General features: G+C 41.0%; 1 protein-coding gene across 3 annotated transcripts; it reads left to right on the plus strand.

Annotated features, from left to right (window-relative positions):
- The first annotated feature begins 15,305 nt into the window (after positions 1 to 15,305).
- Positions 15,306 to 51,132, plus strand: BEND4 (BEN domain containing 4). 3 transcript variants are annotated; one of them, XM_075066495.1, is made up of 6 exons: positions 15,306 to 15,814; positions 21,226 to 21,306; positions 23,512 to 24,075; positions 38,781 to 38,872; positions 43,035 to 43,204; positions 46,968 to 51,132. In XM_075066495.1, exons 1-6 carry the CDS (start codon positions 15,400 to 15,402, stop codon positions 46,975 to 46,977), a joined length of 1,332 nt encoding a protein of 443 aa, XP_074922596.1. In that variant the 5' UTR covers positions 15,306 to 15,399; the 3' UTR covers positions 46,978 to 51,132. The 3 variants fall into 3 exon arrangements, with proteins under 3 accessions (XP_074922596.1, XP_032620884.1, XP_032620885.1); XM_032764993.2 differs by lacking the exon at positions 21,226 to 21,306 and having other exon boundaries at positions 15,333 to 15,814; positions 43,035 to 43,275; XM_032764994.2 differs by lacking the exon at positions 21,226 to 21,306 and having other exon boundaries at positions 15,333 to 15,814.
- The last annotated feature ends 20,957 nt before the right edge of the window (positions 51,133 to 72,089 follow it).

Genomic DNA, 72,089 nt, shown 5'->3' on the forward strand with positions numbered 1-72,089 from the left:
TAAGCTGAAGAGATATTGGCTTTCTACAAGCTATCTAGTTCAGTAGAGAATTTTGGTTATTTATTTATTTACTTATGGATTGCAGTGAAAGGAGCTTTAGAAGAGTATTGAGTATAACTCATATTTTTTAGTGTTTGTGAGCAGGCCACGGAATCTGATTCAGAATTTCACTAATGAGTGCATTAGTGGATCACAGTTCAGAATCTTGGGGTAGCTGCTAGTTAGTATTAGATCTACTTCGTTTCACTAAAAGTCCAAACTGACTGACAGCATGTTTCAGACGTATCCAATTATATTTGTATCTCTGATACTAGTGAATACATTTCCTTGTGTCAGAAAAATACTAAACATAATAAATGCTTTAAGTAAAAAGTAGTAGAATTTATGTATAGATATTTTTTATAAATAATATTTGTGTGCATGAGTGAGAAGGAGAGAGAGAGCATGTACATTGTAGGGCCCAGCCTAAAGTCTGAAAATGCCTTTGTAAGCTAATCAAAAACAGATGATCTGCATAATTAACCTTAATTTATTAATAATTATATTACTACTAGTATCACAGTAGTATTGTTGTATTAATTTAGATGGAAAATGGGGGCCAAAAACTGTTAACATAACCCAGTCGCTGTCCAATATTAAACAGTGTTAAATAAGGTACAGAGAGTGGTGTACAGAGACCTCAGTCTGCTTAGCTCTATGGCAAACACACCATCAAAAATCCCTTTAACCTTTTTAAAGATAAAGAAAAGAAGGGAAAATGGTTAAAGATTTTGAAATGTAAAGTATTAAATACAGCTTTCATATTAAGAACATCCTCTGTTCTCTTTCCCTTTAGCTGGAGAGAGTTTTCAAAGGAAAACCCCCATATGTGACCATCTCTTACGTGGTATCAACGATGATAATAACTGTCTTTTGGGTAAAAGAGACATAAATCAAGATGGGCTGAAGGAATTGCTGCTGCTGTTGAAGTCGGCTGCTGTTTCATCTCAGGTGGTGTTTGGGATTCAGCTGGGACTGGTAAGGGTGACAATGTCATCTGGATCCCTCTCTCTTGCCCAGCCAAGATCAGGGTCTCCTTGTACTATGCAACATACAATCCCTGTCCAAAAGAGCTTACAATCTAAATAAACCAGACAGGCAGAGGGTGGGAGAAAGAAACTATTCGTCCCACTTTACCCATGGGGAACTGAGACACACTGAGCCTATTTTTCCAGTGCTGCACACGTGGTCTAGTTCTTTACACCAGTGCAAAGTGGGGGTCAAACACTGCAACATCAGAAAGCTAGTGTTTTACACTTTCCCATGTCACACAGGAAGTCTGTGTCAAGACTAAACCCTGGTCTCCTGACTCCCAGGCATGTCTCCTAATCACAAGATTGTCCCTCCTCTTTCATTTTCCCTTTTCTTCCTGTATTAAATGTCACTGGAAACCTCATATGGACAACTAAAACTTGGAGGTTGCAAACATCAGGTACTGGAAAGAGGTCTTCTTCCCAAATCTGAAAAAATAATGTGGCATTACTCTTTAGGTGATAAAAACAAATTTACTTCGATATGGTACCTTACCCAGTTGTGATCTTTAGATATTATAGACAGATAGAACAGATACAGACAGTGCAAAAATATAGAATAAATGCTGGTATAAAGATTTTAGGAGTTTGATTTGGCCACAGTTCTGACAGGTGGTGAAATCTCAAGAGAATTATGTAGGGCATCCCAAAGGAGCGCCAATCAAACATTTATACAACCACAACCCATCACATATTCTGCATGCACTACATATTTTACAGAAAATTGTTTCTAAAGTTATTTTAGACATTTATTTAATAAAAGATTGGTGCTATTTTTGTGTCCTGCTATCTATAAAGCCAAACACCATTACTACCAAGAGTCTAACTGTACAGCCTCAAAGTCATATAAAAATTATTAGTACTATATTTTATACAATTTACCTAAAGTACCTTTTTTTTGTACATAACATTTTAATTATAAGTGTCTGTTATCTAACTATCTGACAAGGCTTTCAACAAATCCTTATGCTATGGGAAAGAGATTTCTTGATGTCTAACAGTGTAAAACAGTGGTTTCTAGCCCTGATGAATAATGAAATATCAGACCTTAAAACTATCACTGGAACAGCACTAGACACTATCTGTCCTAGACTTCAGGCCACTGTAATTTGGAAGGCATATTCCAGATTTTGGCAAAAGAAACAACATTCCTCTAACAGTTTAGTTAGTTTTAGTGGCAATTCTTTGAAGTTCCTCATTAGTATGAGATAAAAGGTATCCCACCTAAAATGAATTAGCAGGCAGAGTGCAGATGAGGCAGTAAAAAAATATGTGCAAGGTAAATTAAATTTATTAGGATTGAAATTTATCACAAGGTTATCACCATCACATATTTTTTAGCCACTGTGAACAAACTATTATCTACATGAAAAATTCTGTACAAAAGCTATGCTAAGAAAATGTTCATTTTGTCCTCTGTACTCAAAAATCCAGAAACAATGACGTTAAGGTTGCATTTAGACCCTTACCTTTACCTCTTTGCCTGTATGTTGTATGATACAATCATTAACTACTTAATCACATGCTGTTTCCCAAATTATCTTCTCATTAAAGTTTGTCTATAAAACCTGCACTAGGGCTCTGCCTCGGCACAGACATCTCTATATGGAGCAATTTACAGGGGCTTTAGGGGGCAATCCTGCAAATTATTAAGAGCTCACTATCAGTGGGATTGCTTATGTGCGTAAAGATTACTCTTGTAAGTAAAGGTTTTCTGTATGAGATCTCAATTAGGTGGGTGCAAGCAGATTTCACATGATCACAAACACATTCTCTTTCTTTATGGCGAGATGGTGTATGGGGCAGTGGAAGGGTGAAGAATCCTGAAATGTTTTCTTGTTGTTTTAGCGTGGGGTCATTGTATGGAAAATATTGACTATTATTAATTTACAGGATTTTCTCCTACTGGGTATGCAAGACAGAGTTCATGAAAGTTGTTTGTACAAACAATGTGTATATATAATTATTAATCCTGCTAGGACCTGCCTAATTAATTGTACACCTTGCAGGATGAATCTTACCAAACTATATAAAAAACCTTATGTATTGTACTGTATAGTCTGAAAATTTATATTTGATAATGTAGTTATAGGCTTTATCATAAGGCATATGCAAGAGGGGGCAGAGTTAATGTTGCATGTACAGCCTTAATTTTGTTATTTCCTGACTGTTAAATGCTTAACTAGCTAATTTTAATGTTTTCTTAACATAATTTCTGTACAGAACATCATATAGTCTATTACATATGCATATAGGATAGATATGCAAGATATATATTTAAATAGGGAATCTATTACGCTGTAGTACAAAGGTTTCACTGTAGCATGAACTGGCTTACTATTGAATGGTGAAGGCACAAGTTAGTTACTCATGAGTTCCAGTGAAACCTTTATACAACATCACCCCATTGTATATTCTCTATATGCTATATATTTTACAGAGAAGGTATTTAAGAAATATTTGAAAGGGTTTTGGAAACCTTTATTGGTACTGATTTTTGCAACCCTCTGCTTATAAATCCAGGCAGCCTTGGTTACTGCAAATTCAACCTTTCAGGCCCAACAGCAGCGAAATTATTTCTAAAAATGACCTAAAATTACTTCCAAACATAAGCTTTCCAGCATGTAAATAAAGTACAACATGTTACATTTTCAAACAAGCATCTTTGTATTTTCTGCCATGCTGCTCCTCATGCTTGGAGATACTCCCCCAAAACATCCACAAAACTAATTTCTTATCCTCTTGCAAAACCCTTCTCAAAACTCTCCTTTGTCATGATCCTGACACAAACACTTAACAGTTAAGCTGCTGGTGTGCTGAAACTGCTGCCTGTTGTGCTGACCAATATTGTCTCACTGATTCCTTGTACACCAACCCTATCTGTTTGTGTGTATCCATCTGTCGTCTTTCTTTTATTGTTAAAGTGTAGGTTATTTAGGGTGGAGACTGTCTTTATTGTTCTGTATTAGTACAGTACCTAGTACAATGAGGTCCTGGCCAATGAGTAGGGCTCCTAGGCACTATGACAATATGACTAATAATAAGTGGAAAACAGGAGTCTCCGTTTTCCAGTAGTATATTTCTTGAATCCCTTTTCTGGCTGTGAGGAGCTATGAGAGAATTTACCTCAATGCTGGCTTGTGTAGAACTGAATATTGTCCACTCTGTGCCTCAGCCTAATGTAAAGTAGGGGTCATTTTGCAGCTGCTTAGAGCATTGAAGTGTTAGAAGTGCTCCTCGCAAAGACGGGTTAGGTGCAGGAGAGTCAGAGGTGCTAGAATGTGGTATAAGTGCTTCTCTTAATTAATCTAAACAAATCAATAAATAATAAGTAAATAGTGAATGCAATGTATTATGAGTATTGTTGTTAAGGTGTGACACAACAGAGTGCTGCTAAGAGACTGGTCTTTATTTCCTGGTCAAAGCCACCTGACATGAGTTAGGATTATAATATCCCTGATACATAACAGAAGTCAGTATTCACTAACTTCAGTGGCCACCATTACAGATATCATCTCTATCTGGTACACAATAGCTGATCAAATCCCCCCAAAATGTATTCTTCTAATAAATTAATTTGACAATAAAGTGGCAAAAAGTATCAAATAGTGTAGCTGGCTAATAGTAGCTAGAGATCTGACTGAATACTAGAAAAATTTGATCTGATGAATAAATTATTCAATGAAAAATGGAAAAATTAAGCAAATAAATTTGTGGAATAGTATTTGGACACTCTAATATATATAAACATATTCTAGCCACATATTCATAGATTCTAGGACTGGAAGGGACCTCAAGAGGTCATCGAGTCCAGTCCCCTGCCCTCATGGCAGGACCAAATACTCTCTAGACCATCCCTGATAGACATTTATCTAACCTACTCTTAAATATCTCCAGAGATGGAGATTCCACAACCTCCCTAGGCAATTTATTCCAGTGTCCAACCACCGACAGTTAGGAATTTTCTAATAGCCAACCTAAATCTCCCTTGCTTGCTAGTTTAAGCCCATAGCTTCTTGCTTCTATCATTGTAGAGGCTAAGGTGAACAGAGTTTTCTCCTCCTCCTTATGTACACCTTTTAGATACCTGACAAACTGCTATCATTGTCCACTCTCGGTCTTTCTCTTTCCAAACATAAACAAACTCAATTCTTCCAGCCGCCTCCTTCATAGTCATGTTCTCTAACCTGTTAATCATTCTCTGCTGCTTTCTGACCCTCTCCATTTCTCCACATTCTTTCTGAAATGCGGTGCCCAGAACTGGACTCAATGCTCCAGTTGAGGCCTAACCAGCGCAGAGTAGAGTGAAGAATGACTTCTCGGTGTCTTTTGCTCCACAACACACCTGTTAATGCATCCCGATCACGTTTGCTTATTTTTGCAACAGCATCACAGTGACTCATCATTTAGCAGTCAGGCTGTCCACTATAACGCCCTGAACCTTTCTTCCGTACTGCTTCCTAGACAATCTTTTCCCATTTTGTATGTGTGAAACTGACTTTTCCTTCCTAAGTGGAGCACTTTGCATTTGTCTTTGTTAAACTTCATCCTGTTTACCTCAGACCATTTCTCCAATTTGTCCAGATCATTTTGAATTATGACTCTGTCCTCTAAAGCACTTGCAATCCCTCCCAGTTTGGTATCATCTGCAAACTTAATAAGCATACTTTCTATGCCAATATCTAAGTTGATGAAAATATTGAACAGAGCCAGTCCCAAAACAGACCCCTGTGGAACCCCACTTGTTATATTCACTAACACTTCTTACCCATTTACTAACATTTACTATTTTTTCTAGGTTAAAGTTTCTCAAACTGAGAGAAGGGATTCAAATATTTGTCATGAAAATTCTCATCACAATTCGCCCATCATCTTAAAGATTTTAGAAAAAAAATCTGCTCTCTGTTAAATGGGTATAAATCAAGAATGATTCCACTGAAATCATTGTTAGTAGATCTGATCCCACAACAAAATAATGATAAATTATTTTTTGTCAGAATTTTGGAATTTTCTATCAAAAAATTCATCTTAAACAATTTTTTATGAAAATTAATTTTAGAGGAGGATTAAGTTAACTTGAAAAGACATTTGTTTCAAAAATGTTTTGATGGACCACCTTTAAATATTACTTCTGATTTACACCAATACAAGTGACCCAGATTCTGATACCTTTTGCTCTGAATAAGGGTTGCAGACACTGGACCAAGGATAGCAGATTTCCTCTGTCATTTTATAATGTATGATTTCCTTTTAAAATTAAAGCTTCTCTGTGGCAAAGAAATTGTCAGTTCCGCTGAGTTCAGTGAACAAGGACTTGTCCCTCCATTTTAAAGCTTAAACCAACTGCCATCTAGCAAAGAAACAGAAGATACTAGAAAAGTAATTAAGACGCTGATTAATTCCAGAGACATCGAGGCTTTAATGATAGTATAGTAACCACAAGAATGAAGCCTGAATGTTTATGATATTGTTAGAATCCTGAGACATCCAAAATATTACAGTTTTTCTGTCATGTTGTTTATATTTAATTAATGAGTAAAATTATAATAAAATGCATAGTATATAATAATTAATAGTATTGTTTCATTGTAATAGTTGTATTTCCCCTGGATTAAATTCACCCCTGTCGAGAGGGCTCAGATTCATTTGCGAGAAGACTATCTATGTGCTCACCAATGAACAAACAAGATTTTACAACTTTTTCTAATCTTGTGAAACTTGTGAAGGCCTCAGTTTGCAGGGTGTCAATATTTGCAGGGTGACGGCATTTGTTCCTCATTTGGACCTACAGTAGTCTTCTTGCCCTATTCCCATGTGGTTGCACATTTTCGTACTGTCAGTTTGTTTTTTTATTTTAGTGTTGTTCAGTTCTCTTGTGTGCTAGTGATTTTTAGCACCTCTCCTGACTGGGTCATTTTGTGCTGTACTTCTAAGTGTACAACTAAGGTCTTCAGAAAAGAAAAAGCAATAAACAGTTAAATCTCTGAAGTGAAGGCAATTATTATGCCCCTGAGGATAGTTTTAGGTTTCCTACAGGATTGCCTATGTTACTTCTATGGGGTTATGAATATACAGGAAGTCTTTTATTTCATCTCTGAAATGTACATCTAAGAATAAGCTGTTAAATTGTCATAATTTGGTATATGATTCAAGGATTGGTTGCAGTGACAGGAAAATGGAAGACTGATCTATGGGAAACAAAGGCAAGATATTACATTCTTGAATTTCTAGCTGGTCTCATTTAAGGCTGAGAAAGAGGTCTATTCCGCAGTAAAGTGCATCTAAAATAAAGAAGCAGGTATCATTCCTGTGCTTTTGGCATTGGTGTCACTCCAGGCATGTATACCTAGTTCTTTCATTACATTGTTAATTATCATTGACGTTTCATTTTCTGAATGCGGAGTGGATGATCATCTATCTACTGTAGAGTTTGAGGCACAATTCAAATTCCTCACCTAAATGAGTTTAGGGAAGCAATTTTTTTCTCTCCCTTCCTCCTGGGTCTTAACGGCAATTAGCTTACACAGTTTGCTTGATGAAATCTGACTATTTCTGCACATGTACTATTAGATATAGGATCTAAGTTTAATGTAACACTTCACTGCAAAATATCTATATATTTTTAAACTTTTGTTCTCTACTCTTTAGCAAGTTTTAATTCACCATGACCATTTTTCCTATTCCAGAACTGAACTCCTTTTATTCATCTCTGATAATGAAGGTAATAACTTTGGTTTTGATGACCAAACCTGTGGTCTAATCAACAGGCGAACCTAAGCTTCCACAGATAAAGCCAGAGTATTAACTCACAGAGCCACTTAAACTCTGATAGTGATACTTTTTAAATGCTCGTTGAAGATCTGAGTATATTATCCTACTTGTATCCCTGTTATTTTTCCATGATACAACCTATCAAAAATTCAAAGAGCTGAGCATGAGATACTATTTTCTCCTTTTTCAACCTGCTTTATGTTAGCTGTCTTTAATTAAAATGAACTTTTCCATGTGTTCACAATTTGATTCCTTAAAATATTAATATTTTCTGTACATCTGGTGTCAAAGCCATTACTTTTTCCTGTATCTCACTTGACTATTTTTAAATAATTCATTTATCCATTTTCCAGTCCTCAGGGAGCACTGTACTTTTCATTTTACACAATATGATCCTTTTTAATATATATATATGATACTTCCCCTCCATTATTCTTCCCTACATTTATTTACTCAACCCAAGTATTCAGTGAGTTACCGTTTTGTTAAGGCATACAGATAGCATGGAAATATTTATTTATTGATGCCTCCCATCACCTCAGCAATCTTATACTAATTAGAAACAAATAAAATATTTTGAAGCTAATCAGTCATTAAGAATTATTCCAATAGGTCTCTGTAATGCTGAGCCTACGAGGGTTAAGCAACTAGCAGGCTGAGTGACCTGGAAGCAACCCTTAAGGACATATTAGAAGAGTATTGAAATAGGCCATTCCTCATAGATCGTTATCAAAGTCATGTTAAGTAGACTAGAAATTTTACTATGTATGCCTGCATTGTTAGAGAATCAAAGGGTAGATACTAAATATATTTTGTCTGTTTACCTATGTCTTGTTAGAAGTTTAACAATGTGATCTGATTAGCTTGTAGATAAACTTCTGTTCCTGTCTCATAATGCTTCATTATTATTCTGTTGATTCAGAGATCAAAAGAGGATATTATCATTTAGATGGAACTTATGGTGTTATAATATTATTGTCCTCATTTCTCTTTGAACCTGGTAATTCTACATAGTGAACTGTTTTAGTAATTTGGATGGTTTGAATGTATTGTCCGAGAAAGGACTCATTGAATAGAGATCATACTGTCTGCTTGCTTTCATCAAAGCCCTCGTGGTAGAATTATCTGTCAGCACCCACCTTGCTTCAGCTGTAAAGGAAGCCCTGGACCTGATCCTGTTTTTATCTCAGATCTGCTTAAACTTTGACAGGGAAAGTCTAAGTCTCAAGACTGAGGCCTCCAAGTGTACTCTGGATCCATCCTGGAATTCTCATGGAAGAATCTGAACAAACTCTACACATGAACTGCCTATTGGACTATATGCTTTTAAATTGACTCTAGAAGGACTTTTTACAGATCAGCAACCTCACCGTCTCTGCTATGAAACTGATCTAAGAACTTTACTCATATCTGCATGTATATTGATCTTTTAACCATAGCAACTCCCTTCTTTCTTTTGATTAATAAATCTTCGATTTAGTTAATAAGGATTGGTTGTAATCATGTATTTGGGTGAGATCTGAAATATGCATTGATCTGGTGGGCAATGTATCCAGTCCCTTGGGATTGGTGGAACTTTATACATGGCGAATAAGGTTTTTAGTAATATCTCACTATATTCAGTTTGGCTGTCTGGACTGCTTAAAGGGGACTGAATTTTGACTTTTTGGTAACTAGTGTGGTATTACAGAAGCTGTTTGCTACGTGGTTTGGTGAATCTAATTATAGAATAAACCACCAGTTTGGGGGTTTGTCTGCCTTATTCCTTGCATTCTCAGTGGGGGCCCCCAAGGTACCACAGTCACAGTCTCAAAATAAAATATAACCAAGATAACATATTTCCATTACTTCCTAACATTTTCAGGTGGAACGCAGGAAAAGCAAACTGACAACACTTAGTTCTGCTGATGAGTCTTTGGCACAGGACGCAGATCAAGGTTTAACTGAGAACAGCCATTCATGTTCTCCCTCAAAAAGCTCCTGAGTCACCTGATCAGAGTGTAACCTTGACAAATATGCACAGTGTAGTCTCTCACAGTTTGAATCACCAAAGAAGCTAAAAACAGAACCATGCACTGCATAATCTCTAACCTCAGGGGACAACAAAAACAGAGAATTGCTGTGTCAATCTTATTTCCTTGTAAGGCTCATTTTCATAAACACAGGCCTTTGGTTTTGAATGCCCACACTTCAAATAGCATTTACCTATCAACAGCTGCTTAAATATTGAATCCCACAGTCATCGTTTCCTTTTGATCTTCACTATTTTGTTTCTTTATTCATAAACATGAGCAACTGATCTGAACTTAAATTAACAAATTTAACTAGCTGTGGTTAAATATGTAGTGAAGCAAATTGTGGCTACTCTGCTTGCAGAGTGGTTTAGATTACAAGAGAGAGTTGCCAATTTCTGCTCATCAAGGGCTCCAAACATGTGGAGTAGCATTGGCATTTGAGACTCAAATCTTGCTTAGCATTAGAATGGCTCCTGTGAATAGGAGGACAAAGATTTAGTCCTGGCTTCAGAAGATGGAGATGAATCACACTTGCTCTTTGAGTACTGTACTTTTAAACACTTTTTGAAGAGGGTGTAGTTGATTGATAGAAAAATAGCCCATGTCTAAAGTGGGTATCTATTGATAAATATGCTCCTCAAAGTATGTTGTTTTTTCGCGGAATCTTTCTTTCCATCTTTTCTCTTTTTGTTAATTAGAAGCTGTTGTAATGAGGGCCTCCGTACACCCACATTCAAAATACAAGTCCTGTTACCTATTCCAAATTGTCACAGTCAGTAAACAGTGGAAAGCATGCTTCAGTGATTTGGTAATGGAATACATAACCTTTCACTTCTGGGTCTGCTTCAAATGACAGTGACAAAAAGTCATTATTGTATGAAGGCTGCTTGAAGGCTTATGTGAAATTAGTTGGTTGTGTCCATTCTGTTTCTCCTAAAAAGCATTCATCATTTCTTGTGTTGTAAGAGCATCAGGGCAAGAACCATAGCTTCAAATGTATTCATACAGTGTCTTGGAAAATGGGGCTGTGATGCAGATATATAACATAAATATTAAATAATAATAATAATCTAAAGACTACATGATCTGCAACTGCTAGCAGCAAATATCTCCAATAGCCAGTGCTGGGACACTAGATGGGGAGAGCTCTGAGTTACTACAGAGAATTCTTTCCCAGGTCCTGGTGGGTCTTACCCACATGCTCAGAGTCTAACTGATCACCATATTTGGAGTTGGAAAGGAATTTTCCCCCAGGTCACACTGGCAGAGACCCTGCGGGGTTTCGCCTTCCTCTGCAGCATAGGGCATGGATCACTTGCACGTTGAAACTAGTGTAAATGGTAGATTCTCTGTAACCTAAAGTCTTTAAATCATGATTTGAAGACTTCAGTAACTCAACCAGAGGTTAAGGGTTTATTACAAGAGTGGGTGGGTGAGGTTCTATGGCCTCTGGTGTGCAGGTCAAACTAGATGATTTGATGGTCCTTTCTGACCTTAAAGTGTATGAGTCTATGATGCTATAGCATAAGACCACTCAAACTGAAGCTGATGGAGCAATGGTGAGGCTGCAGCATTAGCCTGCATAGAATGCAGCAACCCACATCCTTGATGGACTGGTACAAGCGCATCACCCTTGTACTCTGACCCCACCAGTGACTCCCAATCTGCTTCTGTTGTCAATTCAGCTCTTTGATCCTGAACTTCAAAGTCAGGTCAGTGCAGCTATATCAATGACCATATCTCCTATATGACCTACCAAGTTAACTGTGTTCCTCTGGATCCATGCAGTTCACAAAGCTCTGGGCAAAGACTGTGATAGCTAGAGGTCACTCCAGGGGCTTCAGCTGTGGAAGGAGCTTTGTAAGGTTAGATTAATCAAAGTAAACCACACTTACATCCTATATCCATCCTCCTCTTTGAGAAGCTTTTGCACCATAACCAGAGGGAAAGGGATAAAATAATGGCAACAAAACATACAGATGTATACCCCAAGAAGAATATCCTATATGAGAGAAGGGATAAAAAATAGAAGGGTCCGTGAAGACCATGAAGGGCTTCAGCATGCATTTCTGATGTACAGAGTAAGCACTTTGATCCTACCATGATGAGCACTATAGGAAACCCAAAGGTAGATAAATACAACACATAACGCTACTGTTCCATCATCTCTGTTGGCTGCCTGTATTTATTTGAACCTAGCTATTGAGTTCATATGATATTGTATATTTTAATTATTGTAATGGCCTTACAAGGGTGCAAATTAGTATTAATTTATAAAATGAGATAAATAGAATCACAACTGGCACTAATTGTCACCTCTCTTTATTATTAAATTTAACAGAAAAGCCGAGACTTAAATGGGCACTGAAGATGAATGAACACAGAAAATTCTTCCACCTAGAGGTGCTGTCTCCAGATTAGAGCTGAGGCATGTTCATGAACGTGGGGAAACTTGAACTGCAGTTACTAGTACTATACCTGTTCTGGGCTAAAGAGAGCAAGCACTTCATTCCCAAAGGTTCACAGTCCAGCACATTTCACCAACACTACATCAACTGGAAAAAAATCCAGTTGGTAAAGTTAAGGTCATAATAATTAATAATAATAAACACATGAACCAAACAAGCATATCTTGGGAAGAAAAGGAACTGTAAATTAAAAAGTTCACATGTGAGAGTTTGTTACCACTGTGTACCAGTAGGCAACACCAGACCACTTCAATGGCCCTGTAATTTCACACAGCAGTCTGTGCAAGAAAGACCATGAGGGGCGAAAGGGGTGCATGAAAATACCTGTTGGACACTGAAATACTCCTTAAATGTTAGAAGCTCCAGACATGGAAAGGGAGATGTGTAAAGAGAAGAGACAGTGGTTGGGCATCCAGTAAAATGGTGGTGACTCAGAAACCTTCCTGGTGATGGGGGAGGAGAGGTTGGCAGTATTCCTAGACTCCAAGGCCAGAAGGGACCATTGTGATCATCTAATCTGACCTACTGTATAACACAGGCATTAGAACTTCCCCCAAAAAATCCCTACAGCAGATCTTCTAGAAAAACATCCAATCTTGATTTTAAAATTGTCAGTGATAGAGAATCCACCATGACTGTTGGTAAATTATTCCAACGGTTAACTACCTTTGCTGTTAAAAAGTTACGGCTTGTTTCCAGACTGAATTTGTCTAGCTTCAACTTCCAGCCATTGGACTGTGTTATACCTTTTTCTGCTAGGTTGAAAAGCCCATTATCAAATATTTGTTCCCGATGTAGATATTTATAGACTAGAATCAAGTCACCCCTTCCATTTGTCTTTGTTAAACTAAACAGATTGAGCTCTTTGAGTCTCTCATTATAAGGTATGTTTTCTAACCTTTTAATCATTCTCATGGCTCTTCTCTGAACTGTCTCCAATGTATCAAAATCCTTCTTGAAGGTCTGTGGCTCAGCAGATCAAGGGCTGGAGCCATCTCCTATGAAAGTCAATAGACAGCCCAATTAACTTCAATTAGCGTTGGATCAGGGCCCAAATGCACTAGACCATCAGCTTTCAAGATTTGTGTTTAAATCATGGCTGCGTTTTAGGCCAGTCAGAAGGGACAAGGCAAAGGGAGGAGGGAGGCTGCTAACCACACAGATTATAGATTTTCTATCAAATGATCATGTTCATGCCCCTCCCTTAACATTGCTTCTGCACTGAAATGGTGCAGTTTGATATCAAAACATTTCATTTCCAAGTGGACGATCAGTATCCTTACAAAACTTTATTGCTGTTGTTTTGTTTCTATTATACTAAAATGAATTAAAAAATAGGAAAAAAATGTAAAAAACACTTGGCCAAAAAACAGTCTATCAGAAAACAACAAAATATGATTGACTTTGATGCACTAAAAAAGCAACAACTGTAACTGCGGCCTTATTTAGACATTTCTGGCTGCCCCAAAGAATGCTAGTCAAAAAACCCTATCATCTCTATAAAAAGTCCAGCTTTAAGAAGTTTACTCTACTTTTAGAGGTGAGATTGGCTGAAGATTTTAGGCTTTAATTACTTCAGTAAGGAGGATTACTTGTCATTTCACTGAGTACGATTTTAATAAATAAACAAGACTGAAATGGGTGAGCGATTACCACAATAAGCAGTAGCAAACGGCACGTGATGACAGGGAACGGATGCCTCCCTTAAATCTAAGTAAGGTGCTCTGTAATTTTACTCTAAAACACCAGAGGATTTTTTTGTAATCCTGTTAAATTGGAGCAGCAGAAGCAGGAGAGGAGTGGGGCAAAAGAAGGGACACGTTAATGCAAAAGATGAAAGTGCCTCGCGTGAAATGGGCGGTTTGTTATCGTTCATTTTCTCCAACATATCATTCAATTTCAGCTGCCTCTCCTCTCACCCAGATCCCCACCATTTCTCAGAAACGTCTATCTATGGCATCTCATTCTCTTCCTGTCTTCCACTAGTATATCATTCTTTCTTAACTGTCCCTCTAACGGTTTGGGGCTGAGAGGAGATGGTAGTGATCCACGTGTCCGGCTCCTTTGAGCAGTTTGCAAAAAACAGACAGAGAGATGTTGCAAATAATGTTAAATGTGATTAATCTCACGGATTCCTAGAAATCTGACATGCATGAGTTACAGTGAAACCGGTTTTATTTCGCCACGAAATGCTTTTGCATAATAAGAAAGAAAATATCCTCTGCGCCCTAATGAGCTCTGACAGTTCCTGAACTCCCAAATACTTTTATTTATGGCGTTATTTCATCTCTAATAAATGGGAACACGGGCTGCGATCGCAGCCTGCGCGAGGCAGGGAGCCACCCGGGGATGGGGGTTGAATGGCAATTAGACACTGAGCTAGCCTGCAAGGTGCCTGTGCGTGAAAACCTGAGCCACACGCCGCCAGGGGCACGAAGAGGAGCTCAGCCTGGGGAGAGGCAGCGGGAGCCGGGCAGCAGCCACAATCACAACCGCTGCCGAGCTTTGCCAAACTTGCGGGGCCCCTGCCCTTCGGATCCCCTCAAAGTTCCGTTTACACTGCAGGGGAGCCTGAGGCGGGGCGAGCGGCAGCATCCTCCCAGCGGCACAGCGGAATCGGTGACCCCAGCCCCCGGGGAGCTTCTTCTTCCTGCTCTGCGGCTCGCCTCGCCGCACAGCCAGAGGCGCTGCATCCCGCCCCGCGCAGGGCCGTGCCAGGGGCCGGGCTGGGAAGCGGCTGGTCCGGCGCGGCGGAGGTGCCTCCAGAGCTCAGCCCTTGACCACCTGCCTGGGCGCAGCCGGCCCCCCCGCTGGGCAGGGGCAGGGGGCGGCCGCCGGCTAAGCGGCCGGGCCAAGTCCCGCCCCCCCTACCCCATTATCACTAGCAGCGATTACCCTAAACACTTGCTCTTTGCCTCCTGTCTCCCTCCAGGCATTGGCGTGGCCGCCTGTCAATCACCCCGGCACCCCGGCGCACCGGGCTCCGCCGTGCCACAGAGACGGGCGGCGGCGGCAACTGCAGCAGACGCAGCCCCGGCGGGAAGCGGGCCGGGGAGCCGCCGCCGGAGCGGCGGGATGCTGATGATGATGGAGGAGGAGATGCAGGCGGCAGAGGAGGGGCCCAGTCTCCCCAGGCTCTACCGGCAGCGGAGCCCCTACAGCGTCCTCAAGACCTTCCCCAGCAAGAGACCAGCCCTGCCCAAGCGCTACGAGAGACCCACCATGGTGGAGCTCCCGCACCTCCGGCCGGCGGGGCAGCCCTTCCCGCCCGCCGCCTCCAGCAGCAGCGAGCCGCACCACTACCCGGCGGCGCCCGGCTCCTACCCCAGCGGGCCCGCCCGAGCCGCCTCGCAGGGCCACCCCAGGACTCCCGCCCCGCCGCTGGGGCCCCAGGCAGCCTCCTCCTCCTCGGCCCGTTACAGCCACAGCCAGCCGGGGGCCGCGGCCAGCGGCGAGGGCGGCATCAGCAGCAGCCTGGAGCTGAGCGCAGGTACCAACTCTTCTCCGCAACTTCGTGCGGCACTTTCCGAGGGGCGGGCGGGCTGCCGAGCGCCTGGGATGGGGGGTTCCCCGCCGGGGGGGAGGCGGCATTCACCCTGCAGCGTGGGGCTACACGGGGGCCGCCCCTTCCAGCTGGGGGGGCGCATCCAATAACCAGGGGGACACCTTGCAAAATGAGGCTTTACCCCCAACACTTGGGGCGGCTGCTCCCCTATGGAGAAAGGGGCTCAGCGCCTGTGCGCTTCCTCCTTTCTTTCCCAAGGCTGCTGCTCCCCAGCAAGCGGAGGGGACGTGCTACCAGCACTGGGAGGATGCGGTGCCAGGGGCTCTCTCCGCCCTCGGTGACTTGTACAGGCATAATTATCTCACGCATAATAACTAAAGTTCCTGCACACCCTTTGGTAAGTCAGTGGTGGTACCTAACACATATGAAACCTGCCCAGAAAGGACAGAGAGCCCTCGCTCTCTGCTAGGAAGCAGGGGCGGTTCCCTCTTTCCCCTTGTTGATTTCAGACTGCGAAGCAAACCTTTCACGCCTTGCCTGAACCTTTTGCCATCACAGATTCGTTTTCGGAAGGAAACCCACTCAGAAAAAGCTGCATCAAAGATTGCTGATGCCTTTTCTGTTAGGGCTCTCTTGAAAGCTAATCTTGCTGTCTCAGAAAAGTGCTCACCTCCGATTTCTACTTCTGCACATCATAATGTACGGAGACACGACAAGACAGAAATCTTCCGGGTGCCCAGGACATCAGTGACTTGATTCAATGAAATTTGCAAATCAGGGAAGGAGAATGGTCTTGGGCTTTTTATCATAGAAAGCAAATGATAATGGAGAGATTGTTTGAGAGGTTGTAATTAAGAAAAATGAATAGATTCCTTGCTTCTTTGCAGTATCTTCACACACTGTAGAGAGGAACAGGCGATCAAAATAATTTTTCTCTAAAGGTGTAACATACTAAGATGTTAAATGTATATCTTTCTTCTAGTGATGGTGTGGAGTTAAAACCCACATAGATCTTGATATGCAACCTAAATTTGGCATCAGGAAATGGGAAATTGCATCTTTAAGCAGAGTGCAATCAAAAATGAATTACAATAAATCCTATATAATTGCATAGGTCATTCTCTTTAATGAGATTTTATTAACCTGACTGTCAGGCTTCTGAGTCAGGCAGATATTTTATCTTCTTCAACTGATAAAAGTGTCAGCTATAAACCACCATATAAATATTCATAAATCTACACATCTGTGGCAGCCTATCAGCATCATTCTTTTGGACATTAAAAGCATTCTAATTACTTTCTGTCTAGCAGAGCTGAAATGCTGCCTGTTATAGTATGTGCTTGGCAGGCATGATTGCTTTTGTTTGGCATCACAAATAGCAGCATCCTGTTTTATATACTGATGGTCCAGAAAACATTCAGGGTTTGACTGAACAGGATGAATATTAGGAAGCACCATCTGGTTTTAATAACATCGGGTATAGTAACTCATCTGTTAATTTTTAACACATCATTGATTTATTTATTTAGAAAAATTGGATCCTGTTTTGGTATGTTGATGCTGCCTTTGTAAGAAATGTGATGACATTTCTTTACTAAACAGCATGATAGTCTAGATAATAGAATATATCGCTATGTTTTAATGCATATTTTCTCTCCAGTTTATCTAACACATTGCTACTTCCATAAAATCCCTAGAAATTTTAGTATATTACCAAACAAGTTTAATCCTCTATATAGTCTGAAAATTAACTACTTTGATGAACAAACTCCATAACCCATGCCAGTAAATCATACTTCTTCCTCTATAAAACTATTGAATTTAAATAATTTAACAGCATTATTTCACTGTTTTATGGTACACAGTCAAGCACCTACTGATAAAACATGATACCTGTGATTTCTTTACGAAAGTGGAATACTCTTTAGAAGATATGTATAACTGTCTGGTAAATAAATGTACAAGGCCTTATTTACAACAGAATGTTCTGTGCAGAAGTCCTGTCCTTTGAGAAGCAGGAGTTTGGACTTTCTGCTGTATTACTGAATCATACAAGTAGTTAGGGCCTGTTCCTAAATTTTGCCATAGATTTCAATTCCACACACCCCACCCCACCCGCACAATAAGAATATTGGTTGCCGAGTTCAGCACTATTGAGCTCTTGCCTCATTGCCTACTCATCCACGCTATACTTTCCATACAGCTAGCCACACAGGCATGCACAACACAGCCTCCATAGCTGTACACATTGTGAGTTAAGCAAGAAGAACCCAGTGCAAAGGGAGAGTGGGTCACAAGTGGGGCCAGATTAAGGCACATGCCTAGGACCACTCCTGGAGTGATATTAGAATTTCAACTTTCATTTTAAAAAAAAGTCTATAATTCTTATGGCTCTGAAGAAAATCTTGAAAATGTGAACAGAGTATAACCAATGCAGTGATGTCTGCCTGAGTTTGCAGACAGCCTGAAACAATAGCTCCAATGTAAGAAATGTAAGCTGGTCCACACATCTATGCAGTGTTAAGTCCAAGCTCTACTGCAGAGAGTGGGGACTGCCAACACCATCCTGGCAGACAACTCTGAGTAGCTATGGCTACACTAGAAAAAAAGGTGTGTGTTTACAAAGAGGTAGCTGATATGTAAATACACACTTTTTTCTTGGTAGACTTGACTTGTACATCAGGAGAAGAGTGCAGTGGGCTTGGTTTATACACACAAAGCAGATACACTCTGGATGCTGGATGAGTACCGGGGAGGCCCAGCTGCAGCTTCCAAGGGGAGAGGGTTCCACTCTCACCTCTACTGCCCTCAAGGGGAGGGAAAGCCCTGCTGCTGCTTCCAGGTTAAGAGAATGGCCCTTTGCTGCCATTCTTGTCTCTTTTGGGAAGTAGAGGATCCTTTCCACCCCCAGTCACACCAGACCACTGCATAGGGGTTGGGCCCTGTATTGGGGTATATCTAGAGCCTTGGATTGCCTTTATCCAGTCTTAGTCACAACTCTGTCACATTCAAGCCAAAAATGTGAATTAATAATTCCTGAGCACACTTACTCTACTAAGAATAACATCATAGCCACCCCACTTACTCAAGAAAGGCCTGAGTGAATAGATAGACCTGGCAATGTGCTCTGAATTTCAGTAAAAGGCTTTGCTGGACCAATAAATGAAGTGAATTGCAGAGTCAAGGGTTGTCACTGCGAATATTACACTGTCAGTAACCTAGTGTTCAAAATTTAGGATTATTACCTAGAACATCCCAGTTAGTCAAAAGCCAAGATGATGCAGCTGTAGAGAGGTTTGTAAAATGATCAGAAACCAAGCCATGTAGGGATATAGGGATTAAGGTCATCACTTTGAACTTCACCTAGAAACCAACTCAAATGTTCTATGCTCAATACATGGACTACTGTTATGCAAGCAGAATGCTACGCTCTTTACTAGCTGTGTTTTAATAGATGCTTTGTAGGTCATTTTGGACAAATCCAACTGGGAGGTAACAAAGGCCCTGGATCAATCAGACAGGCATAGATAACTGTGGCAAGGTCCCTATTTGAGAAGACAGTGAACTCCTGGCCAGATATGGGAGGGGGGAGGTCACATTGCTGCTACCTGAAAATCTAAGAATAGCTTAGTATTTATGAGAAACCCAATCTCCATTAGGTCCTTATTGTGCTAAACACTATACAAACACCTTGCAAGCAACCATCCCTGTCCCAGGGATCTTACACTCTAAGTACCCAACAAAGACAAAAATATTCATTATCTCTATTTTGTATATGGGAGAACCAAAGCACAGACACACTAAGTTTGGCAATTTCAAAATCACTGTGGGATTTGACCCCCAAAACCATTAGAAATTAATAGGAACCGAATGGGAATTGGGCATCCAAATCTCAAGTGGCTTTGAAAATCTTACTCTAAGCAACTTGGCCAAGGTCACGTAGGAAGTATGTCGGAGAGCTAGGAACTAAATCCAGATCTGTTTAGTCACAGTCCAATATTTTGATTATAAGACCATCCATCCTCTACACTGAAGAAAAAATCCAGAAGTTACCACTAGGGGTAAACATACCACAGTTTGGGATGTGATGACAGTGACATTCCATAAACTCACTTCACAAGAAATTTTAAGGTGGTATGTGAACTAATTAAGTTTGGGAACTTCTGGTATAGAGGAAGCAGATATTACACCCACTATCTCATCTAGATAGTTCCTCAGACACACAAGCATAACTACTGTCTGGTCTTGTTGAGTTTCAGAAACCTCATTCTTATTGAAACCCCTATATTGGTCAGGCACTGGGAAAGTTGAGAAACCACATAGTTTTGGTCCAGTGAAAACAAGATGTAGCGATGAGACACACACCTGGGAATTGTAGCAAACCTGACATGGTATTATTCACTATTAGCCTGCACTCATAAGTGAAATAGTTCATCTAGGAACTGTCATTCTTTTAATGGTCTGATCATGATCTATCAGTATTTTATGGGCCTGTTCTGGCAAATCTTCACCTGGGGAAAACTCCTGTTGAAGTCAAAGGGAGCTTTGCAAGAGTAAAGACTGGGAGAATCTGGTGTAATGGAATTACATGGTTAGTGAATCTTAAAGGGGAGCTAAAGTAATGCTAGAATAACACCTTTGTAAACTATCCAATTTTAATTTTATGCAATCATTTCAGCAGAACACTTCTTGGGAAATACATATATATTTCACATTAAATCAATTAAGAATCATGGATCAGTGTTATTCAATAGCATTCATTTAAAAACAAAACTTATCAATTTCTAAGTGACGATAAACTTTGCATAGTGCTTTCATTTCTAACTGCAGTCTGCAAAAGCTAAAATACTGATTGCTACAATATGTGCTAAATGGGCAGATCTGTTTGTTTTTAATCATAAATAATGAATTTTCATTCTAGTATTTTAAATCTCTTCTGTTAACTTTCATTTTTATAAGAAGAATGGATGAAAATTTTAAATATTTTTCCATATTTTCTGTTAGAGTTGTACTAGATCCAATATTAAACCAATACTCTTATTTCCTTTACACTTTGAATCATAGAATATCAGGGTTGGAAGGGACCTCAGGAGTTCATCTAGTCCAACCCCCTGCTCAAAGCAGGACCCAACCTCAGACAGATTTTAACCCCAGTTCCCTAAATGGGCCCCTCAAGGATTGAACTCACAACCCTAGGTTTAGCAGGCCAATGCTCAAACCACTGAGCTTTCCTTCCTCATATTGAGCATGGTAAATGCACTCTAATTTTATTAAAATATTTAAGTTCTTTTTGAGTATACTATAGACTAAAGTCTTTACTGATTTTAATATACAATATGGTATTCCCCAACATTTATATTTGAAATATCAAAATATATATTTTTTCTATCTTTTAGGGAAAAAATTTGTACAGTGTTTAATCCCATGTCAGTTGTTTCATTCATATTTTGTCCCCTTGCAACAAGGATGCATAAAGAGTAAGTAACTGCTTTGTCATTTGGAACCATGAGGATTAAAATGCAAACAGTAAATACAACTTGAGGTCTGGAATCTGATTACAGGATTAAAATAAATGAAAAATTGCTGCGTATTACGATTTCAAAATTCCAATCAATATTATCCTTTGATTTTTTTTTCCTTTTTGCTAAGGGAAGTGAAGAAATGAGAGAGAGAGACCACATCTTGAGACTGTTAGTGCTTAAACTTTTTGATTTTATGTCAATCAGAATGTTACATTTAGAAAGCTCCAGTGTCACTAGGTTTCCATTTCTGGAATTTATCTAGGTATTTCTGTTTACATTGTATCTGGTGGGCTATACCATATTGTTTCTGGTTAATCATTCTAAGGGTTAAAGACAGCAGTACTTACATAAGGTTTTAGTAGAGAGTAAATAACATTGAATTTGAGATTACATTGAAGTGTATAGGTATTGTGTAGTGTTGCTACTGGGGTACAAGGCTGAGTTCACAGTGCCTTCCATTACTTTAGAAGAGGGCAGGTGTTCCTGTATGTAGCAGCACTTTTGTAATGTTGGTTTTATTAACTCCTGGGGGTGAGAGGTTTTCCTACATTTTTAAAATAAAGAAAGAGTGGTAGGAGAAAGCTACTCTATATGTTTTAGTCTAGCCCTGCCTCTGGCACATGACCTGTACAGGAGCTTGTTTCTGGGTCCTCAGAAGCCAGCATGGGGCTATCATCCTCAGTTCCTGTGCCAGGAGATTTCTCCCCCAGCTGGATCCAGGAATTTTAAAGACTTTTATGCTGGTTTGGCCCTTTTACCTTGTGTAAAGGGGCCAGAATGGTGGAGAGAATGCTAACCCATGTCATTTCAAATGCTCTTCAGGGAGAGTTGTACTAACCTCACTAGGAGCAAGTAGATTTTTCCATGAATAGACAGCCTTGTGGAGCCAAGAGAAGCACCATCTCTTGAAAGCATGCGGGGGAGTCTGCTGTTTTTTCATGCCAACAGTGTGGTGTTGGGCTGGGTCACCTTCTTTAAAAATTATGACCAAGATTTTCAAAAGCAACTAAGGATTTTGGGTGCCTACCTTGAGACACCTTAAAGGTGCTTGATTTTCAAGGGGCCTGCTGTGTTCATCACTTTCTGAAAATTAGGGCCCCTTTTAGGGTGTCAAGCTGGACTCCCAAAAAACACAGACACACACAGCAGCAGCATTTAAGGGAGGTTCACATATCTTCCTCTAGATTCAGGAATGACTCAAGTGCTCACTCTTGAATCAGTGGAATCTGCACATATTCAGAGTCCAGAGTGGAAGGAGGAGATGCCAGTTCTAAGCACAAGACCAAGCACAGCAAGGAAAAACTCATGCTTGCAAGATTTGGTGGGAAGGGAGGAGCATGGAGCACAAAAAAAAAATCTGTACCTAACAGCAGAGGTGAAAGTGGGCTGGTAGGGACTGGTATGGCGTACCAGTAAGGACTGGTTGCCAGTACCAGCCCGTACACAGCTGACGTTAAAGTGCTGCCATGGCAGTGCTTTAATGTCACTTCCCCTTCTCCATGTCCCCCCCCTTTTCCAGGGCTGCCGATGGGGAGGGGTGCAAAAGGTGCAGCTTCCTCGGGGCCTGGCAATTTAAAAGGGTCTGGGGCTCCTGGTCCCTGCCACAGCAGTGACTGGAGCCCCGGGTCCTTTAAATCACTGCCAGAGCCCCAGATGGCATGGGCTGGACAGCATGGAAGAGCTGGCTGGGGGAGACTGACCCCCAGTCCCGCCCCTTCTGGGGGGCTGGAGCCAGGCCCCCCTACCGGTAAGTCTTATCTTACTTTTACCTCCATCTCACAGCTTATGTTTTGCTACAAGACAAATATTTATTTGGCCTTACACCTATAACGAATTGTATCAAATTTGTGTTTTCTTCCCCATTTTCTTGTCTTAGTCACTGCTTAGCGCAGTACTCTTTCAGAGGGATTATCATCCCAGTGCACTCCTGATTAACTGCCAGGTCACAAGGGTACCCTCAAAATAGAAGCATAGTAAGGATGATTTTAATTCTCAATGTTACCGAAGTATTAGAGCAGGAAACAATTTTAATATGTTCAAAAAATACAGCGTAAACTGCTCTAAATCATTAGACTAGCTGTGTGTGTGTTAGACTAGCTAGTACAGTCTGACATATCTTTTGCTTTACTTTGCTGTGATTCATCTTTTCTTCTGTTTCAGAGAGTCGTATGATTCTGGATGCCTTTGCCCAACAATGCAGCCGGGTTCTTAATCTTTTAAATTGTGGTGGAAAACTACTGGACAACAATCATTCTCAGTCCATGATTTCTAGTGTAAAGCAGGAAAGCTTGAGTTATAGTGAAAGACAAGAGCAGTGTCAGCTGGGGAAAATGGTCCATAGTCAGACATCAGACAATTTAGACATAGAGATGCAGTATATTCAAAAGAAACAACAAACCTCAGCCTTTCTGAGGGTTTTTACTGATTCCCTTCAAAACTATTTGCTTTCTGGGAGCTTTGCATCTCAGAACACCTCATCAGTAAATGATTTTGGCCGTTTGGCAGATGTGGATCCACTTTCAACCTCTCCAGTACACACTTTAGGTGGATGGACATCCCCAGCAACCTCTGAATCCCATGGTCACCCATCATCATCTACACTTCCAGAGGAGGAAGAGGAGGAGGAGGAGGGATACTGTCCCCGATGTCAAGAGCTAGAGCAGGAGGTAATTTCACTACAACAAGAAAATGAGGAACTCCGGAGAAAACTAGAGAGCATTCCAGGTAAATATTCCCAGGCCACGTAATATTTTATTTATGTTAACATCAAATTTACTTTATGTAATATACTATACCTAGATTATAGGATTAAAACTAGTTTTTAAAGGTTATATTGGGGGTTTCATTAGCACTTGCCAAAACAGAGGAATTCATGTTAAGGCTCCAACCGTAACTTGCACAGTTGTGCCAGCTATTACACTTAATTTTGCATCAAATACTCTATTATCTGCTGATAAGTGTCCATATGAACTGCCAGATTTAGACACTGCTAAACTTAGACACATGTTTTGAATTCTGGATAGAATGTAATTATAACTCTGAATTTGCTTGGTTTGGGGGCATTTGAGTCATTGTAAGTAGGTTGTCATGGTACTTTAAAATACATGCTTTCATATTGATTGCCTCTGCCGTTATTTAATAGTGATTATAATTCTCAAACCTATTTATTTCCTCTTTTCTTAAAAAGCACCTATTCAAAGGTCACGTGTCCACCTTTTTAACAAAGTGGATACAAAATTTAAATTGAACTTTATCCTCCTAAAAAACATACCCAAGCCATCAAACTTAAAAGCATTCCTCCCAGCTCTTCTCTCACATCTCCAGGAAGCGCATGGGAAAAGAGTGTTTTGCAATATGTCCTGAAAGTTGAACTCTGTCAGACCAAAGCAGGGAGAAAGAGACCAATGTATGTTCCACAGTAGAAAATTGCTCACTGAAAACGCTCTCTACCCTTTTTTATGCCGGGGGGCTATTAGCACTTGAGGTCAGCTGAGGTGTTTGAGCTGTGGTATTGCATAAGAACAAAGTATCTTGAATCCAAGCCCTTTAGACCTTAAATATAGGTAAAAACCAAAACCTTAAGTAGTACCAGAAACAAATGGGGAGCTAGTGAAGATTAAAGCACACATGTAACGTGCTCCTTTTTGGACACACAAACTAGTGGATTGCAATCTTCGGCATTTGCTCAAGGTTTTGAAAGTTTTTCAGGTGTAGTCCCATATAGAGCACATAACAGTAATCCACCATAGACAGGACAAAGGCATGGATAACTGTAGAGGGCTATGCCTGAAGAAAAATATCACAACCTGCTAGCCAAGCACAAATGAAAAAAAAAGTATGCTCAGCCCCAGTTGTATGAACGTCCAGATGAAGATCCCAAAAGACCCCAAGTTACAAAATCTGAACAAAAAGTGATTAAAGCAGTTTACATAGCTTTCACTCTTTTTCTTGGTCTTCCCCTCAGCTGCTAATGTTGTATCTTACTTATCTGGCCCAATCCTCAGTCAATGAGCTCACAGCTAGTGTGACCGTAACACTTGGAGGGGCAACACTGAGAATGCCTACTCAAGGAATAGGGCAGACAATTCCGAAAACTGGTGGTCTATTCTATAATTAGATTCACCACCCAGCAACAAAACAGCTGGTTATCTGAAGCTGTTATCTGAAGCTGGTTATCTGAAGCTGGTTATCAAGAAGCCAAAATACAGTTCCCTTTAAGCAATACAACCTTTATTTCCCATTAAGACAGCCAAGTCTAATACAATGAGAGATGAGTAACAATCTTATTCACCATACTTAAAATTCTATCAATCCCAAGGGACCGGACACATTGCCCACCAGGTCAATGAATATTTCAGCTCTCACCCAAATACATGATTACAGAAATCCTTATTAACTAAATCTAAGATTTATTAATTGAAAGAAGAGAGTTGCTATGGTTAAAAGATCAATATACATGCAGATATGAATAAAGTTCTTAGATCAGTTTCATAGCAGAGACGGTGAGGCTGCTGATCTGTAAAAAGTCCTTCTAGAGTCAAATTAAAAGCATATAGTCCAATAGGCAGTCCACGTATAGAGTTTGTTCAAATTCTTCCATGAGAATTCCAGGATGGATTCAGAGTGAACCTGGAGGCCTCAGGCTTGGGACTTGGACTTTCCCTGTCAAAGTTTAACCAAATCTGAGATGAAAAGGATCAGGCCCAAAGCTTCTTTTATACTTGAAGGCCAGTGAATAAGCCTCTCGACAGCAATGGTCACAGCAGGCCTTCCTTGGATGAAGAATAGATAACATATATTGTTGCTCTGAAGCTAATCTCTGTTTCCTAGGCATACACTGGTAACTAGTTGTATTCTTTAGCATAAAAGACAATTAACCAAATAGTTTACAGGAGGTTTACTGTGTAGAATTACAAGGTTCAAAGAGAAATGAGGACAATAATATTATTAACACCTAAGTCCCATCTAAATGATATCCCCTTTTGATTTCTGAATCAATAGAATACAGTAATCAAGCATTGTGAGACAGGAACAGAACTTTAGCATCTACAAGGTAATTAGGTCACATGGTCTGTGTTCATCTATATCTTGTTAGAAGTTTAACAAAATATACTTAGTATCTACCCTTTGATTCTCTAACAATACAGGCATACATATTAAGGATCGTAGTCTATTTAATATGATTTTGATAACTATCTGCAAGGAATGGCCCTGTTTACTATTTCAGTATTCTTCTAATATATCCGTAAGGGTTGCTTCCAGGTCACCCAGCCTGCTGGTTGCTTAACCCTCACTGGCCCAGCGTTACAGCTAGTTACTGGCAAATCTGATCAGCTACACTACATTTCTGGTTCATCCAACCTGGAGAGTGTAGATAGTACAGGAGACATTCCAGAGAAACTGCAGCTTACACTGCTTCTCTGTATTCATGAACAGCTTCATATGCCACATTGGGCAGGAGGGGTGACAAGATTGAACCCTGGTGTACACAACATGAGAGAATCCTCACTGCAGAGCTCATAATACTACCTGAGAGGTCATAGATTCATAGAGTTTAAGGCTAGAAAAAGACCATCAGATCATCTAGTCTGACCTCCTGTGTATCACAGAGGCTACTACATCTCATCCAGCTACCTCCATGTTGAGCCTAATAATTTCTTGTCTTTGACTAAAGCATAACTTGCATTTGACTAAAGCATATCTTTCAGATAGGCTTCTAGTCCTGATCTGAAGACATCAAGAGAAGGAATCTGCCACTTCCCTTAATAGTTTCTTCTAGTGAAGGGGTGGGCAAACTATGGCCCGTGGGCCACATTCGGCCTGCAGCACCGTCCTGCCCGGCCCCTGAGCTCCTGGACCGAGAGGCTTGCCCCCAGTCCCTTCCCCAGTGTTCCCCCTCACCCACAGCCTCAGCTCGCTCTGCCACCAGTGCAGTGCTCTGGGCAGCGGGGCTGTGAGCTCCTGGGGCAGCACAGCTGCAGAGCCCGGCCTGACCCATGCTCTGTGCTGCGCGGTGGTAGCAGCGGCTGTGGCAGCATGGCCGCCAGCCACTGGTGCTCAAGGCAGCGCAGTAAGGGGGTAGGGAGCGGGGGGGGTTGGATAGAGGGCAGGGGTGTGGATGGTGGTTGGGGGGAAACGAGGTTGAATGGGGGTAGGAGCCCCGGGGGGGCAGTCAGGAAGGAGGGGAGATGGTTGGGGCAGCAGGGGGCAGTCAGGGGACAAGGAGAAGGGGTGGTTGGATGGGATAGGAGTCTCGGGGGGAGCCATCAGGAATGAAAGAAGGGGTTGGATGGGGCAGCGGTTAGGGGACAGGGAGTGGTGGGGGGTGGATGGATCCATCAGGAAACAGGGTGGGTTGAATGGGGCAGGAGTCCAAGGGGGGGCACATAGGAGGTGGGGGCCGGACCACAACCCCCTCCCCTAAGCGGCCTGCCATACAATTCACGAAACTCAATGTGGCCCTCAGGCCAAAAAGTTTGCCCACTCAGTTCTAGTGGTTAGTCACCCTCACTGTTAAAAAATTGTGCCTAATTTAATTGAATTTGTCTGGCATCTGGAGCCACACATTAGTTCTTGCTATGCCCTTCTTCATTAAAGAGCCCTTTAATACCCAGTATTTTCTCCCCCTGAAGGTACTTATATCCTATAATCAAACTCTCCTCTCCATCTGCTTTTTGAGAAGCTAAACAGATAGATCACTTTAAATCTCTCACTGAAAGACAGTTTCTTCAGCCCTCAAAATATTTCTGTGGCTCTTGTCTTCGCCCTCTCCATTTTCAACCTCCTTTTTAAAATGTTGATACCAGAACTGGACGCAGTATTCCAGTATCAGTCTATACGTACAAGAATTGCAACCTTTTTGCCTCAGCATTGCACTGGGAGCTCATGTTGAGTTGCTTGTCCACTATCACCCCTAAATCCTTTTGAGTCGTTGCTTTCCAAAATACAGCCCCCCGCATTCTGCAGATGTGAATGGCATTCCTTGTTCCTAGATATATAACTTTGCATTTGACTGTATTAAAACACATTTTGTTTGAATGGGACTAAGTTATTAAGTGATCTCGATCACCCTGTGTGACGGCCCTGTCCTCACAAAAAATTGGCAGAGTGGTAAATAATGATGTCATCAGCCAAGGTTTTATAGTTACTTCCAAATCATTGAAGAAAATGTTGAATAGTATCAGGCCTCGTATTGATTCCTGCAGAAGTCATTAGAAACACACCCTTCGATGATGATTCCCCATTGATAGCTACTTTTTGAGATCTGTCACTTATCAGTTCTTAATCCATGTCTTGTGTGCTCAGATATTTTATAAAGTCTATTTTTTAATTGGAATGTTGTATGGTATTAAGTCAAATTTTCTACAAATACCCAAATATATTACAACGACAAAGTTACCTTTATCAACCAAACTTGTAATCTAATCAAAGGTTGAAATCAGATTTGTTTTGACAAGACCTATTTTCCATAAAAACCATGTTGACTGGCTTTAATTATATTCCTATCCTTAGTTCTTAATCAATTAAATCCCATTTAATTTTCCATTATTTTGTCCTGAATTGATGTCAGGCTAACTTGCCTATAGTTACCTGAGTCATCTGGATTGTTCTTCGTATTTTAAAAAGTAAGTAGAGTCACTCAAATGTAGTTCTTTGTAGTCTTACCAGGGATGGTAGGCATATCAGAAACACCTTATCTATGATCTATCAAAGGCTACTGAAAAAAAATCTAGAGTAAGTGTGCGTGGATAGATCATTAGTATTTAATCAGCAGAAGATCAACAAATAAAACCAGCACTGTCTGCATAACATACAGGGGTGTAAAATCAAAATGACAAGATTCAGGGAAATCTAAGGACTCCAGATACTGCCACAGTTACTTTGCTACCAAAAAGGACATAAGTCCACATTGTAGTCCAAAGCGCCCCAAAAGTTCTAAGAGTACCAAGTAGTGAGTCTGCTTAAAAATCAAATAGAGAGGATGTCTTATTTGTTGTCCCACATTCTGACTTCACTCCAGTGTGGTTCTGCCAGCACAGAGGCTAGCTAGTGTGAATCAGTGTGATATTATCCACAGACTAGTTAGCAAATTCACAGCATGAGACACTCTCCTCTGTAGCTGAGCAGATAACACTGATGAGCAGAAGTGTTTTGGATGGTGAATCAAGACTTTGCAGGGTTTATAAGGGAGCCAAATAAACTTTAGCACAAGATTCAATAATTCTTTGTGACAGTATCATACTGTAATAACCCTCTGTCCCCACCAGTGCTCCACAATTTTTCTTTACTGTTTCATCTGTTGCAGGCAGTCTGTATACCATGGTGACCTGTTATACTAATGCAGAAGAAAAGATGGTTTAAGGGGGCAGTATGTCAGGACAGAGGCTATTATAATGTCCTATCAGATCACTAAAAGAGTGTTTTACTGACTTCATACTTTTTTCCTTCAATGCTGTATGGAACTGAACTGGTTCTGTTAGCCTCCAAAGAAAGACCAATACAATAAATATTTTTTTAAAAGTAGGCTTGAATTGGAAATTTATGGTCTGTCCTCAAAATGGAATATGACACTCCTGATGGCAACATTATAAATAAAAGATAAATGCAAGTCTGTTCCTTCTCCTCTTCTATAGCGGTCTCAGAACAATTCTCTCCCTTTCTTTCAGATAGTGAGCATTTTCTACTTTTTGGTATGCAACCCCCATACTACCCCCATGGAGTTTCAAGGAGTTTGCATTCTAAAAATAGATGTGGCAGCACATTTCTAATGGGAACTATGCAAAACACCATTTGCACTGCCGACAAAAAACAAGGGGGAAAAGGGTTTTCTGGAGATATACAAAAGTGATGAAGTTGTTACTTCGGTAGAATTTTTACTGAGGAAAAACTATACCTGGACCATTTAGATACAGATGGAAAAAAAATAAGACTTTCTGCCACCAACTTCTCTCCTCACCCCACTAAGGTCCTACATTGAGAGGTCCTCAGTCTAGTGGCATTCATAGGTAGACTGCCTGAAAGGATGCTATGAAACGTGCTATTTGTTCACCAAGGAGTTGAGGGCATAGAGAATGGGGCAAGGTACTACCTGTAAGTAAGGTTTACTTATGTATATTGCTAAAACTGAGACCGTTACAATGGTAAAATGAACAATTTATTTGTGAAGCTCTAAGTACCTACATGGGAACAAATATTTGACAATAGGCTCTTCAATCTAGCAAAGGCATAACCCAATCCAATGGGTGGAAGTTGAAGCTAGACAAATTCAGACTAAAAATAAGACATAAGAGAGAGTAATGAACCACAAGAACAATATACCAAGAGTCGTGATGGATAATTGGCAAGTTTTAAAGCAAGATTGGATGTTTTATCTAAAAAATGTGCTCTAGTCCAACCACAGCTACTGGACTTAAGTTGCGAATTAATTCAGGGAAGTCCTATGGCCTGTTTTCTGCAGGAGGTCAGACTAGAATAGATTATCACAATAGTCTCTTCTGCCCTTGGAATCCATGTACAACTTGGATCTGAGGCATGATATATATTAAGTGTCCCAGGGATTCAGTTCTTACATAGAGTCTCACAAATTATGAATACCTCACAACTTTAATAATAATCCACATACTATTTCCATTCTTGCTCTGACCAAAAGGGAGCCTGTATTGCAGAGTGGTTAAAGAAGAGGTCTGGGTTCTCTTCCTGACTTTGGCTTGCAGCATGGCCTTGGACAAACCACTCAGCGTGCATACATGCATGTGAGTGATACTAGCAATTTATGGGCAGAGTGTTTTCGGGAGGCAACACAGTGATAGCCATCTTCTTTTGCCCAGCCACAGAAAATACTCCAGTTATTTCTTCATGGGGGAGTGGATGAAGAAATTTTAAAAGATGGGGGACTAACAAGAGAAGGTGTGCTGTAGCCAGAGGGTGCGCAGGGTAGATTGGGCAGCCACAGAAGATATGAAAAATAAGTTTTTCATTGCTGTTTTTTTTAAAGCCTCGATGTTCACTTTGAACCACTGTCTCAGTTTCTGTTGATGCTTTGAACATTTTAATCTGATCTCTCCCCTCCTGATCAGCTTTCCAGCTTCAAAGTGTGAAGTCATCTTATTAAGCAAACCTTGAATTAAATTAATGAATGTATTGCAAGGACTAGTGTGTCAGAATACCCTTTGAATTTGTGTGGTATAGCTGCTTTATCGGCTTTGCTTTGCAACTTCATGGTTCTGGTTTAGTTTACTAAAACAGTCTGTTTCAAATACACAAATTCTTACACCATACACTCCTATTACTATACATGCTACAGTATCTTCTGCTGCTATGGGCCTTATTAACCTTGTTTTTTTCCCATGCTTCATGTTTGCATAGTAAATTCTATGGAAAGTTGCTGAGGGAGAGTTCTTGTTGCAAGCCATGGAAATCAGAGCAAAATTTGTAAAATGTTATGGATCAACCTTGCTAGAATAAAGTCCCTTTGGAGAATTGTGCCTCAAATTTAGTTTTTGTGGGGGCAACTCCTAATCTTCTAGTTAAACTTATAGTAGCTACTGCCCCTCTGTACCTAGTCATCTTTATTGGCTCAAGGTTCTTTATTATTCATTAGCAATATAAATGTGTAAAGAGGTTTATAGAGAGTGCCCCTGCCCTGAAGAGCTTACAGTCTAAACTGCGATGTAAAGGCTGAGGGGAGGGGACAACCAGTCAGTAGGGAGAAAGAAGAAGAAAGGACTAAAGTGACAACAAGAGCAAGAAGGGGTTTTCAGATACAGGGGCAGCCTAGAAAGCAAAAGTAGGATATGGATGTTTCAAGTTAGGGGATGGTTTGTCACCAGTTCTCTTGTGTTTCTCTGGTAACATAGGGCTTTTGACTGCCACTATAGGTCAATTAGCCTGATCTTCTATGCCCCTCTCCAGTTGATGTTGATTCCTCTGCTCTGTACTAACTTTCTACATGCTGTTCTCAGTATTCATTCATTCATATCTTATTCATTCAGCCGTCAAATTGCAAAAATACCAAATTGTCAGCAGTTTTGAAAACAAACATGAAAACTATGAATTCCTGGCACATATACAGACTTTTTCCTATACTGCTGTAACCTCTGGGTCCTCTCATCACCTTTTCTCCACCTCACTGCACCTCATCACTTTTCTTCACAAGCAGCTCCAGCCATCTTTCAGCTTCTCACCACTTCATGGGTTCTTTCCTGTCTACCCCAGGCTCCTTTGAATCTCTGCTCCAAGATCTACATTATTCTGTGAATGCAAATTGTTAGTGAAATATGTTTTTGGATAAAAATAATACAATCCACGTTATTCAGAGTACTTGTCCAAATATATCAGGGTGAAAAGCAACTCAGTTTATGTGACCAAAAATCTGTACTACCATGTACTTTCTAAATAGGAGGGTTATAAACATTGTTCATTACATCTTTTTGAAAGTCAAGTCCCAGTTCAGACATACCCCAAAATGAACTTAACATGTTTTAAAATGAAGACTCTCTCAAGGTCCAGCAAACAAGGACATCGGTCACTTGCAAAATGCATTCAAATCCAGAGATGGAATAGAGAAATCTCCTTTAGGGATAAGACCTAAAAGAAGGTACTGTTGATTTTTTTGTCTGGAGTATTTAAAGATAGACCGTACCATATGAAGGGAGGCATAAAATGGCAATAATGCCAGACATCATTTCCACCTGAATGGCAGAGGAACGCCAGTTAAATGTTTCAGCTACCATGAATATTACAGTGCTGAACACTAATAGGCATAAATGATGTGTATATGTGCATGTGTGCACAAAGTCCTTTTAGAGTAGTTTTTTTTCCCCAATTACTCTTATTCTGTGGTCAATGGCCCAGCCAATTACTCTTTTAGAAATGTGAAAACAACATAGTCAACACCATCAAAAGCAGCGCCCCCAAACATATTTTGTACAACACAAGAAAGCAAACTGTAATACAGCTAGTTCCTTAGAGTCGCTGCAAAGTCTTATTACTTTGATCAACAAACAGTGAAGTTCCAACATCACCTTATGCTTGTCTTGTTTCCACAGAGCTTGTCTACTTGTCAGTCATCCTGTGAGTTTTGCTGAATATTCTAAAATTTATCTATGACCCAGTTCTCTCAATTTACATTTAGTTTCTTCAAAAACCCTTCTGCTTTTTTACTAGCTCTGGGCCATAGGAAGAAGTCTGATATTTACCTGAGAGTTTATTTCTCCAGGTAGCCTTGCCACCTTTAGGACTTCCTCCATATCATTGACGTTGTACATTAAATCAAGCTGGTGAATAAAGACAGTTGATCTTTCATCTTCCTAATGAGCAAGAAAATTAGAATTACGAGATTGCAGAAGCTAGCAGACTCCCAGTGGCTCCTTTAAATGGGAATTCATCCCAACCCACGTATTTACTGCAGATGTTAAATCATGGCAACCAACTGTTGCTTCTATGGTAGCTTCTCTCCCGCTGGGTATAGTAAGCAGGGATCCCTGCTGTTAATCCATCATTCATAGTGGATAGTTTCTTAAGCCCGAAAACCTAGAGATCTGACCTTTATGACCTTGTTAACTCCCAGAGATCTAATTATTTTTAATTAGACCGATTTAAATGACTCTCTACACTCACAAACCCAAAGTCTTAGTAAAGTAACTCTTGGTGTGGAGAGTTTAGAGAAAATGGCTCCACTTTCAGCAAAGGGAGTGTTTATTCTTAAAGTCACACCATTAGAGTCATAAAAGAATGCCCTGATAACTTAAAATTGAACTGTGGATGCAAAACTAGAGCTTTGAATGTTGATGTTTCCACTGCCCTATTTGTGCTTTTTAGAGCTTTGTTAACATGTGAGACTTTGCCTTCTGAACCAGCATAACTAAGCAAGGAATCTGGCAGTTGAGAAGTCAGGGAAGCAAAAGGCTGTTTGTCTCACAATACCAGCAAGGTATATGGTGTTTTTTGTAGTTATAATATGCCCCAACCATTTTAACAATATTAACATCCAATTTGGGACCAAAAGCAGTTCCACCTTTATGAAAAATGAAGAATTGTTGTGTGTTTATAAACATGAGCTTCAGCCACTTGCTTTCATATTTCTGGCAGGTAATGGGAAAGCACCAGCATAACATCAGCTGAGTTTGATTAAAAAGCTATAGAGCTGCATGTTATCAGCCTACTGATAACACCACAGTCCAAATGAGTTCATTGGCTGCCTCCATAGCCTTACATATATATTAAATAACGGGCATAAATGCAACCCTGAATAACTTCAGCAGAGATCCCTCAGAAGAGATGTTCAATCATACAGCACCGCACATGCATGCACACTCTCTTCCTCCCTCCAATCAGTAGAAATGGAAACTCAAATGAGATCCCATCCACCTTGCTGGGGTCCCACACTGGTTCTACATAAATTCACTCAATGGTATCAAACGCTGCTAACAACTCTAAGAGATTCAACAGGACCACCTGATCCGTGCTGTTTGCCATTAGGGGATAATAAGCCAGAGAAATAAATTCAGTCTCCATTCTCCACCCAATCCTGAATCCTAATTTATAAGGATCAAGGAATTCCATGGCTTCCAAATGCCACAATGGCTTTGTGAACACCGCCTTCTCCGTAAGCTTGCAAAATAAGATTGGGCAATATTTACCAAGATCTTCCATAGCAAGAGATGGTCATTTGAGCAGGGGCTCGAACAGTTACTCATCTGAATTCAGGTAGCATCTACCTTCTCCTTTAGAAAATACTAGCAATCAGCAATAAGTGACCTCTTCCTGCTTGTTTTCACCTTCTGTGAGAATCATGGGCCCAATGGACAAGTCACATGAAATTTGCAGTCAATGGTGAAGAGTTTTATCTGGATATTTACACTGACCCCCTCACCATAGTACCTGAGTGCCAGAAAGTAGTCATCTTCATGGATATTAAAGTTGCCCAGGACAGTTATTCTCAGTGATTTCAGCATCAGTCTAGATAATTTGTTAATCTTGTCTGGGCACTCAGCAGGGCAGCTCTGCACAGCTGTTCCCAATTTAACCCTGTCCTGAGAATCTCATGAAATGAACAGATACAAAATAAATATCTTCAGAGTGAGGCACATCTTCTGCTTGCAGTCAGATGGAAGTAGCACAGATACAGCATCTCCCTTATCCACTCAACTCATGCTAAACCAAAATGTCCATCTGGAGAGCACTTTTTTTAAACCATCCAAGCCTTGCTACATTGTCTGGCCAGGATTTCAGGTTAAGTCAGGCCTTATACAGGATTATGTCATGGATTTATTAGCCACTAAGCTTGCATGGAACAACACAAGCTAAAGGAGTAAGTTCCCATCAACTGAAGCCTGCCCTTCTAAATGAGACCCCAAACAAGGCCAGTGGGATAGATAAATGTAATCCACTCTGCCATTGTCTAAAATAGGGGTTCTCAAGACACATGTTTGGTGGCCTCAGAGTCTGGCCACCAACTCTTGCTGGGGGCTGCTCTCACTTGTTCCTAAAATACTTCATTAGCTTTAGGGAAAACAAATAAATACATACAAGCTAGCAATAAATAAATTACAATGATTTGGATGTGTGTGAGTCTGTTGTGACAAGTGATATTAAGAAACAGACAAGTATCACTTGTCACAGCAGACTTACTCAGTCCTGGCAAGCCTAGGGACAAATTAAGCCCCAGATAGGAAGTTGAGGGAGGTAGGGAAGCAGCAGGGGGCTGGAGCCTGAAGACCCATGGCCAGGGGACAGGGCCTGGGGATGGAGTCTGCAGACCCATGGCCAGAGCCTGCCACCCTGCCACCCCAGGGCTGAAGCCCAAAGCCTGAGCCCCACCACCCCTGGGAAGGTGGAGAAATCACAGATTGCCTGCTTCTCCAGTGTTGTGCCCCTGGTGTCTCCGGGGAGGAGGGGGCGGGGGCAGGGCCCAACCCCTGCTGGTGGCCCCGGCAACCAACATCAAGATGGTGCATTCAGGAGTGACAGGGAGGGGGAGGTGCCGCTACTTTACCCCCCTCAATCACAGTCCAGGAGGCTGTGGCTACAAGAAAAGCCCCTGGTGGCCCCACGATGGCCACATTTGAGAAACACTGGTCTAAAAAAGGATTCCTCCTGTCTCAGCTTCTCAGGCCCATCCCACAGGGATTGGAGAACATGAGTCCTCCCTTTTTCCTTACCCAATCTACGGCAGCAATGCACAGCCATCTCAACCACCTGATCAGCTATTAAAGGGGTGTGGGAACTCCATGGGCAGAGTGTAAATGCTCCATAAATCACCATCTCTCTTCCGCCCTCCTTCTCTAAAAGAAACACCAGACCTCTTCTAACAATACAAACAAATCAGTCCCAAAAGATCGCTACATTAAACTTGGAAGCCTCACCTAAGTAAAAACAAAAATAAAATCCCATAGAAAGGGCTTCCCTTACAGTGCCCATCAAACCCGTACCCAAACAATGTCTCCAACTCAGACATCTCCAATTCCCCTAGAGTCAGTGCTTCGTCCCAGTCAGATGGGGAGGTTCAGCAACGTCCCTTTCCCCTTGCAAAACAGGTTGTGTTTGGAATTGACAAATGATGTAAGGAGAGATCCCCAGAAACATGACCTCATTCCTCAAAGCATCCCAACCACCTTTTAAAAAAACAGGCACGCTAGATCGTTTTCCCTCCCCCCCATAACCTTCCCATACACAAAAATAAACCTTCTTTACCACTTTCTCCTCCAGATATCCAGTGCCTCATAATTCTCTCAAGTTACCATCAGACTTCTTTGTTCAGTTCTGAGGTGATGAGTGGAATATTTAGAGTGCATTTAAAGATGAACTACAGATTTTTGTAACAATTTTTTCTCAATTTCATCAATATGTTACATTCAGTAGCTAGACTGAGGTGGTCATTCAGCACAGTTGATAAAATTAATATTCTCCATGGCCCTTTGGAGTATAGCTATGGTGGGGGCATTCAGCGTATTACCAAAGTTGAAGGAATTTCACAAAATTATTTGCATGTCAACTAAGTGTCATGTAGTTACTTTAATTTCTTACAAATATCTTGGTAACTAGCAAGAATGGACAAGTAGAAATTTCCTCATAAATAATCATCCACCTTCTCTTGTTCAATTACTTCAACAATATTGCTCTGTAGTCACCACACTCCCTTCTGAGGTACTACACTGATGTGCTAACAGCAAGTAGTGAAGTCCCCTGAGAAACTGAGCTGATAGAAAGCTAGCTTTCTAAGTTGCCACTATCTCACATAACTTTATAAGAAAATATGAGGAAGGTAAGACAAATTGAAGCTTGAGTAAGTTTACCAGGGGCTCTAAGAAACCCAACACAAAGTACGATTGTGTCTTCCTTCAGAAGGTCAAAACCCACAGAGACGACAAACTGGCACCAAGATTTTCAGGAATGAACAATGACATCAAAGCTTCAGTTCTGGAGTGTCTCGCTTGCGACAACTTGAAAGAACCTGATTCTAAGAAAGTGCTGAGCACACTTTTAGGTTTCTCAGGTTGGACAACCAAAAATAGAGCCATACAAAATTACTAGTAACTTCTGAAAATCTTGCCCGGGACCATTAGCCAAAGCTACTAAGACCTTTAAGTATTTTACCACTGTTATAAGAACAACCCCTACAAAACTGATACATACAAAATGGTATGTATTTATTTAGTGTTACAAAAGTCAAGCATAATGTATTAGTTTAATTCTCCTACAATGATTCAGGCTCAGGAATAAAGCATTGTATCTCAAAAATACTTCAGAGTTAATCAGGGATGTGGCAGAATCTGCTAAAGAGAGACCTATAATTGAATCAGACCTAATTAACCCATCACCTCACGAGAAGAGAACAGGATGGTGATACCACAACTGAAATGGATGAGAGTGTTTGGTGGGGGAGGGAAGGGAGGAAAGAGCCATCAGACTGTTTCCATAATACCTGGTATTGTGACAAATTTAGGAAAGAAAATAAACCAAAGTTTATGTATTATTAAATGTGCATACTGTAATCAGTCTGCAGTTTCAGACACATTCCAGCATGTTTACATGTTAATACTGAATGTATGATTTAAGTCCAAGAAATGTTTTCTTCCTTATGTGGTTTGAGCTGTTTACAGGGTGCAGAGATTTTTTTCATTGTCATTGTTGCTGACTTAATTCAGATTTGTAAGCATTATATTATTTAAATGGAAAACCTTTGAAAAGTAGTGGGCAGAAATAGAAGAATCCTGATACCTCAACACACACACACACAAAAATACATCAGCTGTTATATATTTATTAAATGAAGTGTCTGCTCAAACCAAAAGGATGGGCATTTCCAATTGTAAATAAATCTTATAGGCATTCACAACAGATATCAGAAACCACTGCTTGACTTAAGCTTAACGTTTTATTTTGTGCTAGACAGCTAATTTATAGTAATTGCAATTTGTTTCATGCAGTGCCCTGCCAGACTGTTTTAGATTATTTGAAGACTGTACTTCAGCATCACAACCAACTTATGATACCTCAGCCAACAGACCATCCAACAGAGGTAGTATATGATGAACATGAGCTATATATACTTACATTTGAAATTTCATTCAAAAGAAATGTATAGGTCAATAAATCAGTAGGTACCGGAAGACTATATGTACTAGTAAAAATATGTATAAAAATCTAGCATTAAACTCATTTCCAACATGCAGCAAGTTATTGGATTTACATAACACTAAAAATAATGGAATAGTGCCACTACTAATTTAATCCAAAATTGCTCCATCCAGTCATGTTCCCTTCCCCCCATACACACTATACTTGTAACATAATGGACTGTTTTTCTCCGATCTTTCCTCAGGCAGAGACATCTCCATTAAAGTCAGACTTAAGACGGTTGAAATTGAAATGTGGTAATAAGACTTCCTTCATATCTCAAACAATCCCACATTACAGACTTTGTTCTCTAGAGTGTCTCTAATGTTTCTGATAGATTCAAAACAAAAAGATGGACATTATAAATGCTTGTCACTGAGTTGGGGGTGAGGGGAGAAAGTTTTTTGTTGCTGAAACATACTGTATTGAAAGCCCTGGAGACTAAAACCTCCACTTATCCAAAGAATAAATATGGCTTGTGTATCAGCTCTAGAGCAATTTTCCCTAATATTGCCCCCCCAAAATGCTTCAACCCAGACGTAGAAAGAACACATCTGGGAAAGATGGCTTTTGGTGTGTAAACCTTTTTAGAATGCCCAGATCTGAAGTTGACAGCTCTCTCTTCCTGTAAATATTTTCAAACACCTCCACCAACTGTCCACCACACATGCAACTTAGAGGAAAGATGTGTAGTTATTCCGAGCTTCTGCCGTTCAGACTTTGCTTTCTCCCATATACATGGACGATACAGTGCAAGGAGTGGATGCTCAGCTGGTCCAAACTGACTTAAGTGGACCTATGGCAGTTTTCACTATCAGAGGATCTGCCCCCAAGAGTGATGTCATTTTATTTCTCACCTTATTTTATTCCTAGTGGTTTGATTTTACTGAAACCCGCATTTATCAGAGATTGTTCACAGTAAGAATTCCAAGCTCTCATTTTCCTTTCTCTCTCCCTTTTTTTGCTTAACCGGAGTTTTGAAGCCACTGTAAAAACTGGTTGTTCTGTAACTATCCATTGGGGATAATTTGTTATGATGGGAGAGGATTTTTGACTGAATTAAAAAAATATGAAGAGTTTAATCTTTTATTCATAAGTTTACTCATGTATAGGCATAAGCATGAACTTATTTGTATTCTGAATCTTTCCTCCAGTATACGTTTGTTATACTGTATTTCTTTAGGATGTTGTTTTTTAGTTAGTTTGTTTTCACTACTGTCAGATGCTCCAAAATGCAGCTTACATTTATCAAGAGTCCTTTGCCCCAAAGTGTTTTAAATACACAGGAATTAATGTAGCTATCATCTGGATTAGGATATAGCAACTGTTTAACAGAGCACCTCAATACTACAACCCCTTTAGACAGGCACTGAAGAAAAATACTCTAACACACTGTAGTTTCAAGAGGGAGGGGATATAGTTGGAATTAAGTCAAGTTTAACACAGTTTCTCAAGTACAGTGTCATGAGGTCTTAGATGACCACATGCAGTCAGGGCCTTTTTACATTGCAATAAAAAGACTGCACTTCTGTCAGCACAATGCTTTCCACTCCACGCTAACTTTTCGGGGCAATTTGCTACTTAATGAGGCCCCAAGTCAGCAAAACGTTTAATCCACAGTGAACGTAGTGGGATCACATCCAATTACTAACCAGGCCTGATCTTGCTTAGCTTGAGAGAGATGACAAGACCACAGTCCTAACTGGCACTGCACTGGTTCAAAGGTCATACTTGGAGTTTGTATGTTTTGCTAGTATAGACACCTATTGTTTATTTTCTTCCCAGTTTATCAGAATTTTTTATATACACCTAATAGTTTAACAAGTAAATTCCAATAGCCTAGAAATGGAGGATAACTTGCTTTATACATGAAGGATTATGAGCAAGTTACTGATAAAAACTGTGGGTCAGAGACTCCTGTGGCCACTCAGTGGTGAAACTGGCCCAGGAAGGATCATCTCAGCATAAGTGATCCTCTGGTTACACAGAGTTCACACATGGAATCTTAGACCATTCCCCCTCCCTACTGCCAACATAGCAGAGGAAAGGGAGTGAAGCTTGGGAACAGAGGTTGTGGCCAGGATGCCCTTGCACCACAGTGCTCCTTGACTATGATATCAGCCCCTCAGAGCAATTTGCAGGTGGCATAAGTTAATACAGGCTGCTGCAATATGATGCAGAGATCCCTGACCAGAAATAGTGTAACAGGGTGGCACCCACCTCCGGAGAGCAGCCCCTGGCTGAGTGCATATGCCTACACTCTTTTTCTCTCTGATTGTAGTATGTCTTCAGCAACTCAGCCCTTTAGCTGAGTCATACACAGTCTGTCTGTGAAAACAAAAACAAACCCCAGAGGGCTGAAGTCTTGAACTCAGTCCCAGCAGCCACCCAAGAGTTCCTTCTTGATCTCATGGTCCCTCCCTGCAACTGCTCTGTCAGAGATCTTGTAGTTTCTTCAGCAGCTACCAATACCATCTACACTCTTGCACCTCTAGGTAGCAACTAAACTTACACCGGCGCAGCTCTTTTTATACTAGCCTGCTGGGCCCTGATTGGCTGCTTCCCCCATAGTCACTCTAGGCAGACTGGAGGACTTCTCTACAGTTCCTTTCTGGAATGCAGTGTGGTAGACCCCTGAAGCCTCCAGCAGGGGGTGTCTGGGCCCAGTCCACCCCATCACATGTAGCAATAGGATTAGTAAAATGCAAGGTTAGTTTTCAACTAAGCTTTAGGCACTCACCCTAAGCTATGATTTGTGCAGATGAGCATACACCAGGACCACTCTGAGCTTTTGCTGAGTTTTCACAGATTTACCAAACTTATAAAAAATAAAAAGTAATGGGTATCTGAGGCACAGCCCCCCAAGCCATCTCCCAGTAGGCCTTATAAATATGTGGGTAATGCTGGGGAGAGGGGAGAGAATTTTATACTATTTTTTCTTAACTTCACATTGTGCACTAGCTGTTTGTAAACAAATAATGTTGCATTAGGAGAGGGGGCCACAAGTGACACCTGCAGTAGAGTGCCCCAGATTCCACTAATTCAAAAGAGAGTAGTATTTCAGTGAACACATTTTCTTAATGAATTCCCATTGAAAGTGTTTACTGTAACAATGCTTTTATGAAGCCGGCCTAATTTGGTGAAACACTGCTAGATTTATAAGTTGCAATAAATGTATGTAGCGGTAAAAGTGAATGAGTCTCTAGGAAATTGTTCTTTAAATACCTTAATTACTTTTGAACAAGTAAATTAAAACTGAGATCTTAGGTTAATTAATTTGTCCTATGCTGTAGAATTTTACAGGCAACAAGAACTAAAGTAAATTTGTTTTGGTGCAATTGACCAAAGTTGGCTTATAAATATTGTATGGATTACAGAAATTCCCATAATTAGTCCCTCTGCATCTATTTAGAATTGGAATTTTAAAGCACACATAAATTATGAAGGCTAAAAGTAAGATTTGTTTCCTGTTGACATAGTGGCATTTGTGTAAAGCTATAATTCGAGTTAATGTGGCATTCATTAATAGTAATGAAGCTTTTAGTTTTTTTTATAGTTCAGGTTTATTTCTTTTCTTTATATTTTTCACAGTAACACAACTGCTGTCAAGTTTTAGGTGTGTTCAACAAAAAGTAATACATTTATTATAAAAATAGACTGTAAAAATTCACTTCTGCAGTAGTGAACTGTCAACTGCCATAAAGAGACCTGTTTGATCACACTCTTCAAAAACTTTTTTGCACATTTTAATAGATTAAGAAGGAAAGGTTATATTTAAATATATCCCCTATTGGTGGATCTTCACACTTTTTAGCTTACCTTTTAAAGTTCAAGATATAAATAGCTCTCTCTCAAAAAGCATTTATCATAACTCACTGGGTTTTGTTATAGAAAATGCAAGTGTAATTTTAAAAGTCCCCATTCTCAGTATGAGCAATTGTTCACTTCTGTACGTATCTTATTGTCAGCATCTGAGCTAGTTAAAAACATTTTTCTTTGCAACCGACATAGTCTTTACTTATTTGCCTTGTAAAATAAATAATAGAAATATTTAACTTTTCCAGGGAAGCAAGCAGTTGCTGAACAACTATCCTGTCTACATCACTAGTAAACAGTGGGATGAGGCTGTAAATTCTTCAAAGAAAGATGGAAGGCGGCTACTTCGATATCTCATCAGATTTGTTTTCACAACTGATGAGCTTAAGTACTCATGCGGCCTTGGAAAAAGGAAAAGGTCAGTGCAGTCAGGAGAGACAGGTCCTGAAAGACGTCCTCTGGATCCAGTAAAAGTAACATGTCTCAGAGGTACTGCATCTTTTCGCTCAGTGTCCACCATATGTGATCTCATTTCACCACATTGGCTCTGGCTCAATATAAGCTTTCAGCTTACTGCAGCAAATAAAGAGTGTTTTCGAGACAGATGACAAAAGTGGTTAGAGACATGGAAAAACATCCAGGAGAGGGGAAATTGAAGAGACTGGGGTTGTTTAATTTAGAGAGGAGTCAAATAAGAGACTACATGATAAGGTGTAGAGAAGGTAAATCAAATAATCCTATTTATCCTCTTTTAATAGAAGAACAGAAGGACGTTTACAATACATAATTAACCATGAAACTCAATGCCTCAGTATAGCATTTAAGTGAAGAGCTTAGTAACAGGACTGGACATTTTATATGGATAAAGAGACCATCCACATGTAAATTAGATAGAATTTTTATACAATATATGTGTATAAATTTTATAAGGGATATAAACCTCATTTGTAAGGATGTAAGCCAACATTAACTCAGAGGCAAGTTATTTCATAATTGTTCACTATGGGGTTTCTTGCTAACAAGTTGGACCACTGCTCTGATCTGCTATGGCAATTCCTATTTTGGTTTTTTTGATATTTTATTGAGGCTTGTTGTCAGCATTTATAATGGTCCACATAAAACATTTTAACTAGCTTGGTTTAAAAAAAGCCCTTGTCATTACTCTTAGTGTCCACTTCATAAAAATAATATCTATTTCATTCTTTTAAATTAACCTAACTTTCATAGCACTACATGTGCAAAAAGTCATTCAGAAGTGATTGACAACATACAATCTATGAAGTTTATTAGTAAGCAATGAAAAGGAAAATAAAGAGAAAATACCAGCAGCAGAATGGTTACATTTGAGACTGAATTTCTATCCAGTTAGATTAGAAGTAACTAACAAGGCCTGGCAGAGCAGACTTTTAATTGTGATATACTTACGTAATCACGTAATACATTTAAAGCATTATTTTTACATAAGCTCAGACCGAGGCATGGTGTTTTCTGCTACACAAAAGATTCACCGATGTTAAAACAAAATAAAATGAATTATCAGAGCTTAAAAGAAGTGGGGCAAATGCATTTCAGTGTATGCAGCATGCTATAGAGAGGTCTGGAGCTGGACTCAGGGTGTCAAGTTCCCTGGAAACTAAGGACTTAAAAGTTGAACAGAAGTGCATCAGGCTTTACTAAGATTTCTTAAATTTCAATTGGTAATTTATACAGGAGCAGAAATGTAATACTAACCCTACCACCACTATAGCCTTCCTCAGTTGTCAAGCCAGATTTTGAGCAGGGACAGAGACACAATGGGGCATTGGTGGTGCCACCTTCAGTTATAACTATTGGCTTTAACAGGCATCTCACATACCCGTCGGCCACCCCTTCTGTCACTGCACTCCCGCCAATCCCAAGGCAGCCAATGGGCAAGACTTCACCCTCTGTAACTTTTATCATTTTTGAGCCACTAGACATGTACTATTGATGTGTGTACCCTGTAGTGCTCTGTGGAAAAAATGGCATTTCCATAAATAATTTAAAATCTTGCACAGGAGGTCAAAATGACTGGGGTCCATTGTACCTGTTAAACTGCTCGGTAGAGATTTATAAATTAGTATAGCTTGGGTTGCCCAGGCAGTGTACGGGCAGTGCAACTTTCTGCAGTGCCAGGGATCTAAATAAACCTCTCTAGCCCTATCCATTTAAAAGCAAGGTAGTGTGAGTGATCCATGGCATTGCATAATGTTGGAATGGCCCTCAGGGTTCATGGCAAGAGGTGAGAACTACTTATGTGTCTGCAGCCAGAGAGACTGATTTCAGAGAGCCATTTCTAACCTGCCTTACTGACAACACAAGGGTGGACCTGTGAGAGCTAAGAAGAGTGCTTGAGGAATTAAAGGGTTTCCTTTTGGTGGCGGGTAAAGAAATGATTATTCCTAAACAAAAGTGGTAGTATTCTATAACTATTACTTGTTTGTCATTCTTCCTCCACTCAAAAAAAGAAAAAAAAGATATATTTTCAGTCAGTCTTAGCCCATAATTCTGTAGCATAGGGCAGTGTAGCCTTCTGAAATTACATGGCACACTCTAGATTGTCTCTTCTGTAGAAGTCTAATGTAGATGCTGCTTCTTGAAAGAGATTAATAAGAGTTTTGGAGGAAGAAAATGGATAGATCTGCTTGTAGCCCTAGTGAAATAGATTAGATGAACATTTTGGAGAGCGGGGGGTGGGGGATAACATTTTTCCTTAAAAAGATTGTCCCTATTGAAGGTGGCAACTACTGAAAGCTTACATTAACATCTATAAACATTTTAAAGATTTATTTCTTCTATTGAAAGATCTCTGGAACCATCTTTAAGTTTTAAAAAAGCCCAGCAGGCCTAAACTGTAGCACTGTTTCTACACAAGTAACCATTATCTTGAGCAACATCCCAGTTTATGAAACCTCATGCAAGCATAACTAGACCTCAGGGACAGTATTGCTTGCACAGATTTACAGGAAGAGGAATTTAAAACAGAAATAGATTCCACTTTTGAAGGCACATTGCTGGAGTAGCTATGCAAAAATCATATGTCCCAATTTTCCAAAAGATCAGGATAACAGCATTCCCTGGTCTCAGGATGTTGTGACAGTAATGAACTTAACTTATACCACCTGTTGTATCAATAGCTTGTCACTGTTAGAAAGTAAAATGAGAAATACCCTGCTGCATAGGCAAAAAAATAATTGTGGAGAATAAATAAAAGTCTACTGCTGACTAAGATGTAGTGCAGCCAATAAATAAAGAGAAGTGCTTCCACTTTTAAAATTATATTTTGTCTTTTTAAAGTCTATGTATCTCTGGTTTTGAGGTCTGACTAGTATTAATAGTTAAAAACCTGTCAAAACCACTTATGTAATTCTAATGATCAAATACTTCACATATACAAAAAAGCGGAATAGTAGTAGTTTTGACAATAAGAATGTGACAAACAGCCATTTGACATAAGCATTACCCATTTAAATAGCCAGCTTAAACATGGCACAACTTGAGCTTACTTGGTTTCTCATGCATGGATAAACCCAGTGCTAGGCTGTGAAAGGGCAAGTTAGTCCCTGCTGTCTCATTTAGCTATTTAATTGCCAATATAGTCTCTAGAACACCGACGACATATCCAGAAACACACAACATAAGTTTAGAACTTAAAATGAAGACAGCCCAAAAAGGAAAAAGGTGCCAATCTGAAATACTGTTTGAAACATTGTTATAAATTGCTGAAATCTGCAGATATTAAACTAGGCAGCAGAAGAAGACCATAAAGACCCATGAATACAAGCACAATAAAATTAAAGTGTGTCAGGATTACAGGTTTCAAATAAAATGCATTTCTTATTTCATACCAACCTATACATGCATTGCTCATTCGATATCATAAAAATCTCTGAAATTTATTGTTTTATTTCAGCCAAGAGAAATTTCTCTGTAACTACACACACAGAGACATACACACACTATTTCATATGTTGAAATGAGTGTGCCTAGAAATAAAATAGGTTCAACTGGCATTATCATGGCATTTCCCATAAGGTTTTAGTCCTGTTTAAGTAGTCACAATAACACTCTATTTATTACTTGCTATAAGCGCTTGCTAGTTGGGCAATAACAGTGTATGCTACAAAGATAAGCTGTTTCTTATCACTGTCTGTTTTCCACAGAGTTTATTAGGATGCATTGCACTTCCAACCCTGATTGGTGGATGCCGTCTGAAGAACAGATAAACAAGGTTTTCAGTGATGCAGTAGGACATGCTCGTCAAGGACGCGCAGTGGGGACTTTCCTTCATAATGGTAACTCATATTATGAAGGGATAGACCAAGGTTCACAAGAAGAAATCTTCAATAGGGGTATCCAAGATGGCTCTGGAGATTGATGTCAATGGAGGAAATCCATACTACAATAGCAACCAGTTAATTAAAAGATACTTTACTAGAAATACTTTCCTTGAAGTCATTTAAGAATCCAAAACATGTTTGAACTCATACTGCAAACATTCCAGCTTTTCCATCCTGTCCTAGGGCTCCAGATAACAAAGTGATTCATTTCAAGGCCTGCCTATGAGATTCCTTGGTACCTATAAATTGCAAGCCGTTCCCAGAATCTTCCAAGGAAAACTGCAATTTCATTCATCTAGTTCTAAAGAAAAGTTAATTTTTTAAAAAGGTATCAAATGATCAAAGAAACAAAAAGTCACTGTCTTGTCTGCTGGCTGATACTGGGCCCAGTTCTGAGTTCCTGGGCAGAACTGAACTCTAGCAAAATTCCTGACTACTATTCATTTTGCCTGAGTATGGGGTTTAGAATCAAATTGAGAGGCTTGTGACAAAGGAAGTAGTCTTCTATTTTTCACTAGAAAGTAGTGTAGAAAAATTGGAAAAGTTACCTTAAAATGTGGAATATTCCATCTCATGTTGTGTACTCAAGTCCTGAACAATACTTCCTTTGTCCAGCAATACCAGGAAATTAAAGTTCCCTGCTAAAATGGCAGTGCTCATTGGCAACAGAATCCTTCAGTTAAGAGGTATCAAAACAGTAACAGGTATTTCTAAACCATTAAAAATTTCTCTGTATAACTGATAGATACACCTCTACCCTAATATAATGCAAATTCTGATATAACTCAGTAAAGCAGCGCTTGGCGGGTGGGGGGAGCCTGCACACTCCAGCAGATCAAAGCAAAGTTGATCTAATGCAGTTTCACCTATAACACGGTAAGATTTTTTGGCTCCTGAGGACAGTGTTATCTCGGGGTAGAGGTGTACTATGTTTATCTAAAGTATTGAGCTAATCACTGCAGTTTTCCTTAAAAAGAGATTGCTATACCATGAATTTCCATTTCAGGAGACAGTTTATTTTGCAGCGATATTTTATGGCTTTAAAGGTTTACATTTGCATTTGTTTCTGCTATTGTTTGTGTTTTGTGCTCATTGCCTGATCTGTTTCAAGGAATGAGCTGGTCCTAATACTCAGATACTCAATGGTGCATAGAGGGAGGGATTCTATAATAAAAGTCCAATTTATCCTTTTGGCTATTGGGTACTTAAGCATGGGCTCCAGGACTGATTGACAGTTGTAAACAGATATTTGTGCTAGAAATGAAGCCGATTCACAATGGAATACAATATTGGACGCAGATACCAAGGTAAAAAAAATTTGATTTACGGGAGATTTTCAATATCAGGATTAGGGTACATTGTCACTGTAGGAAAGTTTTGAAAAACTGATGCACTCTAGAAACATTTAACGCCAAAGAAACACCACCCTCCCCTCTCATTTTCAGCATTTTTTCAGTCCTCCTGCGTGAGGTGAGTCAGGTCTTCCCCATCACTCTTGGATTCTTGAATCAGCTTTTTCCTGAGATAGCACTTCGTGTTTGACAGACATATTGAACTCTTTCTAGGTAGGTGAATCTTCTCCATCTTTGATCGCCTCTCTCTCTACCTCATCTTTGCCTGTTCTCTTAAGTATTTTTCACCCCATCCCTCACCAAGGGATGTGGGCCTACGGAGGATTTACCAACTAATCTCTCCACTTCTCCCCACCATACGGGTGACTACTGGATGGGGAAAGTGAGACGCAACACTCTCCATAACAACCACCAGGGGTCCCTCTGAACCAAGGTGCTCCTATATAACTCCTGGTGGACCAAGGGTGAAGTACTGAGGCATCCTTTCAAATACTAATTCCTCATGCGATAATTTCCTCATCTTATCTGTCTCCTCTTTGTCTGCCATTGTGAATGGTTTCTGTTGTATGTTGTGCCCCTCCTGTCAGTCAGTGAGAAGAAGCACATCATCAGTATAGTGCATCTATAGAGCAAGATCATGCTGTCCTTACAGCTACTAACAGGCTATACCTGGATGGTGTTTCAGGAAACAGTCTTCTGTACATACCTTTGTAGATATAGTCTAATACAATATAGGCTTTAAGCCCATCAACGTCCAATACCTCTTAATTTTATTTTTTCTAATGTTTTTAAAAGATTTTTAAAATCTTTTTTTGACTTAAAATAACAAATTTAATTTCTAAAAACTAAGTAGTAATTTAATCACATTGGGCATGACTATGCCATTAGTTTTTAAACAGAATTCCCTACTCTAGTCAAGAGAAGGTTCTGCTTATAGATCAATGGCACAAAAGGTCTCCTTGGGAAGAAGCTCAGCGTGTATTCCACAGTACAAATATTCTGTTGTAGCTTTTCACTATAGAACTTATACTTTAAAAAAATTAGTAGAAGATAGTACGTTGGTCAGCCAGTGCAAGTCTTGCAGGTATGTCTTTAATGTGGTGTCACTTGCCAGAACTACTTGGTAAAACATGTCAGCATTATACTGTAAATGACTATTTACAGCCTGAGTCAGCATTATACTGTAAATTTGTTGACATTATGTATCATGATGTATTTTCGTAAACATTGTGATGGCTTCTTTCAAATGTTTAATTGTATGAAATTAAAAATGAAAATATTTCACTTTGAATAACAAAGAGAAAACTATCGCTTCATTAGCCGGCTTCTCTCAACTAATACTGTAGGGATTTTGTTAAAGCCGCCAGTGAGCCTAGCTTTATTTTTAGGGTAGTCAGTCTTCTGCCCTAAAATGCTGGTATAATTTCACAGTACTGCTGTCTCCTATTGTGCAAAATAACCAAACTTGTGGCCTGATTTATGTATATAAAGACTATTTATCTATGTAAATAAGTTTTCAGGATCAGACCTATATATGCCAAAATTCTGCCCTCAGCTGCATATGTGCACCTACCACTGAAGCAAACGGGAGTCACAGATGTGAAGAGGACAGAATTTAGATGTGTTTGTTTTATTTTTTGAAGTTTTAGATTACAAAAATCTGTCCTGGGTTTATGATGAACTATGGTCCCCATGGCCAAACTCGCTTCATTTATAACCTGTCACAGCTACTTCTTCTAACCAGTCCAAGGTATATATTCTTATTGCATTGCAAATCCACATGTATTACTGAGAACACATCTGCAAGAAACGAGGAATAAATTCTAGGGAATACTAGGGACCAGAAGTAACAGCATATAAGCCATTGCCCAAATACATATTCATGTTAAACCACTGTGTTTTCAAAAGTATTGTATTAATTTATAGTGCTATATGTACATGGAAAATTTGGAACAGAAGGAAGTTATGTCGCCTCACTCAGAAAATAGTTCTAAAATTGTTCTGGAAGATAGATCCTTGTTTTATATATTCTTTAATGTCGCTGTCCTTCATGTATCTACCCTCTCTGAAACGTTGTGTAGCAGTACTGCATACCCATTAGTGCCAATCTGCCTTTGCTCTATTTTCTATGACAAATAATTGTGGAGAAACTGTGATTAAAAACGCATTAATCCTAATATTTTTATTGTTAAGGTGTAGTTAATTCTATGAATACTTTCTATTGATGATTGTACTGTGTAGAGTAAATACAAGCTAGGGGTAGCCTAATAGCAGATACTGTATAACAAAGTGCATAGTGTAATATAGACTAAGTTTTTGTGACAATTTCTATAGGATGTGTGAATTGTTTTCTATGTGGCAACACACATTTCTTTTAAAAATGTTAGACAATTTTTGTAAGTCAATATTTTTTAATTATAAAAAACATTTGTTACTAGAGTTTGCTATTTCAGGTGTTATCCCTAATTTGAATATTGGTTTTATTATTATGTACCTCTCGTTCCATTTGTTCTGTTGCATAACAATGCACAATAAAAGTTTGTCTGTAATTGTTTGCCCAATTGTCTAAACATGTCATTGTGTCAAAACAATGATATTCACTATTTGGACTAAATATTAATATAGTAGTAGATGAAGGGCTGTGTTGCTGTCTTTTTGGTTAAATGTTTTTATAGTTTGAAGCAGGGTGGGGGAACACAAATAAATACAATACAAAGGTCAGTACAAGCCAAAATTCATCATGACATAAAATGTTTTATATTTATTCCCTGCTGAATGTTGTAAGAAAGTGTAGAGGGAGAACCTGACTGCAAACTGGTTCTTTGATTAAGGCTGCGATTTTCATAGGAAGTAGCCCAAATTCCATTTATGTTCTGTGGAAGTTGTGTGTGTCACTCCTTGTGTGTCTTTGAAAATCACAGCCTAATTTACTTTCTGTAAGGGAGTTACAGCCTTGATGACAACAAACAGTCTCATCTCCAAACATTTCTATTGAGTTGGGGGTGGGAAGGGGAACAGGCCTGTCCCATTATAGACAAGGCTGGGAACACTGCTTATTCAGATTGCCAAACAACTTCCCATTCTAGCACCACATTTTTAGTTTCTTATAACTTTGCCAAGCTTTAACAGCCAAGTGCCTACTTAAGGCTGAATTTGGAAATTTTCAGCTAATACAGTTCAGCCATTTCAGAGGATGACATTAGGGGGAAATACATTATTTTGCCCATGTTAAAAAAAAATCTGGCAACCTTTTCTTTGAACAGCTCTTGCAGCCCCCGTGCTTTGGAGCAAGCACTTGAAATCTGGCAGGGGATTTGTATCAGAGATGTAATTTTTGCTGTTCCCACGAAAGTCTGCCCAAATTTGGCTATTATAAGGCTTTTGGCCAAGTTATAAGCTAGTTCAGACATGCTCAGTAGAGACATCTTCAGTGTTTAGTAGCTAAATCTCCAGATTTTGCCCTCCCTTGCCATGCTCAAGCCTCTCTGATTTCCTAATGCTGACCAGACTCCACATGCACGCACCATCCCCTCAGAGCTCCTAAGAGTGACTGGACTGTGCATATGCCATCCACATAAAGTGATGGGGCATACGCCACTGCTCACAGATTCTACCTGCACTATCACCACAGAGTGACTGAGCATGCTCCTTCCAGATCAGAGCTAGAGGGGCTCAAAGATTTTCTCTGGAATTATAGCTACAGGCTGGGGTGAGGCTGGCCCCTGGAACAGGGAGCCTGTCCCTTCCTGTGCTCTCGATGATCCCCTGCATCCAAGCAATGTGTGGAGGAGGAAGCCTTGTGAATTGAATACAGGGAGGACAAGCTGGATGAAGAGAGAGAAGAGTAGATTGGCACAAGGAGTCTGGTAAGAGTGAGACTGGGAGCGGGGGAGAGAAAATGGGACTGGAAGCTATTTGACTGGGGAGGAAACAGATTGGATGAAGAGCTTTGCGCTGCAGACTGGAACTGGTGGACAAGGAGACTGCGCTACACCAATGCACACTGGGAAATTTGTAGCGAGTGTGCTAGGAGGGTCGACATGAGCCAATTAGTGTGCAACACATTGGTGTGTTTTAGAAATCATACCCCTCTAGCGCCCATTGCCACGCTGCATAGACAAGCCCTTAGGCTAGGAATCAGTGAGGGGCAGGTGGAAGACAAAGGACTGAGAAGGAGCTGGGGTGTAGGGGAAGGAGGAGGACTGGCTGGGCAGAGAAACTGGAATAAGGAGCCAGAGATGGGATTAGGGTAGGATTGAGATAGGATGAGGAGCCCAGAGAGGGAGCCAAGGATGGGGAGCCAGTAAGGGGAACAAAGAGATCAGATGAGGAATTGTGAGTAGGGTACTGGGATTGGCTGGGCACTTGAACAAGGAGATGAAACTTGTGTGGGGAGGAGGAGAAACTGGGCATGGGGTGGGAGATTGGGACTCAGATAAAGAGCAAAGAGGGGGAGACTAGGATTGGCTAAATAAAGAGAGATTGAGACTTGGAAGAGAACAGCAGCAGTCTGGGATCAGGCAGACAAGGAGCATGGGACTGGTTGATGAGTCAGGGCTGAGGAACAGGCAGAACTAGGACAGTGATAGGTTGGAGGTGATGGAGAAGAAGAGAGAAAAGGCTTAGGGAAAAAAGTCTGTTCCCACTAGGTCACATTCCTCTCCAAAGTCTGGAATGGAATCCACGATTCCAGAGTCTCACCATTCCCCCTCTGCTTTCAGCAAATATATGTGCAACCCACTGCTAAAGTCTGTCTCATCTGCCTCTAGTGCTGGTCCACATAGAGGATGACAACCGACTACTGCTGTGAGTTACTCCATTGGCTCAAGTGAAAGAGTCTGTGCAGTGGAGCTAAAAGGTTCCAGCCCTGCTGATGACCCACGTGGGTGTCAATACGATGCTACATAAGAGGATTTCTGTCTTCACTTTTCTTTTTCTACACACCAAAAAACTCAAAATCAATGTTGCAAAGTCAAGGACTCACAAGTTAGGTAACCTTAAGCTTGACATTTCCTAACTTGTGAGTGCTTCACTTTGCACCCTTAATAATTCTCTTTTATCATGGTGGGTGGGTGGATGGGTGGGTGTTTACTTTTTATAGCTGTGAAACCATTTGCTGAAGTAAGATGAGGCCATTACAATGTCCAAAACATCGAAAGGGGAAAGCAGAAACATACATCTCCACTTTATGCTGATGAGATTCTGCTGCTGGTATCCAAGCCAAGCCCTTAGTCCCTAGATCATAGAACCATAGAGTCAGAAGGAACTGCAAGGATCATCCAGTCTAACACCCAGCCAAGATGCAGAATTTGTTAAGTCTATATCATCAAAGATAGATGGCTATCCACCCTCCTTTTTTAAACCTCCAGCAAAGGAGCCTCTATGACCTCCCTAGGCAGTCTGTAATAGTCTTCCAACAGATATCAGGGAAGTTAAAATCCCCCATTAATACTAGCTCAGCTGTGTTAGCTAATATTGTTACCTGTTTGTAGAATGCCTCACCCACTTCCTCTTCTTGGTTGGTTATCTATAATAGGCCCCCACCCTAACATTGCTATTATTCTGTTCCCTTATTATCCTCACCCAGAGACTCTCAGTAGGTCTGCTGCTTACTTCCTCTTGGAACTTCTGAGTAAGTGTACACATTTTTGACATACAGCACAGTGCATCCTACTTTTTTCCCATATCTATCCTTCCGGAACAAGCCATATCCCTCAATGCTGGTACTCCAGTCATGTCCCACCAAGTCTCTGTAATGCTAATTAAGTCGTAATTTTTTTCATGTACCATGACTTCCAGTTCATCCTTCTTGTTCCCCATACTCCTTGCATTGGTATACAGGCAGTGTTTTACCTGTCTTCATCTAAACGTTTGAGCTGTTATCTAGAAAGAACAAAATATGAACAATCACAAATCCTTCTATTTTCAGCAGATGGATATTATTTGTATTATGGTAGAACCTAAGACTTTATTGTAGCAGGCACTGTACAAACACCTATTGGAAAGATAGTCCATGCCCCAAAGAGCAAACAATTTAGCTTATAACGGAACAGAGAAGGTAGGAAAAAAAACCTCACAAATGGGGAATGAGTTAACTGTTAAATGAGGCAATCTAAGCTCATTGGTCATAGACCGCTCCCCCTCTCCCCCTCACACACACACTTGCCTACTCTTGGTTAGCTGGAAGTGTAGACTGTTTCCTTTTGCCTCTTGGGACTTTAAATGGGTAGACAGGTCTTAAAATGCATTCACACAATAGTGGTTTTGAAATGACTGATATGGTCAAAAGATACTGTGTGAAGCAGGAGATTGAGGTATCCGGAGAACTGAACAAACAGGCAGATTTATCATTGACCCTTGGTAAAATATTTAAGTGTAATTTTTATCCCCACTTCCTTTATGTACATACCTCCTTTCCTCTCTCTAGTCATATTCCTTATTTTTGAAGTTAGAGCTTGGATAAAATCTCCATGAGTGCCTACGTGGAAATGTGATGCCTCATGTTTAAAATTTTTTAATGGAGGGGAAGTGAAGAGAGTTCATGTCTACAGAGGAACTACACCTGCTTATAGAGAAGAGGAATTTCTGTTTCCCCGTATTAGAATACACTGCAAAGCCTTCCTCCCTGAATGGACTCTCAGTGGTTCCCAGACATATCACAATGCCCTAACGGAGCTCCATCTAAGGCCTGGCCTACAATAAAAAGTTAGGTTGAAGGAAGCTGCCTTAAGTCGATCTGTTAATGTATGTTCTACACTACTGGGTCCTTTACGCTGACCTAAGTTGCCTCAAATGTCAACTTCTGTAATCCACCTCGGTGAGAGACATAGCACTTAATTCAATTTTGATGGGTCGACTGCAAGGTAGTGCAGCTGCAGCATTGTATAATTTGACTTAATTGCCTCCCGCCAGTGTCCCACAATGGTCATCTGTGACCACTCTGGAGATCATTCTCAACTCTGCTGGACTGCCACCAGGTACAAAGGAAACACCCCCTCCCCTGTTAAAGGCCCATGAATTTTTGATTTCCCATTTCCTGTTTGACCAGCATTAGGAGCATGCCAGCTTGAGCACAGCCGATCATGGAGACTACACACCCCAAATGCACTCCAGCCTGGTCTGCACAGGAGGCGGTGGATCTCACCACTGTGTGGAGAGAAGAACCTGTGCAGAATGAGCTACAATCCAGCAGAAGAAACACTGACATCTATGCAAAGATTATTCATGGAATGGAGGGAGAAGGGCTACATGAGGGACACAGCAATGTCATGTGAAAACAAAAGAACTTGGCCAAGCGTACCAGAAGGCAAGGGAGGTAAACAATCGTTCTGGTGCTGAACCCCACGCACGCTGGTTCTACAACGAGCTGCATGCAATTCTTGGGGGTAACCCTACCAGTACCCCCACGAGCAATGTGGGCACCTCACAGGTGTGATAGCAAACAGGATGATATGGTGGACAAGGAAGAGGAGGAGGAAAATGGGAGATAGGTGAGCAATCGATCCACTCTCCCCGAGAACCAGGAAATAGTTTTAACCCTGAAGTCCTGTGGGTCGCAGGACATCACAGTGGCCAACCGTGATGCCGGGGAAGGCACCTCTGGTGAGTACACAGTTACAATCAAAGTCTAGTTAAGCTTTAGCGGGCACAGACATTTGGTGATATTGTATTTTTATTGTGAAGAAAAAGGGAGGTGCTGTGGTTCTCTGCTTACAAGAGGCCGCTCCAGCTACACAGAGGGTGGCTCCCAGAAAAGACTTTGTGGACTGGGATAGCCCAGGAATCCTCCATGGATATGTCTAGGAAACTTTCATGGAGGTACTCTGCAATCCTTTGCAGAAGGTTTCTGGGCAGGGCAGTCTTATTTCTTCCACCATGGTAGAACCTTTCCCACGCAGCTCTTGAATTAATTCTGCTGTCATCATTGTGGTACACGGCATAGCAACATAAGAACCAGGTCTATATCCAGATGCTTGCAGCATCTTCTTCCTTTCCACCTCTGTTACCCTCAGGAGACTGATAGCAAATAGGGTCACCTAGGGGAAAGGGGGGAAGTTGTCATTAAAAGTGTTCTTACAAGAAAAAAAAAAAAGAGCACATAGACCCATCCCATCCCTCTTACATTCCAGGTTGCCAAACCATGCGGCCACTAATGTGCCTTTATTGTGCTCAGCATGCGTTAGCAAGTAGTTTAAGTGACTTATAGGGGACTAGTGCCCCAAGCGAGATTCTGCAATTGTTTATGAACATGGCCTTGCTATGGAAACATTTTAATCATGTACGATGGCTCCTTTATTTTTTTCCATGACTGACAACTGGAAATGTATCCTTTGGCATGTCAACACCTGAAATCAGACTTTTGCTGATTAGAAGGAGGAGAAAGAGAAAGCGGGAGGACATGATCTCTGAGATAATGAACAACTCCTGGACAACTGAGACAGAGCTGAGGCTTGGAGGATTTCACTGTCTGAGAAGTTAGACATGGAGAACGGGAAAGATTCCAATGAGCGAGAGTGTGCAGCACAGGATGAGATGTTTCAGGTTATGAGACAAAGTAGACATGTTGAGGCATCTGGTTGAACTGCAGGAACAAAAGCAGGAGGGTAGAGTCCCTCTGCAGACCCTGGTAGACAGCCAGCCAGCCAGCCAGCCACCCAGCATTGCCTGGCGCAGAATCAGCCTCCCCCAAGCGTTCTATGAGGCATGGGTGAAAAGTCTATTATCCCTTTCACTTAACTCAGGTGTGGGTACAAGGAACAGAAGGTGCCTATTCACAGACCTTTGACGGTGTAGAATGTGGTGTTATGTTACACAGCTGAAAATGTTTCTTTCATTCCAACTTTACAACCCCTTTCCCCCAAGGTTACCTTTTCCCCCCATTCTGTCTCTTTACTTATGTTTGTTAAATAAAGTAAATAGGTTCTAGAAATAAACGTTCTTTATTGAGAAGAAGTAGTCGGCTTAGGCAGGGGGTTGGCTTTACAGGGACAGTGATACAAACCAGGTGAAAGTTTGGGAAAGCACCATGCAGACAAGCAGCTCATATTACTGTGACTCATTGCTAAAATGGCTTTTCAAAGCCTTGCAGATACGCAGCGCCCCTTGATGTGCTCTTTTTATTGCTGCTCAAAAATGACTGCTATGCGATCTGTCTCAACTGTCCACCTCTGCAAAAAAAAATTCCCTCTTTTTTCCCCCCACAGAGATTATGAAGCACACAACAGGCAGCAGTAATCATGGGGATTTTCTCTTCACTAACGTCCAACCTTATTAGTAAACTTCTCCAGCACCCTTTTAAAATGACCATAGGCACATTCAACTATCATTCTCTAATTGCTGAGCCTATAGTTGAACCGTTCTTTACTACTGTCCAGATGGGCAGTGTATGGCTTCATGAGCCATGGGAGTAAGGGGTAGGCTGGGTCCCTCAGCATAACTACAGGCATCTTAACATCATTACTTGTTCATTTTGAGGTCTGCAAAGAAAGGTCTCGATTGCAGCTTTTTGAACAGACCCGAGTTCCTAAAGATGCACTTATCATGAACCTTTCCCAACCATCCTACGCTGATGTTGGTGAAATACCCCTGTGATCCACCAGCACTTGCAACACCATTGAAAAGTATCCCTTTCTGTTTATGTGCTCTTTGACAAGGTGGTCTGGTGCCAAGGTCGTGATATACACGCCATCTATCGCCCCATCTCAATTAGGGAACCCCATCACGGCAAAACCCTCCACTATGTCCTGCACATTTCCCACACTCACTACTCTTCGTAGCAGAAGTCAATTAATGGCCCTGCGCATTTGAAGCACAGCAGCTCCCTCAGTTGATTTACCTACTCCAAATTGATTCGCCACTGACCAGTAACTGTCTGGCGTTGCAAGCTTCCAAATAGCAATCACTACTCACTTCTCCACTGTCAGAGCAGTTCTTATTTTTGTGTTGCTGAACTGCAGGACAGGGGAAAGCTCTTTCCAAAGTTCCTGGAAGGTGGCCTTCCATATTCAAAAGTTCTGCAGCCACTGCTCGTCATTCCATACCTGCAAAATGATGTGGTCCCACCAGTCAGTGCTTGTTTCACAGAACCAGAAACGGCACTCAGAGTGCAGCTGCTCTGTGACTGCCAGCAGCAACTGTGAATTGTTTGTGTCAATCGCTTGCAGCAGGGCTGCTTGCAGGACATCACTATGTTTCACGCAGTGGACCCTACTTGAGCTCTGGAAATACTGCAGGAGAAGGCGTGAGGTGTTTGAGATGCTTACAGCAAGAGTGCACAACAGAGCAGGCTCCATGCTTCTGGGATTATGGCATATGCATGGCAGTTTTAAGGTGTGAAAACCACTGGGTTGTTTGCCATTGATAGAAGAGAGGGAGCACAGTGCATGACGAGATGCCGACACAATGTTCTCATTCTCTCCTGCGACAATGGTTTGGTCCCATGAGGCATTGCACAAATTTCCCAAAACACACTGGGGCAAGCTGCACTTTGTGATAGCTACCCATGATGCACTGCTTTGTACATTGATGCAGGCACTGCTAGTGAGGATGCACTCCATTGAGACAATGAGCATGGGGTGGCCACACACAATCGACTTAATTAATATTCAGGTTTGAGGTTGAATTAGGTTAAGTCGACAATTTTGTAGCGTAGACAAGCCCTAAGATGAAAACATCTAAGCAATACAAGTGGTCAGCATGTCCAATAATGCCATAAGCAATCTCGTGTCATATGCGTTACTCGAGTCGATATCATCGGAGTTCTCACTGTCAGTTTGGATGTTAAGGAGTAACTCGACTGCCAAACATGATGTGCTGGCGAGACTTGTCAGCATATTCCTCAGCAGTCTGGGATCCATTCCCGCAGACTGAAAAGGGAAGACAGAGCGTGCAGCACAAAAAACGTTGAAAGATGGCACCAAATGTGGACAGAAGCAGAGGGATTGCTGGGATGTGAAGCAATGCATCATGGGTCATTGGAACAGGACACAGAATGCCCCGCACTTCCCGCCCCCTTCCCACAAGCCACAGTGCCAGAATGGGAAGAAGTGCTCTGTGGGATGGCTGTCCATAATGCACCACTCCCAATGCCGCTGCAAGTGCCGCAAATGTGGCCACGCCAGTGTGCTTGCAGCTGTCAGTGTGGACAGATTGCAGTGCTTTCCCTACTGTGCTTTATGAAGGCTGGTTTAATTCAAAGCACTCTATATCTGCAAGTGTAGCCATGCCCTTATTTGGGGTATTCAGGCAACTGAAAGAGGAGAGAAAGAAATCCAGGCACTTCAGATCAATTTTAAATTTACAAAAATCCCAAAGAACTAATAAATCAGCCAGGCTACTTCAATTGTCCCTGTAGGGATGCCCCAAGAAAATTATAAACTCATTAGCTTGTCTATTCAAAACGTGATCAATACCCCCACAACACACCTTTCAAGATCCCTGGATCCTACACACGCCTGTCACAACACATGGTACAACTCATCCAATGCTCTAAATGCCCCAGTAACAACTACGTGGGTGAAACCAGACAGACAATCTCTAAGCTCTCTAATGAACTCTCACAGAAAAAGGATAAAACACCACCACCACATCACCCATGAGCAAACACTTTCCACAAAACATGTCTGCCCTCCAAGTCCTCATCTTCAAAAGGAAACCTGCACAACACTTTCAAAAGACGATCCTGAAAGCTTAAATTCTTAACTTTGCAAGACATTAAAAAGCAGGGCCCTTATAAAGACATTGGAGTTATGGCTTATTACAACAATCTTTATGCCCTATGACTGCAGGGGTGTTAACAGGCCACTTCACCTTTTATGGTCCCTTAAAATGTGTGCTAACACCTTATGCTAAACTATCTGTTCCACCTTGTATTTAGCTGTGACAAGTACATTTCCCAGACCAGAAGAAGAGCTCTGTGTAGCTCAAGAGCTTGTCTTTCACCAACAGAAGTTGATCCAATCAGAGATATTAACTCATTGACCTTGTCTATTCAAAAGTTTCATTTCATCAGTGAACACAAAAACTAGGATGTCTTACTCCTCATCGTATGAGTTGTGCTGCTTGACAGCCTTCTTCAGTCACACAAGGATTTTTAGAGCCCTGATTAGATAAATAGCATACGGAAGCCAATCGTTCCCCACCTCTTCACCAAACTCATGAGGCACTGAGGTCACTCAAGCTGGTGATGGAAGCTATGGATAGAAAACGGTATTCAATTTCTATCCCAGCTAATTGCTTTTAAGAGGAGTTCAAGGAAAACTTTGGCTTCCAAAAAGTCAATTTTGGAGCTGCACTGTAATATCTACATTGAAGGTAATAGCATAGGTGCTGGAACTCAGGGTGCTGGGGGTGTGGCAGCACCCCGTGGCTTGAAGTGGTTTCCATCATATATAGGGTTTGCAATTTCATTCAATGGCTCTCAGCGCCCAGCTGTTCCAGCACCCCAGGGTAATAGCAACCCTGGAATCTCAGAGGCACTTCAACATAAATGGGTCAGAATTTAGGGGGCCTCTTGACCAAACCGAACAAAACTGGGCATAACAAAAACAAAAAACAAAACAAATCCCAGTGGATCTTGGTCTCTGATTTTCCAGAAAATTGGTTTTGAGATGCATTAGACTCCAACCCATATGTTCAAAATAAACATTAAAGATATAGGTAAGTGTTGGAGATGCAGAAGATTTCTTGGTTTTCTCCTGGAAGCTGTCCAAAAATTAGACCCTGTTGAGAAGTATTTAACATTAGAGACTTCTGTTCCAGCCAGAATTGTTCACATTGGGGCTTACCCAACATGTAGTTCATATGCACCAATAGAAAAGGACACTAGCTTGTTTTAATGACACAGGCTTGTGATGGCCATTGATTTCTTGCCTTGCTTCCTGTATTTAGTGTGCCATTCAGAATGATTGAGGAGCAAAGAACAGAGGCACCCACTAAAATAGGAAGATAAAACCATCAAAGTGGCTAAAAGTGAAAGGACAGCTATAGCTGAAACCTTCAAAACCAAGGCCCAAAGACCTAAGGGCCCTGTATGGTTATGTGTTTTCGAGAGTTCTCAGCAGTGAATGGTGTTGTATTAAAACATTAGGGATTTGAAAAAAGCAATCTGTGATAGACCGTTTCTAATGAGAAGGGCAGGAGAGAGATGTTAGGGGCACACAGCGTGGAAAAGTTTCTCTCAAAGTGGGGTGGAGTTATTTATTTTTAAAAAACAGCCCAAAGTCTATTCAACTTGGACACCATTTTGGTGGGCAAATAAGGATGCCAAACTTGCAAACTCGTACTTGCATCATCCCAGGTCTGTAGGATCACATTCTAAATACTTTTTTTCCCATCATCATTATGGGGAGGGAGGACAAATCAAATGGTGTTACACAAATGAGTTTTCATGATGATTTTCAAAGGCTGGTTTAAAAGAGGTGCAAGTAATTCTACAAGGTTTTAACGCCATTACCACCACCCAGCATGGTCTAGGTGCTTTGTAAATATAAGGAAGATACAATCCCTGCCCAGAAAAGTACGTCTACATACCTACCACGCACACAACACAGAGACACTTACTTGTGTTTGGATTTCACACACAGTAGAATTAGCGTGTTTAAATCCCAGGACTGCTTGGAAAATCTCACTTCTAAATCCATATTTACATACTTAATTATGTGCTCTGATTTAAGTCAATGGGCATGGCTAGGCACTGAGCATTTCTGAAAAATGGCCTTTTTTATGTGCCCAAATATGGATTTAGCCTAACCTTAGGCTCCTGTTTTTAAAAATCTTGGCTAGTGAATTCTCTTCCCTGCTGCTCCCAAACTCAATAAAAAGGACTTAAGGAAGATCCTGGGAAGCAGAAGCCAGTGAGCATCATCTCAGCACCTGGGAAAGTGGTAGTGAGTCTAATTAAAAATAGATTACCACAACTCTTGTGTAAGTATAACTTGATAGGGGTCAAACAGGCATGGTTTCTGTGAAGTAAAAATCATGCCTCGTCTGTTACAGCTATCCCCCTATTCCATTTTGTTTTTACGTGTCCCATATCTTTTGTTTTTGTTCTCGCTCCTGCGGCGCCCTCCCTGGGTGTTAAGTTGTTACCAGGCCACTGCCTTCTCAAGGGAGGGCCTTAGTTGTTTACCGAGACCATTGCCTTCTCAAAGGGATGGCCACTTGCTGTGTGCTAAGTGGGACCACTGCCTGTTCAAGAGTTGGTCCTGTAATCACCTTGTTAAACCTGGGTTGGGTAGGGTAGGCAATGTCAGAGTGCAGCCTATGTGTTTTTAAAGATCTGGCAGGAGTCATAAGCCTCATGTGCTTTTGAGTCACTATTGCCAGGAATCTGCCAGGCACATTCTGTGCTCACCTGCAGTTTTTCCCTGTGCCTCCCCCCTGTGACAGAGAGCTATCAGTACTGGCAGGAAACTGCCTGAGTTGCCTTAAAAACAGACATTTTTTAAACAAACATCGGAAAGTTCCCGCATTGCTGCTGTCTGATCAGCCAGGAGTTTCGGGGCTTTCTCTGCTCTTGTTTTATTTTTGAGCGTACTCCGTTTTTTGAAAAAAAACCCCCGAAGACACAATGGCTGCCTGAGAATCTCCTGATTATCAAGACCGACCGAGCCCTCTTGCTTCTTGTGTTCTTGCTGCTTTTCCTTTGCTGCTACTTGGGGGACTGGTACGAATCCTCTGTGAAATTCTATATTTTATTTATTTATTTTAGCTCGTGGCTCGTTTCCCCGCAGCACAGATCAGTAAACTTGGTCTGTGTCTTAAAACCTCTCTTAACCCCCCGGCACTTTGCCGCTAAAATAAGTTGTGCCGCTGCTAAGCTCGCTCCTGTGGCTTTGCTTCGGGGCTCACTGCTTTCAGCGTATCACTGCTGCAGCCACCATCCTGGCTTCCTGGGGGCTGCTTGGGAGCTGTTCCTGGCATATGCCACTCTGCCTCTGTAACTTCCCCATAGCAATAGGTGACCATAGGTTTGTTTTTTAGTTTAATAGTCATAGTTTGCTAAGATTGTAGCGCTTGTAAGTTCACCTGCCTTGTTATAGTTTGCTGTTTTGTTGCTCCGTATAGTGCTTGTTATAGTTTTGCTTAGAATGTGATATTTGTTGTTTGCTAGTCATTGGTTAAGATAGATTTAAAAAGCCATTGCCTGGTTTATCTGTCTGTTTTGTTACTTTGTATAAGCTGCTTGTCATTATTAAGTTTGATTAAGTTAGATGATAGATAAGTTTTTGCTGTTTGAATTCGTTTCCCGCTGTTCCGATCTCTCAGAACTTCCCGTGTCTGTTTTCCCTGCTCATCCCCTCTGTGTATTTTCTCCGTGTTCCCTGTTTACCTTCTTTGCTGCTTTCCCCTTACCTGCACTCTCCGAACTTCCAACTCCTGCTTGCTTCCCCCCCCACGTCTGCATCACCTCCGAACTTCCCAACCCTTGCTGCTTCTCCCCTGTGTAATTCCAAACCTTTGCCACTTTTCTTTGTTTTGTGTGTCCTCTTGTTGCTTAACCTCCTCTAGCCTCTTTACACTTGTAGCCTCCCCTATGAAGATCACCATCACACTCCCTCGTTGTCCTTACCCGCAGGCTTCAGAGTCTCTCGCTGCTTGCAGCTGCACTCTGCTCCATCAGTTGCCACTAATCATTCACTCCCTCCCTCTCGTTCTTGACCCAGCCTTTAGTACACTTTGTATCAGCCCAACTGAAGTCAGTAATTTTCTACATTGCATAATTTCTCTTATCACCATATTGTATATTGCACTGTGATTCACATTTTGCTTGTGGTATAACACCCATTGTTGCCTCCACTTTTCTGATATACTTTGTACCCATTTAATTAGAAGCTACATCTATCTATTTTGCATTTCTTTTTGTAGTTTTTGCATTCCACACTGTATAGAGTGTTCCTATAATAAGTTGAGTGCTTATTGACTGTACTGTATCCCATTGTGCTGAACCCCATTACTGTCCCCACTGTTAGAACTCCCTACACTGTTCAATAAGACCCCCATCATTGTCTATGTAACACCTATACACCTGTCATAAATTAGTGCTAGGGGTTAATGTTTCTTTTACGTGTAAAGGGTTACAAAAGGAACAAACACTGACCAGAGGACCAATCAGAAACCAGATTTTTCAAAGTCAGGGAGGAATTTTTGGGGTCTGGGTCTTTGTCTGTCTCTCAGCTATGAGAAGGTTCTTTCTATCTTCTATCTTCTGTTCCAATTGTAGTACAGGTAGAAAAACATATAGGCTTTTATGTTGTTTTAGTTGTATTTACGTGTGTGTAGCTTGCTGGAATGTTTCAAATGGATCTTTTTGAATCAGACTGTTTATTCATATTTTTTATAAGCAATAGCCCTGTAGTTTCTCTTGATACAGAGAATAGTTTGATGTCTTTTTTTCTTTATATAAAGGTTTCTTTTAAGACTGTTTGAGTTTTTTCTCTCTGGGTAGTTAAGGAACGAAGGGGGGGGAATTCTCTTTGTGTTAGATCTACGGAAGGGTAAGCTCTGCAGCACCAGGGAATTTGTGGAGGGGGGAAGAGAGAGAATCTTTCTTCTGTTTCCTTGTATTTGGGGTTTCTCTTTGTGAATAGAGGAATCTTCTTGGTATTGTGATGTAAAGAGATTGCATCAGTACTCTCAGGTTAGCCCAGAGAAAAGTCTGGTGGGAGAGAGGGGGAAGGGAAGTGGTTATTTCCTTTGTTGTGAGACTAGAGTCTCTGAGTCTGGGGTCTCCAGGGAAGGTTTTGGGGAGACAAGGGGCCAAACCCTGGAATTTTTGGATGGTGCAGCAAGATCAAAGCTAAGCAACCTACAAAGCACCCTCCGACATTCTTTGCCTTGCTAGAGAAACCTAAAGGATACTCAGGAAAGAGCAAAGGCTGGTATGATAACATACCAGAGACCGTTCTTCAAGAGAGGAGACCAGGTATGGTCTTTGAGGCGCAACAGGCCCATAGATGGAAGCATCATGGAAGGGCCATTCACGTAAGAGCGCCTGGGAGCTGTACTCTATAGCATTTCCAATTCCTCACTAAAACCAAAATTGTACCATGTTAATTCTCTCAAGCTTTTATTCCAGAGACTTACAGGTTTGTCAGTTTACAGTACAGGGAGGAGATGACGCTGAGTGGCCTGACGGTGTCTACTACGACGGGAAAAGACGGTGGCGTGGAAGAGGTGAACCTCTCAACCACCCTGGCATCTGCAGCGGCAACAAAACAAGGAGCTGTGCACTAGCTTCACCAATTGTTCTCAGCACTCCAGGACGGACTGAACAAGCATACATTCCATTGACACAGGTAATGCTCACCAATTAGACCACACACGGGTGTCTCTCTCACCGCAAGCTGCTATAAATGGGGATCCAGAACTGCTACAGTGGTATAATCTGCTCATCTACCAGTGCATGGGCATCTCCAGTGATTCTGGTACCCAAACCAGATGGGGAAATACGCTTTTGCGTGACTACGTAAGCTAAATGCGGTAACTCGTCCGGACAACTACCATCGCGCACCGATGAGCTATTGGAGAAGTTGGGCACGTGCCCATTCATTCTACCATGACTAAACCAAGGGATACTGGCAAGTACCGCTAGATCATTGTCTATTGTAAACACCCTATACACCCCATCCCATCGTATTTCATTGTTAAATTCCCACCACTTCCTTTTTCCTTTAATAAAGAAATTAATTGGCACTCCACTTGTGTGGTAATTGCTCCCCAAGATCCCATATACCTGCAGGCAGGGACACCTCTCTAATGTGTTTTTCAAAAAGTTAATTAAAAGCAGATAAAAGGGAATATTTACCTGGGTTTTCAAAAAGCTTTTGCTATGGTCCCCCATAAAATATTAAGGAAAACAAATGCAACTACTTACCTTGGAATGAAATAGTTAAGGAATAGGAAAGAATCAGCAGCTCCTCAGAGTGGACAAAGGTTAAGTCAGGGGTCTTAAGGACTAATCCAGGGAGCAGCACTGTTTAATTAAATGATTTAGGAGTGGTCGCCAAGTGGAAATTCACAGATGGTAATTAAAACTATAGAACCTCTGAACTCAGAATCATGTGAGGAAAAATTGTCTGGAATAAGATCTATGGATAGTTCAACAGAGGGGACCGACATTCATAGAACAACTGAACAACAATGCTTACATTTTCCAAATAAATTATCTGACTCTCCCCCCCCTCCCCATTTTCTCTGCTTACAGAGCTGGGGAAATGTTCACAAATACACCCTGTATACACTGTGAAAGTTTATAGATCAAATATTTATCAATGGTTTCTCACTTCTCACCTGGTTCTGTGAAGATATCGGTCCAGATTATGGAAGCAAGACAAATGTAAATAATTTACATCATGCTGCAAATGTCCAGAGTACTGTAGAGTGGTGGATCCCTGCCTCAAACAGCTTTCATTCTAATGACACAATGAAAATCAGATGAAAGACAAAGTACAGAGTGCAATGAAGTAATCATTAAGCTTGCCCAATGCCTTGAAGCTGTATGGAAATATAGGTGCTTAGTATTTACTAAAAATGTATGTTAAGCGGTATAAATTGGTATATCAAAAAGCAATAGAACGTATCACCAAAATTATGACACATGCATTGATGATAGGTTCTTATTCAGACTACCATGGCCAGTGGAACTCACCAAATCTTAAAGATGAAGCAGAGTGAAAAATCCAGAAAAAAAAATAAAATAAGACTAAAAATATGTGGATAATTTAGCCTTGAAAGAGAAAAATTGGCATTTAAATAGGAAGGATAGAATAAAAATAACTGATCAATCCTTCCTTTTTATGTTGCCCCGTATTCAGAGAAGAGGGGAGAGATGGTTCAGGTCTGTACTACTTCAAAGCACTACAGTCATAGAAGGTAGACGAGAGAAATTCTGTAGCAGGGTAAATGTGACTAAACAGCTGTAACTATGCACAGTAAGGTGGAGTCAGGGCATATGAAGATCACTACAATTGTCCGGAAGGAAAACCTATATAAAAACTTTTGGGGCACAGGGATGATCTGTTTACTATGTTTGTACATCACCTATCAGGATGGGGCCTTGATCCATGACTAGCATTTTTGGGCACAATCTAAATAATCATCATCTTCCCTCATCCCCTCAATCCACATATAGTACTGCAGAAAGCCTTCCAGACGTTCTCACTATCCTCTGAAGGACCAGGATGGGATCACTAGCAGAATCAGAATGCTGACAACTAATGAGTGCCATTAACGATTGACAAGCTAGCAAAAAACAAGATCCCCATAGTATCCAACATCTACATGAAGTCATTAGGAAGGGTGGTGAGAGAACAGGGGCTGGAGTGCCAGCACTATGCAGACATCCATATATCTTCCAGCTCTCCCAACACATAGCCAAAATCAGCAGCCAGCCAAAGCTGAACTTGAGCAAGGCTGAGGGGACATAGGCAGGAAGAGGGAACACACTTTGAAGAATTTGCCTCCTCTATAACCTCCCCCCTGCCCCATTATCAAGAGCATTTACCCTCAGATTGTCAGTCTATAGCCTCCCTTTGGATTCCTCAATACCACTGGATGCCCAAGAAGGCCTGACATCAAAAGATGCCCACTTCCATCTGTAACTGCCCGGAAAATGTCATTTCCATCAGGCACAGACTTCACCACGGTGATCCATGCATTTATGACCCCCCAGGCTTGGTTATTACAATGTGGACCTAGAGATGAAGCAACAAATCCCGATAAAGCACCAACTGGAACAAAATGCAGCAGCTTCTCTGTTTAGCACCACAGGTCCTTGTGAACACATCATCTCAGTGCTCTGGTCTCTGCACTAGCTCCCCCTTGAGTTAAAATTCATTGCCCTAAAATAACTTTCCATGGAACTGGCCCTCCATGTTCAAGGGACCACCAGTCCCTCTGCAAACATCCTCCCACAACAGTTGCGTCCCACTGGAGCAACAGAACCATTAAACAACAGAGGGAGGCTTGCGAGTGCAGGAGACAGAACTTTCACAGGAGCTGGACCTGAACTACAGAATTCAGTCATGCAGGAAATAAGAATGACCACAGGCTTCACTGCATTCAGATCCACACATGCTACCGCTAGTTACTTTGCTTAATGCACTTGGAGAAGGTATGCTGGTACCTCGGTGAAGGAGGCAGCATGGAACCTGAAGAAATGAACTTTGCATCTAGTTCCATTCAATTTAGCTTTCCCTCAATAATTTCTTCTTTCCCCTCCCCCACATACAAACCATGTATTTACCTTAGAGGCGGGGATCAAAGATAAGGAGCAAAAGTGTTATTTTTATTTTTAAATACTGGAAATTCTCTGACACTACCGTGATGGGCACCAGGTAAGTACCTAGATAAAAGGTTTGTGCATCAGGTTGTATTAAAATGACACTAATACAAAAATAATAGATTATATCCACAATTTAATTTCAACTTAAAAAGGACTCCTGGAAGATAATATCTAAGATCTACCTGAAGAAGGAGGAGAAAAAATAGTTTGTAGAAAAAAAAAAAAGAAGAGCTTCTATTATAAGCATTACAAAAAACAAGAAGAAAATTCAGTCTTCAAAAGCAGCAGTCACATCACCATCAGTGCCATTAGACAGCATCTTTTCCCTTGCACAAAAGACCCTATAAAAAGCAAAGCAACTCAAAGCCCTGCTTTAAGCTATTTACTTCTCCTCACTTAGAAAAAAAATATATTTCCAATACAGAGAGCAAAAAAAGAAATTAAATAAAACGAACCCCTCCAATTTTGGGCAGAATGCACACTCCGCTATTTATATAATACAAGTGTGCAGACACTGCCAGAACCAGCAGACAGCATGTCACTTCTATTACATGCTTCTGTCCTCCCCTTCCCCCCCAGGCTCCAATAAAAAAAATTCAAGAAATCAAAACAGACTTCTTTGGGTGATGTTTCTGTCTGGAAATGAATAGACATCTTGCATGTTGTACCACTCCAGGATGTCTAACAATGGAGTTTGATGGCAGGATGGGGAGGGCATTGTTTAAAGCAAATACTATTTCTAACCATATAAATAAACTGCTTAATATTTTTTCGCGGAGCGATAGCAAACTTATAAGTACACGTTAATTAGGATAAAGGTTCTTTTAACTAATCCCCCAACTGCAATTTACTAGATAGAATCGTGGGAGTGGAGGGACCTCGAGAGGTCAATCGTAGTCCAGTCCCCTGTCACTCGTGGCAGGACTAAAGTAATTATCTCAGACCATTCGCTGACAGGTATGTTGTCTAACCTGGCTCTGACAAAATCTGCCAATGGACGGAGATTCCACAACCTCCGCTAGTGTAATTATTCCGGTCGCTTACCAACCCGTGACAGCCATGCTGATTCCTAAATGTCAACCTAAACCTCCCTTTGCTAGCAATTTAAGCCCAATTGCTTACTTATATTCCTTAGAGGTTAACAATAAATCTTCTCTCCTCCTTCTTGTAACAACATTTTATATACTTGAAAACTGTTTAGTCCCCTCAGTCTTTACAATCTTTCCAAGACTAACAATCTCATTTTTTTCCATCTTTCTTCATAGGTCAATTTTCCTAGGCCTTTAATGCAATTTTTTGTTGCTCTTCTCTGGAAATTTCTACCAATTTGTCCACATCTTTCCTGAAATGTGGCACACAGAACTGGACACAATATCCAGCTGAGGCCTAAGATCAGTGCAGAGTAGACTATTGGAAGAATTACTTCTTGTCTTGCTTACAACATTCCTGCTAATACATCCCAGAAGGATATCCACTGTTGTTTTTTTTTGCGCAATACTGTTACACTGTTGACTCATATTTAGCTTGTGGACCACTATGACCCCCAGATCCCTTTCTGTAGTACTCCTTCCTAGGCAATCATTCCTCCTACCATTCCTTAGGATCATGAACGCTATCATTTTATGATCACCAAATTCTCAACCAGTTCCTCCCTATTTGTCAAAATCAAATCTAGAACAGCCTCTCCCCTAGTAGCTTTCGCCACCTTCTGAAATAAAAAATTATCTCCAATACATTCCAAGAATTTACTGGATAATCTGTGCCCTGTTGTGTTCTTTTCACGACAGATGTCTAAGTAGTTGAAGTTCTCCACCACCACCACCAAGTCCTGTGCTTTGGATGACTTTATTAGAGTTTTTTTTAAAAAAAAAGCCTCATCCACCTCTTCTTCCTGGGTAGATGGTCTGTAGTAGACCCCTACCATGACATCACCCTTGGTTCTTACCCTTTTTATCCTTACCCAGAGACTTTCAACAAGTCTGTCCATTTCCATCTCAACCTCAGCCCAGTGTATACATTTTTAATATGTGAGGCAACACCACCTCCCTTTTTCCCCTGTCTATCCTTCCTGAGCAAGCGGTATCCTTTTGTACCAATATTCCAGTCATGTATATTATCCCCCAAGTCTCTGTGATGCCAGCTATGTCATAGTGGTGTTTATTTGCTAGCATTTTGAGTTCTTCCTGCTTATTCCCCATACTTCTTGCATTAGTATATAGACATCTAACTGATACGGATTTTATTTCTCACACACACATACTTATGTTTTGTCTATTCTTTATCCCTGTTATAACAGCCCATACTCTCCCCAAATTCTGACCCTTCTACCGGGTCTCCATGTTTTTGACTTACCTGTGGGCTTTGGTCACCTGACCCCTTCAAACATAGTTTAAAGCCCTCCTCACTAGGTTAGCCAGTCTGTATCCAAATATGCTCTTCCCTTTCCTCAGTAGGTGGACCCCCATCTCTGCTTAACAGTCCTCCTTCCTGGAACAGCATCGCGAGGTCAAGGAAGCCAAAGCCCTCCTGGCGACACCATCTTCACAGCAAGGCATTCACCTCCAGGATGCATCTGTCTCTGCCTGGGCCCCTACCCTTGACCGGAAGGATGGAAAGATCAAAGAGAACATCACCTGTGCTCCCAACTTCTTCACCCTTACTCCCAGAGCCCTATAGTCACTTCTGATCTGCTCAGAGTCATAACTCACAGTATCATTAGTGCCCACATGGGTAGTAGTTAGAGGGCCAGATGATCTTTGACAGTCCCTCGAATACACGCCCCTGGCAGGCAGCATACCTTCCGGGATGCCATGTCTGGGCAACAGATGGGTGCCTCCATCCCCCTCAGAAGAGGGTCACCAACCACCACTATCCTATGTTTCCTTCCTTCCTGGTGGGTGAGTTGGGAGTAGGGGTGGAGCACAGCCTGCTGCCAGAAATAACCAGCAGCCAGTGTCCTCCCTGTGACAGAGCCATATCCTCCTCCCCTGGTGGTGTGACAGCAATCCTCTGCAGCTGGATAGTTTCCTCAGCCTTGGATGTCTCCATATGAATACTCTCAAGGAATTGCTCATGGGCACGGATGCTCCTCAGCCTAGCTACCTCCTCCTGTAGCTCTCCTACCTGCTTCATAGACTTTAAGGACAGAAGGGACCGTTATGATCTTCTAGTCTGACCTCCTGCACAACACAGGCCACAGAATCTCACCCACCCACTCCTGTAGTCTTCTTTTATTGAGTCTTTGAAGGGTCAAACGTGGACAAGTGGTCCAGTGGCATATGTACTTATTTCGAAGCCTTTAAAGGTCCT

This window comes from Chelonoidis abingdonii, chromosome 5, assembly GCF_003597395.2.
Source record: "Chelonoidis abingdonii isolate Lonesome George chromosome 5, CheloAbing_2.0, whole genome shotgun sequence".
Lineage (NCBI taxonomy): Eukaryota > Metazoa > Chordata > Testudines > Testudinidae > Chelonoidis > Chelonoidis abingdonii.

Bases quoted from the DNA above. Each gene is read 5' to 3' on its own strand.
- BEND4 (XM_032764993.2), top strand. From the start codon at position 15,400: ATGCTGATGATGATGGAGGAGGAGATGCAGGCGGCAGAGGAGGGGCCC. The intron at 24,076-38,780 runs GTAAATATTCCC...TGTTTCATGCAG, and splicing joins AAAACTAGAGAGCATTCCAG to TGCCCTGCCAGACTGTTTTA. The intron at 43,276-46,967 runs GTACTGCATCTT...TGTTTTCCACAG, and splicing joins AAAAGTAACATGTCTCAGAG to AGTTTATTAGGATGCATTGC.